The sequence below is a fragment of the Coregonus lavaretus genome (assembly GCF_964263955.1).
Source record: "Coregonus lavaretus genome assembly, chromosome: 4".
In the NCBI taxonomy this organism is placed as follows: Eukaryota; Metazoa; Chordata; class Actinopteri; order Salmoniformes; family Salmonidae; genus Coregonus; species Coregonus lavaretus.
The window spans coordinates 3,492,457-3,564,545 of NC_139991.1; the positions used below are offsets into that span (position 1 = coordinate 3,492,457).

The 72,089-nt window shown below is 42.3% G+C and overlaps 3 protein-coding genes across 8 annotated transcripts in view; all 3 read left to right on the forward strand.

Moving 5' to 3' along the window:
• The first annotated feature begins 2,954 nt into the window (after positions 1-2,954).
• Positions 2,955-20,252, forward strand: LOC311128179 (protein GOLM2-like). Of its 5 annotated transcripts, none has more exons than XM_084160179.1 (10): positions 2,955-3,756; positions 13,797-13,851; positions 14,179-14,281; positions 14,461-14,551; positions 14,788-14,896; positions 15,081-15,164; positions 15,286-15,594; positions 16,209-16,355; positions 17,225-17,392; positions 18,203-20,252. In XM_084160179.1, the coding sequence occupies exons 1-10, from the start codon at positions 3,430-3,432 to the stop codon at positions 18,277-18,279; spliced, it is 1,470 nt and encodes a 489-aa protein (XP_084016305.1). In that variant the 5' UTR covers positions 2,955-3,429; the 3' UTR covers positions 18,280-20,252. The 5 variants fall into 5 exon arrangements, with proteins under 5 accessions (XP_084016305.1, XP_084016307.1, XP_084016306.1 ...); XM_084160181.1 differs by having other exon boundaries at positions 17,225-17,311; XM_084160180.1 differs by having other exon boundaries at positions 15,084-15,164.
• A 1,020-nt stretch (positions 20,253-21,272) lies between these two features.
• LOC311127333 (CTD small phosphatase-like protein 2-B) lies at positions 21,273-45,720 on the forward strand. 2 transcript variants are annotated; one of them, XM_084159154.1, is made up of 13 exons: positions 21,273-21,464; positions 32,848-33,038; positions 37,915-38,053; positions 38,208-38,375; positions 38,661-38,879; positions 39,000-39,093; positions 40,414-40,525; positions 41,001-41,087; positions 41,297-41,359; positions 41,476-41,555; positions 41,936-42,062; positions 42,212-42,307; positions 44,172-45,720. In XM_084159154.1, the coding sequence occupies exons 2-13, from the start codon at positions 32,871-32,873 to the stop codon at positions 44,235-44,237; spliced, it is 1,419 nt and encodes a 472-aa protein (XP_084015280.1). In that variant the 5' UTR covers positions 21,273-21,464; positions 32,848-32,870; the 3' UTR covers positions 44,238-45,720. The 2 variants fall into 2 exon arrangements, with proteins under 2 accessions (XP_084015280.1, XP_084015279.1); XM_084159153.1 differs by having other exon boundaries at positions 21,376-21,464; positions 38,670-38,879; positions 44,172-45,453.
• Positions 45,721-70,810: 25,090 nt separating this feature from the next.
• Positions 70,811-72,089, forward strand: part of LOC311127107 (stereocilin-like) — a 5,664-nt gene continuing 4,385 nt past the window's right edge. Inside the window, exon 1 of the mRNA XM_084158871.1 lies at positions 70,811-70,893. Within this exon, the coding sequence (XP_084014997.1) occupies positions 70,829-70,893 (65 nt within the window). The 5' untranslated portion in view covers positions 70,811-70,828. The remainder of the gene's footprint in view (positions 70,894-72,089) is intronic.

Consider the following 72,089-nt stretch of genomic DNA (forward strand, 5'->3'; position numbering starts at 1 on the left):
CGTTATGCCAGTAACCGAAAGGTCACTGGTTCTAATCCCCGAGCCGACTAGGTGAAAAATCTGTCGATGTGCCCTTGAGCAAGGCACTTAACCCTAATTGCTCCTGTAAGTCGCTCTGGATAAGAGCGTCTGCTAAATGACGTAAATGTAAATGTAAATGTAATGATTCGCTACACAAGACATTGATTGTTTTGTCACATAAACTGAAATTAGGCAAACTATTAGAATTTTAGCAACCAGGAAATGGCGGAGTGATTTCTGCGTATTGCACCTTTAATAGTAAGTTGAGACCCTAACTGAGTAAAAAAAAATATATATATATATATATATATATATATATATGTGTGTATATACACTACTGGTCAAAAGTTTTAGAACACCTACTCATTCAAGGGTTTTTCATTATTTTTACTATTTTCTACATTGTAGAATAATAGTGAAGACATCAAAACTATGAAATAACACATATGGAATCATGTAGTAACCAAAAAAGTGTTAAACAAATCAAAATATATTTTATATTTGAGATTCTTCAAATAGCCACTCTTTACCTTGATGACAGCTTTGCACACTCTTGGCATTCTCTCAACCAGCTTCATGAGGTAGTCATCTGGAATGCATTTCAATTAACAGGTGTGCTTTCTTAAAAGTTAATATGTGGAATTTCTTTCCTTCTTAATGTGTTTGAGCCAATCAGTTGTGTTGTGACAAGGTAGGGGGGGGTATACAGAAGATAACCCTATTTGGTAAAAGACCAAGTCCATATTATGTCAAGAACAGCTCAAATAAGCAAAGAGAAACGACAGTCCATCATTACTTTAAGACATGAAGGTCAGTCAATACAGAACATTTCAATAACTTTTCAAGTTTCTTTAAGTGCAGTCGCAAAAACCATCAAGCGCTATGATTAAACTGGCTCTCATGAGGACCACCACAGGAATGGAAGACCCAGAGTTACCTCTGCTGCATAGGATAAGTTCATTAGAGTTACCAGCCTCAGAAATTGCAGCCCAAATAAATGCTTCACAGAGTTCAAGTAACAGACACATCTCAACATCAACTGTTCAGAGGAGACTGTGTGAATCAGGCCTTCATGGTCGAATTGCTGCAAAGAAACCACTATTAAAGGACACCAATAATAAGAAGAGACTTGCTTGGACCAACAAACATGAGCAATGGACATTAGGCCAGTGGAAATTTGTCCTTTGGTCTGGAGTCCAAATTAGAGATTTTTGGTTCCAACCACCTTGTCTCTGTGAGATGCGATGTGGGTGAACGGATAATCTCAGCATGTGTAGTTCCCACCGTAAAGCATGGAGGAGGAGGTGTTATGGTTTGGGTTGCTTTGCTGGTGACACTGTCTGTGATTTCTTTTGAATTCAAGGCACACTTAACCAGCATGGCTACCACAGCATTCTGCAGCGATATGCCATCCCATCTGGTTTGGGCTTAGTGGGACTATCATTTGTTTTTCAACAGGACAATGACCCAACACAACACCAGGCTGTGTAAGGGCTATTTTACCAAGGAGGAGAGTGATGGAGTGCTGCATCAGATGACCTGGCCTCCACAATCACCGACCTCAACCAAATTGAGATGGTTTGGGATGAGTTGGACGGCAGAGTGAAGGAAAAGTAGCCAACAAGTGCTCAGCATATGTGGGAACTCATTCAAGACTGTTGGAAAAGCATTCCAGGTGAAGCTGGTTGAGAAAATGCCAAAAGTGTGCAAAGTTGTCATCAAGGCAAAGGGTGGCTGTTTGAAGAATCTCAAATATAAAATATATTTTGATCTGTTTAACACTTTTTTGGTTACGACATGATTCCATATATATAATTTCATAGTTTTGAGTCTTCCCTATTATTCTACAATGTAGAAAATAGTACAAATAAGAAAAACCCTTGAATGAGTAGGTGTTCTAAAACTTTTGACCGGTAGTGTATATATAAATAATAAGACTAATTGGTTGGTGCCCCTTAAGCGACCACTTATTTCACTTATGCCTGGAACCGGCCCTGCACACAGACACACACACGTTTCCACCCGAGTCAGACACCAACATTTTTGGTAAATTTGACTTGATGATCCTGAATCATATCATATTTCTGTCCACTGTGTGGTGCCTTGCCTACGAACACGGAACTTCAGCGCATTAGACATCCGAAACCAGCCCCCCATGATCTTTATAAACCCTGCCTATGTCATTTTTCTGTCATCCAATGTGCTTCCAAACTTGCAAAAGGTATCCAATAGAATGTGCTCTTTATTGCAAGACGTATGTCATGATTGGATAATTGTACTGTCACTTTAACCCAACCATGCACCTTGCACGCCTTGGCAACGCTTCAGAAATCAATGGTTTGATAAACTAGCTTTTTCTACATTAGCTAGTCGTTTGTCAATGTAACGTTAACTGTCTAACCTTTATAACGATATAGCTAACCACTGTATTCAACGTCGCTTGCGTTTGGCGTCCACGAGTCAAGAGGCACCAACAACAGACGATATGCCAGCCAAGCAAGGTGGAAGTAGCTAAAGTAACCATATCAACAGACAAGACAGGCTCGAAGCTGGGGACAGGGGTAAAACAAAACTGAAAGGATTAGGAATCTGACAGCAAACTAGCCAGCTAGTAAGCGACATTGTTATCTATCGGTAAAATAAGCGTTTACCACGTGTTAACTTATTTCAATGAGTCTAGTAGCTAGCTACAAAGAGAACGTATTGCTATCTCGCGTAGTAGCTCCTAGGATTAGCAGTTAACGCGTAGCGACTTCGTTGAATTGCATTGGATAGCGCTAGAAAGGTTAGCTAGCTAGCTAGATTAACGTTTGAATACAGTATTTTCTATATACCTAATTAAAATGCATAATCAAGATGTATCATGAGGGTGACAATAGTTGTTTTCAATTGTGTCTGACTAGCTCGTTCAGTGCAAGCAGCTAGCCAAATCTGTGTTAGCGCAATCAGGATGCTAAAGTGTTAGCTAGCAACTGTAGGTTTACGATTTGGTGGATAAATACAGTTTTTCTAGCTGTCTTGAAACGATTCACGGCCCACCAGAATCGTTCAGATAATTTGACTCTGGACTCGTTAGATAGTTAAATAATTTGGCACTTGCATGCTTGGCTAGTGTTTGTCCACGTTTGCTATTGCATTTAGGCCACGTCGCTGACAGTGTCATTGGACGAATGCAAACAAGAAAGGCGACAACTGTGCGGAAGAGGGAAGGCGCGTGAATAACTATTCCCCACACTCCCTGCAGCTAACTAATGCAATTAACTCGATTGGGGTTTGATACAAATGCTTTCTTTATTGACTATGTCAGTGGCTGTATGTTTGCCGTAATTGAACGGCATGTCAGCTACCCAATTTGTTTACCAGTGGAAGTATAGGCTTTTCTAGATCAATTATAGAACACATTCTGAAATGGTTGGCTTTGGCGCAAACCGACGGGGAGGCCGTCTCCCGTCCTTCATCCTGATCGCATTGATGGTGATCATTGCCATACTGTCTTTCAACTACTGGACTGTGTCCAACAAGCAAGGGCGCCTATTGGACGAGTTGGCTGAGGTGCAGACACAGGTGAAGCGGACCGACGCGGCGCGCAGTCGACTGGAGAAGCGCAACTCTGAGTTGATGGTGCAGGTAGACACGCACAGGAAACAGATCGATCAGAAGGAAGGAGATAACAGCATGCTGGAGGGCAAGCTGCACACTCGTGAAGCACTCATCAAAAAGTGTACAGATGAAAAGGTGGGTAGGACTAGATCACTTCATCCATCTGTAGTAACTATGCTTCCTAGTTCATGCAGATCTCAGGCATATTAACTAACTGTGCCAGAGGTTTGACAGGTGGAAAACAGCCTTGCACCTGCATCCTATTGTTGTATTACAGTAGAGGGCAAAACCTAGTGTCACCTACCAACATGGGTAAAGACTGAGCAGTCTCCAGCAATGTTTTGAATGCCCAAAACACACACGCAAGCAAGCCAAAGTTGAAAGTGGGTTGTCCCAGTGCATTGTCGTTATCTAAGCCTCAGAGATGAGTTTGAGGTACACGTCAGTACAACCTAAGTGACACCTTTTTTATCTACTTCCTAATTCAATGAATGAGTCTTGATGTCATTTTTAAATTTAGGTTAAACTCATAAAATAACCACTTAAACTAAAATATTGTTTATCTACTTCAGCTGTGATAGCCATCAGATCCTTTGAATCTCAAAGGTGATTTCAAAGCCATATCGTGTAACAGCTAAACTCATTTTTCCCCATCACAATAGCGCCTGCTAACCTGGCATTGCATTGCAGTTTGCACATTGTTTATTGGTGTGTATTTGTGCTCTTATATTAGTCATTTGACAGGAGGTATAGTCTCCCTCCCTGCAGACATGGGGGTTATGAGTCCCAGCTGGGGCCCCTCTGCAAGGGCCTGTCTGTGTGCCCAGTGCTGGGGACCAGCCTCTTTTTACCCTTACTACATTGTCTGCCCCCCCTCTTGTCCCAACCGCCTCAATGTATGCTTATGTGCCGCATCAGATTGCATAGGAGGTGTGGCAGAACAGCTGAAGGGGAGGGCCTACCTTTCATTAGCATTATGCCGTACCCACACGGATGTTTGCTCTTCGGATTGTGTGGGCTAGCCATGCCCAAACCGGATTGTATATTTTAATTACAGCTCATCTCCTGAATGTTAATGGTGTCCAACAGTGCAAATCTTCTGTTCAACATGAGGGATGGTGTAGTGTAATACCAATCCCAGATTTTCCCCAGCGTTAATCTGCTCGTTGTCCTGTATCAGGATCTTATTTTCTGATGTTACCAGTGATAGGGTTGGGCGATGTCAACCTTAGTCCTATTGTGATTATGTACCCATAAAACACACCCCTATTGTACCCTCCATAAAAAAAACGACAGTTGGCCTATAGTGTGAAATTGAATGCAACTGGACGAATCATGACGAAAGATGATTTTTAAAAGCCTGGACAGAGGCTAAGTGCAGGCAATGGCAAATATTTTCTAATATTCCTTTCTGGTGGAGGAGCAGAACAGGTTTGTGTGTGTGTGTCAGTGTGGCGCACACATGATAGAGCAGTGACTGTCTGAGGAAATGGCTGTCTTACCATAGTGCGCTAGGTTATAGGCCTACATCATGGGCTGGATAGAAGCAGTCTTTCCCCTCATTAAATAATAGAAAAATGAACTAGATGGACATTCTCCATGAAGAAAAATTGGTGGGACTTTAACTCTTTACAAGTGTCTTTGTAGTAGGGGAAGAAGTTTTAAATGTTTTACTAAAACCAAGCAGTTAAATATATTCAAAGTTACATTTAGTAAAATAATTGGTCTGATTGCTTTGAGACTACACTATCAACTTTATTACTTTGGGTTGTGGGGCAGTTACAGTGGGGAGAACAAGTATTTGATACACTGCCGATTTTGCAGGTTTTCCTACTTACAAAGCATGTAGAGGTCTGTAGTTTTTGTCATAGGTACACTTCAACTGTGAGAGACTGAATTTTAAAAAGAAATCCAGAAAATCATATTGTATGATTTTTAAGTAATTAATTTGCATTTTATTGCATGACATAAGTATTTGATACATCAGAAAAGCAGAACTTAATATTTGGTACAGAAACCTTTGTTTGCAATTACAGAGATCATACGTTTCCTGTAGGTCTTGACCAGGTTTGCACACACTGCAGCAGGGATTTTGGCCCACTCCTCCATACAGACCTTCAGGTTTCGGGGCTGTCGCTGGGCAATACGGACTTTCAGCTCCCTCCAAAGATTTTCTATTGGGTTCAGGTCTGGAGACTGGCTAGGCCACTCCAGGATCTTGAGATGCTTCTTACGGAGCCACTCCTTAGTTGCCCTGGCTATGTGTTTCGGGTCGTTGTCATGCTGGAAGACCCAGCCTCGACCCATCTTCAATGCTCTTACTGAGGGAAGGAGGTTGTTGGCCAAGATCTCACGATACATGGCCCCATCCATCCTCCCCTCAATACGGTGCAGTCCTCCTGTCCCCTTTGCAGAAAAGCATCCCCAAAGAATGATGTTTCCACATTCATGGTTGGGATGGTGTTCTTGGGGTTGTACTCATCCTTCTTCTTCCTCCAGACACGGCGAGTGGAGTTTAGACCAAAAAGCTCTATTTTTGTCTCATCAGACCACATGACCTTCTCCCATTCCTCCTCTGGATCATCCAGATGGTCATTGGCAAACTTCAGACGGGCCTGGACATGTGCTGGCTTGAGCAGGGGGACCTTGCGTGCGCTGCAGGATTTTAATCCATGACGGCGTAGTGTGTTACTAATGGTTTTCTTTGAGACTGTGGTCCCAGCTCTCTTCAGGTCATTGACCAGGTCCTGCCGTGTAGTTCTGGGCTGATCCCTCACCTTCCTCATGATCATTGATGCCGCACGAGGTGAGATCTTGCATGGAGCCCCAGACCGAGGGTGATTGACCGTCATCTTGAACTTCTTCCATTTTCTAATAATTGCGCCAACAGTTGTTGCCTTCTCACCAAGCTGCTTGCCTATTGTCCTGTAGCCCATCCCAGCCTTGTGCAGGTCTACAATTTTATCCCTGATGTCCTTACACAGCTCTCTGGTCTTGGCCATTGTGGAGAGGTTGGAGTCTGTTTGATTGAGTGTGTGGCAGGTGTCTTTTATACAGGTAACGAGTTCAAACAGGTGCAGTTAATACAGGTAATAGGTGGAGAACAGGAGGGCTTCTTAAAGAAAAACTAACAGGTCTGTGAGAGCCGGAATTCTTACTGGTTGGTAAGTGATCAAATACTTATGTCATGCAATAAAATGCAAATTAATTACTTAAAAATCATACAACGTGATTTTCTGGATTTTTTTAAAATTGCAGACCTCTACATGCTTAGTAAGTAGGAAAACCTGCAAAATTGGCAGGTTATCAAATACTTGTTCTCCCCACTGTAGATCACATTTTATCACAAATAACTACACTCAGACTAGCCTACTACACTGTTATCCACTCTCTTACTACAATACCACAGTGTATATGCAAACTGTAATAATAGAGTACAGAAGACATAGAAATATGAGTTATAGATTTGTCATTAAAAGCAAGTTTAAGAAGCGGTAGATCGGTTCTATGTGCACTATTTCTATGCTTCCCGTTCTTTAGTTTTTGGCGTCTTTACTTTCAGTTTTGTACACCAGCTGAAAATACAATATTTTTGGTTATGAAAAATATATTTCACAGTGGTTTAGATGGTACAATGATTCTCTACACTATACTGGCTTATTTTGTGATTGGTTGTAATTATTGCTGTTTTGATTTCAGATTTGAATATCAGAGAAGTAGACCAAGGTGTCATACCCTTTTAAGTTATTATCTATGATGTGTTGTTGGGAAAAGTGGTCAAGGTAGCTGATTTGTGTCAAAAGTCACATTTGCTCATTTGGTGTTTCTCAAAATGCATAACACCGTGCTCTGAGTACGGGAGGGTCGGAGTATGAGTCCAAATCAATGTATGCGACAGAGGGCACTTCTCGAACGCGTACTCTGTTTGCACATATTTTGAAGCATGCGTCAACGCAAGCTTCAATATAAAGTATGCACAGAAATGTGATGCAACCACGTAAAAAGTGGCGGTCATTATTTGAGCTGAAACGAGAGAAAATACACTGACTTCGGAATGAAATGTTGCTTATTCACATCTTATATGTTGCCTGACTATGTTTTATCTTGATACGTTAATAAATACATGCTGTGTTAATTTTGGTATGTTTACTTGCCTACAATACCCACTGTAGTGTGCGTAGATTGCAAGCCCATAGTAAGTCAATAGGGCTAACTGGCTAGCTACTACTGTTAGCTAGCCAGATAGTCACTAATAATTGTTAGCTAGCTAGCTACCTACAAAGATTTGACATCTACCTTGCATAACATTTGAGGTCATTTTTTCCTGTTGAACTAGCTGGCTAGATTATTATGATTCACATATAGCTAGCTGATAAGTAAAACGTTTGCTTTGCGTATATCTTGTTTCATTTCTATTGTTGCCATTGTCCTGGCTGGAAGAAGGTTCAGTGGAGGTGCAGCGTAAGGTAATAAAGTACTGCGAGTGCTTCTCAAATGTAATGTTTTATGCGTTCTCCACACTCGTCCTCACAATAATGTACTCAAGAGAACGTCCTCAGAGAATGCACTCGGCGCTTGAGAGTGTGGAGCGCGGTAGCATGCATATTGAGAAACATCAATTTTCTCATGCTTAGAGTGTGCTCCCCCATTGTTATAATTTGAAAGTTCTGAAAAGTTCCATAGCAGTTAATTCAACAGTGGAAAGTTGGCTAAATTAGTTTGTTACTAAAATGGCTGTACTATAGGTAGTAGATATTTCTGTTCTTATTTCCAGATTTGAATAGTAGAGGAAGATTTCATACCCTCTCATAACTTTTTGTCTGTTCGGAAAGTGGTCAAATTGAAAAAAATGTATACAACAAGTTATTGATGTGGATACTAAAACAGCTGTATCGTTAGATCTGTACAATATATTTTTGTTCTGATTCCATATTTGAATAGCAGAGAGGTTGATCAAGATGTCATATCCTATAACATTTTGTCTAACTTGTTGGGAAAGTGGTCAAAGTAGCTGATTTGTGTCAAGAGTTACATTGTTTACAGTGAATGTGAAGTAATGTCACAATGGGGTGCTTTAGCCCATACAATGCCTTCAGAAAGTATTCACACCCGTTTACTTTTTCCACATTTTGTTATAAGGTGGGATTAAAAGTGATTTAATTGTTATTTTTTGTCAACGATCTACACAAAATACTCTGTCAAAGTGGAAGAAAAATTCTAACATTTGTAGAACATTAATGAAAAATAAAAATATCTTTATTAGATAACTATTCAACCCCCTGAGTCAATACATGTTAGAATCACCTTTGGCAGTGACTACAGCAGTGAGTCTTTCTGGGTAAGTCTCTAAGAGCTTTGCACACCTGGATTGTACTATATTTGCCCATTTTAAAACATTACAAAATACAACAAATATATATTCTTCAAGCTCTGTCAAGTTGGTTGTTGATCATTGCTGGACAGCCATTTTCAAGTCTATTCAGTTTATTTTTATACTAAAAAAAACTCCCTAGTCGTTGCCGATGACAAACATACCCATAACATGATGCAGCCACCACCATGCTTGAAAATATGAAGTGGCACTCGGTGATGTGTTGGATTTGACCCAAACATAATGCTTTGTATTCTGTACATAAAGTTAATTTCTTTGCCACATTTTTTAGCAGTTTTACTTTAGTTTTGGAATATTTTTATTCTGTACAGGCTTCCTTCTTTTCACTCTGTCATTTAGGTAAGTATTGTGGAGTAACTACAATGTTGATGATCCATCCTCAGTTTTCTGCAATCACAGCCATTAAACTCTAACAGTTTTTTAAAGCATTTAGAAGCATTTCACTACACCTGCAATAACATGTGTATGTGACCAATAACATTTGATTTGAAGTCACCATTGGCCTCATGGTGAAATCTCTGAGCGGTTTCCTTCCTCTCCGGCAACTGAGTTAGGAAGGATGCCTGTATCTTTGTAGTGACTGAGTGTATTGATACACCATCCAAAGTGTAATTAATCACTTCACCATGCTCAAAGGGATATTCAATGTCTGCTTTATTTGTATTTTTTACCCATCTACCAATGGGTGCCCTTCTTAAATTCACTACTCGACTGAGGGACCTTACAATTATCTGTATGTGTGGGGTACATGGATGAGGTAGTTATTCCAAAATCATGCCTGGGGCGGCAGGTAGCTTAGTGGTTAAGAGCGTTGTGCTAGTAACCGAAAGGTCGCTGGTTCTAATCCCCGAGCCGACTAGGTGAAAAATCTGTCTGTGCCCTTGAGCAAGGCACTTAACCCTAATTGCGCCTAGAAGTCGCTCTGGATAAGAGCGTCTGCTAAATGACAAAAAAAAAAAAAAATAGTGTACATGCCAGTTATTATGTGACTTGTGAGCACATTTTTACTCCTGAATTTAGTTAGGCTTGCCATAACAAAGGGGTTGAAATCTTATTGACTCAAGACATTTCAGCTTTTCATTTTTTATTTAAAAAAATGTCTAGAAACTGTCCACTGACATGGGGTATTGTGTGTAGGCCAGTGACACACAATCTCAATTTAATCCATTTAAAAATCAGGCTGTAACACAACAAAAGGTGGAAAAAGTCAACGGGTGTGAATACTTTCTGAAGGCACTGTAACATATTTATTGAAATAGGCAAATATTGTCTCATTCACATTTTTATTAACCTCCACTGTTGTAGCTCAGCGCATAAGAATTTCACTGTACCCTGTGGTTACATCAGCGACCCTGTGCATGTGACTAATAGACTATCTAGGCTAAACTGTCTCACATCATGTCGTCGCCATCGACGATGGTTGTCAATCGTCGTCGATAGACGATGCTATCGTAATATCGCCCAACCCTAACCAGCATCCTGTTCTACTCTGTTCCTCCTGTGCAGGTGTTCCACTCCTCTGTCAACTCCACTACCAAGGACAGGGTGTGTTAGTAACTGTCAGTCACACACCATATCAGGAATGGGATTTGAGTTGTGGTGGTAGTAGTAATCAAGGTGTATTAGCATAGCCTAGTTATGCCAATAGTCCTCTCCTAGTACTGCTGAAAGGGCTGAAGGATAGAGAAGCAACACAATGTAAAAGTCTTTGAGGTGCTTTGCTTTAATGTTTTGGTCTCCACATCCGCAGTGTGCTTTGTGGGTGCCTAGAAAGAGCACTGTTATTTTCCACACAGCAGATTTGGTGGAGAGACTGAACCACTCAGTGTCTCTTTTCAGGGAAGGTGACAGCATGAAGCTTTTATCTCCACAATGGCTGACATTGATGCTGTAATTACTGACACTCCTCTTCTGTGCATTCTGTCTCATTAAAGTCCTGAGCCCCTCTTTCTCTCTCTCTCTCTCTCTCTGTGGATTTGATTCAAGCCCTTTGTTCTCCCTGGAGAATCCACCCGTGTGATTTGATTGGTGGCTAGTGGCTACTGATGGAGACGTGAATCTCATTTGTGGGGAGGTGTTTGTCTGTGGGACAGTCATATAGGGGTGCCCGAATGGATACTATTCCCTCCTTAGCCTATAAAGAACGGTTTCTTTACTCATTGAGCGGTTCCTTCGCTTTCACTCCCTTCAATGAACAAACAGGAGCACATAAAGAAGGAATATCAGACATGATGGCAGCCTAACACACTGTTTAGTGACTGGGCCAATGGAGCTATCAGAGAGAGAATCTGCTTTGGGAGAGACTAGTATTGGATTGCATGTATGGGACAGGCAAATAAAGTAGTGATCTCTTTTGACCTGTGGTTGCTTCCACCTTGAAAGGGTAATCCCAGCCAGCAAGGCATCCCCTTGGTGTCTGCACCATGCTCAAATCGATTTGGTTTCTCCGGGCTGGGTTTGACGCTTACTTTTGTCTTAGTTTATTTCATGCATTGATGGTGTAGAATACAGTAGGTGTATGAAGCTCCTAGGTTTGATGGTCCTATGCTTGTGGTTTTCGCAGTTAATCTCCTGTCCTTACACTGATGACAGTTTTGCTCATTCTGACTGGTTATACGTTTGGCTGGTCTTTAGAGACATAGTCAGACCCCAGATAAGGGAGATGGTATAATTGAGTGGAGGGCAGAAAGGGGCCTGTCTGGATCAGTCAGGGGCTCAGGAGGACAGAACTCTCTCGTCTGACAGATTCTCACTCCGTCTGCCATCTGTGGTCTCTCAGCCACTGACCTGAGTGGACATATATGGCCTGTGTTGGATTTTGGACAGCTTGAGCGCTTTCAATTAGATATGGTTTGGTATATTCAAAAAGATGGGTATTGCATCTACTAATTTGTTCTACCAAGTGAATGCATTTACTTTGTACATGGTAGAGGAGAGGATACCAAGTATATTTGGCAGTGCATGTGCAGTAGCTCCCGCTGTGACTGATTGTACTGCCAATGAGGAGGGCTGCGACATGGCTCCCTCTTTAGGTCACTGGATAACACTGGGCGCTGAGCCGTCTTTTTTATTGTGGTCAAGGTAGGGGAGGGAAATCCGGACAAAGGAAAGCAAACTGGATAAATTAGGATTTCGTCTCCTTTTGAAATAGGTGTAGCCTACATCTGGCAACGGTGTATAACCATTGCACAAATATGAAACTGAACACAGGATGTATGCATAAATTAATCTCATAATGCCTTTGTAACAAATCCACAGATACAACATGCTTGATTTATGTTGAGCACAGAACGCAAATACCTACTCTTATTTGATGTAGCCTAATGTTGCCACACACTCAGCCTCACCTCTTTTACTGTGTTATATTATGTTCAATACAAAGGTAACTGTATACATGAATAGATGTTAATACAGCTCAGGTGTTGGTGTGGCCACGTAGGCTAATGTCTGTCAAACTTGCGCATATGGACACAGAAATGTGCAGATACCAGACATGTAGACACTTCACGTTCTCTGTCCCTCTAAGCATGCACAAATAGAGCCCTGGGGATGGCCTTCCATCCTCCTCTGTTTCTCTCCCAGCTGCATTTCACATTCACCTCCTCCCCTCAGTCCCCTGAGATCAATACTTGCACCCCTCCTGCTGCTCCTGAAATCTACCTCAAAGCCACAGCCGCTCTCCTCTCGTTGAGGCAACAAAAACACTTGCAATTGAATTTTGTCTTTGTACATGTATGAAAAGAAGTGGAATAACTCCTTAGGCGGTCAGTGTGTCATGGGTCAATAGCACATTGTTCTGACTATAAGCTGGTTTCACTCTAAGCGGTCTGGGGATGTAATAGGAATTTCCAGGTGAACAAAAGAGCAGTCACAGAAAGTCAATCGCAAATCAATTCTGTTTTACAAGTTGCAACAGAGAGACACCTCCAACACAGAAGCAGAGAAAATGTCTAACTGGTCTTCTCTGAGAAGGCCCTTATATTCTAAACAGCAGACAATGGTTCTGTAAACCCGAGAGGCTATTGGGAAGTCAAAACAAAAGGCATGGACTTTGTAAGTTGCTACAGAATCAGTGTTTCACAGAATACAATCGCAATCACTGTGTCCTTGTATCTCCAGTCTGGCGTCAATCACTATCAACAGATATGAGTTTAACCCATAACATACAGCATCCAGTTTAGTGACATCAACCCAAGTGTCACAAACAGAACACTAGAAACCATTTCTGTATTACAGAAAGGGAAAACGTATAAAAATGCTAAACATTGTTAATCACTCTAAACTGAATGTGAACTTTATTCATCTTAAATATTCCTATTACAGTGAGCCATAGATGTGTTCAGCTTAGATAGGTCTCCCTCTCTCCCTCCATCAGGCTTCATTATGAAGGGGAGAGGAGATCTAATGAAAGCTGCTGCTCTGTGGTTTGTTCTGACTGCCTCAGCCTGGCTGTCCCTAGGATCTCTCTTCCATCTAATCTGACTCTATCTGGCTGCAGATGGTCTTCTAGTCACTCGGCTGGTCAGACACAATGAATCAGATGGAGCATTTTGCAAGCAGAGTTTTCACTCAGCAGAACCTTTATTCAGCTAGATATCTTGGTTGCTGAGCTGACATTAAAGTGCTATTGCACCTGGCCTTAGTATAAAAATGTCATCCTTCCAGTTAGGCTAGTTCAGCCACTTTATATTTCCAGTTAAACCGGTTGTATTTTGTATTACGATGATAACAAAGAGTTCTGGTGACCTTTCCTCAGACTGATGTTCTTTTCTGTCCTTCCCAGATGAAGGTGCAGGGTGATGTCACAGCACAGATGTCGGAGATTGTGAGGCTGAAAGGTAAGAGCAGACACTGGCCAGCAGAGGGCACACTTCTGTTGGGGTCTTATGGCTAGCAGAAGGCAGTATGGGCTTGTATTACCATAGATGGAGCCTGGAGCAGTAACAGCAGTTTGCATAATGCTGTTAGTGCTGTTAAGATGTTTTATCTCAAGTCCCAAGTGGACTCTAATGCATACAGATTTGCAATGTTGTCATTCCTAGTTTCTTTATTGAATGATTGTCCAACACTAAAGCTGTAGCCTAATATCACTGCATGGGTGAAATTGCATTTGTGCATAGAATATGAACCCTAAGGTTATATTGTGTGTTTTTGGGGGGGTGTAGAGCAGCTGAAGGAGCTGAAACAGGAGTTTATGAGGCAGGAGATCCAGCTGAGGGAGGTGAAGAAGAACAGCACCAATCTGGAGAGGAAGCTGGAGTATGAGAGGTACAGAGAATTAACTCTTTCAATAAATCTTTCATGTTCTTGCTCTAGGCTCACAAAATCGAAGCAAAGTTGAGGTTATAATGACTATCGCACCAATATAGCCATTGGTGTGAATTCTAACACGAGCTTCATTGCTTTTCTCTCTGATTTGTCTAACCAATTGTTTGTGTGTATGTTAGTTTGCAGTGTGGGCGTCAAATCACACAACTAATGGACGAGTATAAAGAAGCTAAAAAGACCCTGGAGGAGGAGGCGGTGGAGCTGAGAAAGGTGAGGCCCTCTATCAGAGCACCTAGTCATGATGTCCCTACCTTTCCTTTCCCTGTAATGTAAGTGGTTGTCTACCACCCCCTGCTGGTGTTCATAGATCATACACTGTGGAATATCCTTTGTCCTGGATGTCAGCAGCTCTGCACTTAGTCATTGTGACTTTTTTGCTTACCCAGCAATAGTGATTATATTCATCCCTCTCCTCTCTGTTTCTTCTCCCTCCCCACCCTCTGCAGAGTGTGCTGGATAGCAGGAAGGTCGGAGCTGCAGAAGGAGGGACTGAGGTGGAGACAGCAGAAGAGCACCACACTGTGGCCACACACCAACGAGACACTGACCTCAAAGGTAACATTACAACCAGCTCATATTGCCACATTCTGCCTGTGTAATATGTTTCAGAGCTAACCCACCCTCTCTCCCTCCACCCCATCCACTCTTCTCTCCCTCCACCCCACCCACTCTTCTCTCCCTCCACCCCATCCACTCTTTTCTCTCCCCAATCTCTCTCTCTCCCTCCCTCCTGGCACAGAAGATTTGGGCAAGCCTGGCAGTGATGCTGGCATGCCTGGTATTGAGGACAGTGAAGTGGGAAAAATAGATGATGTGCAATTTGGTGAGTATTTATTCTCTCTGGTTATTCTACTTTTGATGATGACCCTGGCAGTAAGATTTGTGTCAAATATCATTGTCAAATATCAAGTGGAACTGTCCTCCTCCCCTCTCATTGTCTCTAGCTCTGAAGAAGCCAGCCATCACCCAGAACCACATAGAGATACCTGATACTGGGTTAAGAGAGGTGGGGGCTGGTATGGGAGCAGAGGCGGGTGCAGGGGCAGGTGAGGGGGCTGGTCGAGACCTCTCTCTGGACCGGCCTGTGCTCCAGATTCAGGACAAGGTCCTAGGGTTGGGGATGGAGGGGCGAGCGGGGGCCCTCCAGCAGCAGCCCCCCCAGGCGGTGGCAGACAGACCCATCCTCTTTGACGAGGACAACAAGGCAGCCATCCAGGCAGATGAGTTCGGAGAGCAGCACAGACCGCTTAGAGGTATGTCAACTCAACTCATGCTCCACACACTACATATTTGCATTTTCAATTTACTTTATTAGTTTTGCTGCACAGAGACAAAACCACTTATTTAGAACAGTAATGCTTTAGTGGTGACATGCTATCATGTGTCTGCCATTGAGTTTGAGACTTGAGGCCATGGCCTGGGTATTGCTCTGACTGGGCTCTTAATGGCTGTGTGCAGCAGAGGCTCCGCTGCTCTTGGCCTCTCTTCAACTCCACACTAGCTGCCATAAAACGTGAGCCATGCTGGCTTCCTGTTTTTAGTTCAGATTTTTTTTTCATGGAATGTTTGTGTAGAAAATGGAGGGAAAAGTATTGTTGGCGCAGTGCTCTGCTCTCTGTTTGGCAACCTCTGTCTTTTTAAAGGTGATTAATCCTTTTCTCCCGGAGATTGAAAACATGCTCCTTCAAACTGTAGGCTAGCTCTCTGTGAAGGAGCACATTCAGTACTACAGGACAGAGTTCACCCTAAACCTCTCTACTGTACATTTGAAATGAAAAGCCCAAAAAGGATGACCAAATTTCTGGTGAAATATTTCTAACAGAAAAGTCATTATTGATGCTACCTCTGTTTCGCTGTCTCCTTGAAGCTCCTGACAATGTGATGAAAGCAGATGGTGTACAGAGGAAAGGGGCAGGACTGCCTCTGCCTCCTAACCCCGCCCAGGTGCCCAACCCTATAGAACCTCGGCATGCCAGAGACCCCAAGCCTGCTGAGCCCCTGCGTCACAGACAGAGTGAGTGCCTCCAAAGGCTGGTGGGGATGGGAGGGGGGGGGGAGACTGAGGACCTCTCAGTACACAGGAGATGTGACACATGGAGACTTATGCTGTGGTTGTGTCTTTACTCTGAAATGTAACTGCAGCGTCCCAGTAAGAAGAGCTTCTCTCACTTGCAGATGTGTCAAGGTTACAACATAACCTTTACAATTACATAAGCTATTTTTGAACGCACTCTGCAGTCCGAGCCCTATCTAGAGTTTTCTTTCTCAAGATTGCGTTAGGTCTACTATAAGTGGTTGCCTTCCCTAGCTATCAGGGTTTTAACAAACCTTCCTCAACACTGCTCATAAAGTCATTCATATTAGAGGTGCTGTCGCCACAGACTGAATTGAGAGATGGCCAGATGCCATAGAGTACGCACAGTGAGAGAGGCCCCCTGACTTCAAGGGTCTCAGGGTGTTCCTTCCTGCTGCCTGCCTGGCTTCAGCTCTGCTCCCTCCCTCCCTCCCTTCGCTGCCTACTCTCCAAACAATACCCCAACCAGCTGCCCTGCCAGCTACCCTTCTCCTTGCTTCATCTTCACACACTGCACCACACATACACACACTCATGTTTTCCTCCCAAGTTCCTTTACACTGACCTCACTTCATTGCCAATTACTTTTTTTTTCTCCCCCAAAAAAACCTTAAACATGTATACTATGCCTGCCTCCCATACCTTTACTGTCCAACCCATCACCTCCTCCTTCAGTCCATCTCATACCCTCCGTTTCTTAGTTTCATCATCCTCTCTTTCATTCACTCTCTCCCTCCTTTCTCTTCTGACTCTGTCACAATCTCTTTGCTTCCCTCCCTTCCTGATGGGGCCCTTCTCTGCCTCTACAGGCCGTTTCTTTGATGAGAACGAGTCCCCTGTAGATCCGCAGCACGGCTCTAAGCTGGCGGACTACAATGGGGACGATGGGAACGTGGGTGAGTACGAGGCGGACAAGCAGGCCGAGCTGGCCTACAATGAGGAAGAGGATGGTGATGGTGGGGAGGAAGACGTCCAAGGTGAGCCAGGCCAGGGGTCTTCAAGTCCAGCTGTATCACCATTTCTCCCTCCTCCACTCCTGCTGCCCCTGCATTAGATTGAGTACCACCAGCTCGGCCATAGCTCACAGCACCCTGAGTTACCCACCATTCCTGTCTCAGGAACATCCATAACCAACCACCCCTCAGGGTCTAAGCCTGAGGACTGTTCAGTGGATCATTTAGGCTGGAGGGCAAGCCTCCCATCATTGTATACCACAATAAAGCCTTACCTCTACATGTGGATAGGGGCACTTCTCTCCCTCAGTGACTTATGGTTCTGTGTGACTCCACTCCAATGTCTGCATGCCCCATCCAGCTGTGCGCTTCCCCACTGTCTGTGCTCCGCCACCTGTCTGTGCCCACTGGACATCTGTGTACACCTGCAGTAGATGAATAGATGCTGTGTTTGAGTAGTACTTGAAGTTTCAAATGCATGTGCGTTCTGGTCTTATCATTATTATACGGCTGTCATTCATTTCTCCACGACAGGTTAGATTGTGAAGTGTTTTGTGTGTTAACCTTTAATGTAAATCACGCCATTTATAACAGCTGTTGTTGTTCCTGCCATTGAAAGTGCCATTTTCAAATAGGCTACTGTGATAACAAAGTAGTGTTAAGGAATTCTATGGCCGACATGGGACAAGACTAATACATACAATATGTTGCTCTTCTATTGAGCATTCCTAATGATAATCTTTAGGGATTTCCTTTTAAATCTATCTAGCAGCTGTTATTTACGGATGAGAGAGATGACTACTCCCTGATGTTCTGTCCTCAATCTCCTTTCAGATGATGAAGACCGAGACATGCAGGGAGACCGGGCAGTGGACTATGGAAAGAGACGTCAAGCCATCGACATTTTGTAAACCTTATCAACTCGCTCTAGGATCTTACTGAAATGGAGTGGGATAGCAAATTCTAGCAAAAGGGTTTATTCCTCCGCATTTTGTTTCACTGTTGCTTCGGATGTCATTCTTAGGACTGGTTGGAATCATGAAGACGTTTTAGGTGCATCTCTTATGGCGATGGACTGTTCTGAAGACACGGTACAGATTATTATTCCATGAAGCAGTTTGACCTAAAACCATGTATCATTGAATCTATAAAACAATTCATGATAATATGGTTCTGTGCAGCCGTTGACTTGCAAATAATGATTTTATAATTTATTTGGTATTAGAATTCCTTAGCGATTACAATGATATAATGTACAAGAGTGCTATACAGTGTACATTTGTAATGTTTTTTTCATGACAGATTATGAAGGCTTTTGTTTTGTTTACTACTTTGAATGAACTGTCAGCTGCAAGAATAGACTGTAGTGGTCTGAAAGAGCCAGTTTGGCCCAGAACCTCGCTGGCTTAGATGACTCTGTTGCTGACCTGGTCACCTAGACTGGCAGGCATAGCATATTGCTTGAAATGGGGAACTTTAATTTTACTTGTCTTTACCTAAAAAGGAATATGTTTCCCTTCTGATTTGGGACAGCTGTTGCTTGACAAAGAAGAAAAACCTGAAAACTGTTGCTCCGAACTGTGTCAATGAATTTGACGCTTTCTCTCTTATTGTTGGACTCTTGTATGGACGGCCACACTTCAAACACAGCCGCGCCAACCAACGCAGCCGCGCCAACCAACGCAGCCGCGCCAACCAACGCAGCCGCGCCAACCAACGCAGCGCTTATGCCAAGGACTTCTCATGGCTTCTTAAACCTCTTTGTTCATATTATTTCTGTCACAGACATAACACTCCAAAGTGCATGCAATCTTTATTAATCAACCTGAAGAACGTCTTGAAGCTGGATACAATACTTAGACCAGTTTAGAATTAGGAATCCTGTGGAGGACTAAAAGCTCAATGCACACCTGTCCTGCTAATAAGAATGGACTACAGTAGGCATAGATGTACATATTTGAACTGTTTCTATTTTAACTGTAGGACTCGAGACTATTCTTCCTTGAAATAATAAGCATAAAATCAGTTTTGTTTGTCTAAAAGTTGGTGATTTCATATGGAAGGTCGGCATATTGAATGTACGCTGCTGATGTTTTGGTTTTTCAAGATCATAATGTAATTAAGATATTTGGGTAGTTAATTGTTACAACTGTACAATTTAGATGCTAATGGATATAACTGTGAACCAGTCAGCCAGTCCCCAACTAAGTTTTCCCTCAAATTCCAACGTGTTACTTATCTGCTGGGGATTATTAAAAGCTGTTGGTATCACTGATCTTGGGGGCAATTAATTTATCATTTCATACTGAAGAATAATAAATAATTCTTAAGTGGTCATTATTGATACAAGTAATTCAACAATTGTTCCCCCCTGAATTCCTTTTGATCCATGATTTATAAATAATAAAAAAATAAATTGTAACCTCTTGTGAATGTGCATGTGAACTGTACTTCACCTGAAAATGTGACTGACTGACAATGGGAAAACTGCATGTGCTTGTGGCAGGGATGCTGGCCCATGTTGACTCCAATGTTTCCCACAGTTGTGTCAAGTTGGTTGGATGTCCTTTGGGTGTTGGACCATTGTTGATACACACTGGAATCTGTTGAGCGTGAAAAATCCATCAGCGTTGCAGTTCTTGACACAAACCGGTGCGCCTGGCACCTACTACCATACCCCGTTCAAAGGCACTTAAATGTTTTGCCTTGCCCATTCACCCACTGAATGGCACACACACAATCCATGTCTCAAGGCTTAAAAATCCTTCTTTAACCTGTCTCCTCCCCTTCATCTACACTGATTGAAGTGGATTTAACAAGTGACATCAATAAGGGATCATAGCTTTCACCTGAATTCACTTGGTCAGTCTATGTCATGGAAAGAGCAGGTGTTCTTCACGTTTTGTATACTATGTCAGTGTTACCAGAATCCTCTCTGTTGTAATCAAATCCACATCACCAGATGATCTTGATTCAGTTCAAATGCCCATAAAGCCACCATAACATTTATAGTATTTTCAATGAATAAATTACATTTTACTCGCTATTTCTTTCAACATTTGTAAGCATTATTAGTCTTTATAGAAGACCCCCAAAGATCAAGCAATTGCAAGTAAAACCACAAGCTGTATGGAAGAAAAAAAACTACTAAATACCCCGGAAGGAAGAAACCTCGAGAGGAACCACACTCATGGGTGCTCGGGGGATTCAGGGCCAGGTAACGGTATGTACTGGCAGAGAGTATCTCTGGTACTGTGCTGTTATTCAAATTAAAGGGGTGTGAGTTCATGTGCCAACGCAAAGGAAAAATAGAGTTATATTACGCTGGCCGGGTCGAACCGGCCAATGGCCCGGCACGTCATCCGGCGAAAGCGGGGAGGGAGGAGCGCCCTTCTCAAATCAAACAGTAAACTGCGCCGCTTGGTCATGTCAGCACGGTGCATCGTCCAGAAACATACATCTCTTTCCATAAAATAAATTTTTGAATTTTCAAACTAGTTTTCATTGGGAAGGCAGGTAAAGCGTTTTTATCCAAAGCAATAACTTTTGCATGTGAAAACACAGAAACCTATCTATAACTACAGAGTGGTCCTCTGTAGCTCAGCTGGTAGAGCACGGCGCTTGTAACGCCAAGGTAGTGGGTTCGATACCGTGTATGCACGCACAACTGTAAGTCGCTTTGGATAAAAGCGTCTGCTAAATGGCATATTATAACTCGTGCTTAATTACATCACTTTTGTTTTGAGCCGACTTTGCCGTCGGCCGGGAGCAGCCCGGTTCCAAAACGAATGCAATCACTTAACCCGGTCTAAACTCCTCGCACCGGGGTAACCCGGGACAGATAAACGAACCACCTCATTGACGCCTCTGGCTCAAGCGGTCCTCTGTCATCCGGGTATCTGCCACCGAAAGAGTGTGGGTGAGGAGGCGGGAAATGGCGTCTGGGAGCACATCGCAGTATCAGCTACTAGACGGTTCGTAAAAACAGCAAAGGCAGAGAGGTACCAATAATAAGAAGAAGCTGCTGTCCGCACCGTGGCAGCCAGCAGTGCTTGATCAGTCAACTCGTTTTCGAGATACTGTGGAGTACTGTAAAGTAAGTAGGGATTATTTCAAGCGTCTTTCAGCATGTGTGAGTGACGTACAAATAAATATTTTCCTTTCTCGCCCCCATGGCATGGACAACAGCAATCTACAGTAGCTAGCCAGCCAACTTGATCTCTGTCTTGCTAGAATCTCGGCCTCCTGGTAACCCTTTTGCAGCGGAAAATTACTGAATGGTTTTGTAAATGTTGGTTTGATTTCTTGTACATTTGCAATAGTCTTGGCTAACTAACTATTGGCTAAATAGCTAGCTAATTGGCTAGATCCATGTTGCCAAGCTAGGTAGCTAACTAACTAGCGAAGTTTGGGTAGTGGTAGTTAAGTTTTGCTAAGCTAACGGTACACTAGCTAGCTAGTCAAATGTGTCTTTGGACAGAACAAGGAACTAAAATGTTATGTCCAGCCTCTCGCAATCTAAGTTTAATTTCATTAGCTAAATATTCTAACAGCTAAATGCATAACTAAACCGCTAACATTTCTCAGTTGAAAATGGACAGTGAGAAATGTCAGGTACAGTAGCTAGTTATCTAGGTACTGTATTTTTTGCTAGCTAGCGGGCTAGCCGCCACGGCTAGCTAACGTTAACTAACCTACCGCGCTGCATTCGAACGATATTTGTTACTTGTTAGCAGCTTGGGAACTCGCGTGAGGTTTAGCTAGCTATTTAGGTATTATTCGTGTCCTGTTTTCAGGCCTTCTACCTGGACACGAGTGGTCGGTAGCAAGCTTTAATTTCCCGCCCACTTTGTGTATGCAAGCCTGGATAGGGTTGCCGTCCATGGACATATGAAAAGTTAGTTGGTAACTAGCTATAGCTGTGGAACAAGTGCAAAAGCTTTCCATGTTTTCTTTTGAATTGCAACCAGCATTGACCCATTACACGAAGGAATCAGAAACATGTTGCACAGTGACAAGTCGTTTAACTTGCCAGAAGACATGAACAAACTTAGTTAGCTAACTAGCTATTTCAAGGAAGTGTGAGTGGTGTTCCCACTTGCCACTCATGTTGAACGGCCATCCCCTCATCTAACCATACCTCCCACATGTTAACATGTTATGTAACGATGCACTGCCACCACCAAACAATTAGTAGTGAGGGCGAATGAATGGGCTGTTGCAGTCACTATGGGAACTCTTTCTAGAGCCCCCGATTAAAGTAATTTAGCAGAAGCTCTTATCCAGAGCGATTTACAGGAGCAATTAGGGTTAAGTGCCTTGCTCAAGGGCACATCAACCAATTTTTCACCTAGTCGGCACGGGGATTAGAACCAGCGACCTTTTGGTTACTGGCACAACGCTCTTAACCACTAAGCTACCTGCCGCCTATAATGGACATAAACAGATATTTATGAAGTTGGTGCTGTATATTTCAGCAGTAAGGCCCGAGGGGGTGTGGTATATGGCCAATATACCACGGCTAAGGGCTGTTCTTAGGACACAGCCCTTAGCCGCGGTATATTGGCCATATATTACAAACCCGCGAGGTGCCTTATTGCTATTATAAACTGGTTACCAACGTAATTAGAGCAGTAAAAATAAATGTTTTGTCATACCAGTGGTATATCATCTGATATACCACGGCTTTCAGCCAATAAGCATTCAGGGCGCGAACCACCCAGTTTATAAAAGTTAATAGTTAGTTTATAATTTATCTTTATAATAATAGTTTAATGGTTCCAGCTGTGGGATATCAGACCGTGTACCACGGGCATGACAACATTTATTTTTACTGCTCTAATTACATTGGTAACCAGTTTATAATAGCAATAAGGCACCTCAGGGGTTTGTGGTATATGGCCAATATACCACAGCTAAGGGCTGGATCCAGGCACTCCACGTTGCGTCCTGCATAAGAACAGCCCTTAGCCATGGTATATTGGCCATATACCACACCCCCTTGTGCCTTACTGCTTAAATATACATGGGTTTTAACTTGAAAAAATCTTTGTTAGTTTACAATTGTACAATTTATGCACCCCGCATATAAGGAAAGCCCTGAACGTAAGATCGTAATTTCTGACTCACTTGGTGGAGGAACATATTGCCTGTAGCCTAATGTACATGGTAAGCTGTAAGTGGCACTTTCACTTTTTAATATAGAAAACGGCTGTGAGGATTTTAAGAATATTCACAACATATTGACACAATTACAATATTTATAGAATAAAAATGTAATTTCATCAATTATATGTGGAAATATGTATCTGCGTGAACATTATCAAGCCACCAGCAGATGAAGCAAGTGAATTCTCTTCTCCTTCTCTCTCCAGTTTTAGCTTGCAGTCTACAGTAGCTGGCTAGGTTTAGGATATTTACTAGCCCACACCAGTGACAAACTTAGCTATGTTATTGACATATGGCAGTACACAAACAAAATCGAGATCACTTATTTTGCTTCCTAGAAATGGCCACAAATTCATTCAGATATGGAGGAAGAGGATAGCTAGCTATAGCAAGCTAATGTTATCAGCTGCCTCTTCAACAATAAGTAACTGTGACAACATTGATCCTGTGGTCCTCTGTAGCTCAGCTGGTAGAGCACGGCGCTTGTAACGCCAAGGTAGTGGGTTCGATCCCCGGGACCACCCATACACAAAAATGTATGCACGCATGACTGTAAGTCGCTTTGGATAAAAGCGTCTGCTAAATGGCATATTATTATTATTATTATTATCCTAAGCTAAAATAAACTTTCCTATCGAGCAAAATACACAATCAACCTCTCCAAAGAAAACATGTATCTGGGGCTTCTCTGAAATGCCACCAGATCCGCGATCAGATCCATGGCCGACGTTTCACTCGGCAGGCTGTATAGAAAACTCCCCTGGAGCCACAGAATGGCCGAATTACCTCAACGCTCAGCCCCCACAAACACCTTAAACTTGCTCTGTATAGTAAGTGACCTCCGTCGTAGACAAAACTACTCTTTCCCATAGGCTTGTACTATCTATAGTATGACAGCATCAGCAGTTAGCTACCAACTACTGGCAGACATGTTTACATGTTGGTTAGTTTTATCAGTGTTATTTAGATGGAAGACGTGAGCTAAATGCGTTATAGCTAGCTAATGTTAGCATAGCTCTTTCACTTACCCGGTTCACTTCCATGCTCACTGAAGCCTATGATAATGCTTGGGCTCGGCTGGTGCCGCTGGCTGTTTTGAGATGCTTTAAAGCCACATTGGTGGTAGGGACTTTGAGAAGCAACTTCTTGCTGAAACACTCCTTCCATTGTTGATCGCCGTGGAAGTTCTCAGGGATGAAATGTGACCTGCAGATTGATGAGTAGATGCCCAATTCGCCCACCTTATTCCCTCTCATTAATCCCACTTTTGACAAAGTTTTTCATTCATCGTGTGACGCTGACCGCGGGGCATTGTGGGATTTTTTCCGAAGTTAGAGTTGATTTGGAGAACCTCAAACCCAACTTTTAGAACAACATAATATAACAATTGATTTAACCGTTTTGTAATTTGGGAACGTTTTCTTTGGGAGCTCTTAGTCACTATTATGTGTTTCTGGCATTGACAAATAAGTGCTTCACGACCTTTAAATTGTGCATCTGTGAGTTTGCATCATCCTACATTAAAATATTGAATTTGCCATATTTCATTATTTTAGGTTGCGCTACCTTCCTTGATGTGGACAATGTGTTAATACGTTACTCAAGCTCACATTTTTAACAGATTGGGGGGAATTACCCATCTTTTTTACCTCTGATTGGTGATGTTAGCATCAAAGTTTAGTCATCACGATGACATAAGATTGGTTGCTTAAAACAGATAATTATCTTTGTTTTTGTACTGTTGATTTTGTCACACGCTCTGGGGTTTTTAGGACTTCAGTTTCTAAATCAAATCTGACACGGCAAATTCCGGGTGGTCTCTCTATAAAAGTCGCTGGCCACATCAATACACAGATTTGACAGTCAAACTATCACTTAAATAGCAGCCAACCGATGTCACTTGATATCCTATGCCGGGTCATGATTCGTTGAAGTTAACAGAAAAGGTGTTTTGGTCACCACAGAAAAGGTGTTTTGGTCACTTTTCTGTGATGGCAGCCTCCTGAAATCAACATCCGCCATTCCAAAATTTAGATGGAAGCCTTCTACAATTTCTCATCTAACCAATCATATATAATTTAGATTATTCCAAGTGGTCTTTGTATAATGTACGTTTTAACAGTGCTTACAACCCAAACGTTTTGCCCCAGTTCAATTGATTTAAACGTGTAATCGATATGAGTGATTAACAAAAAAGCGTTGTGTTACACTTCAATGGCGACCCATTTCAATCAAAATGCAACACTTCACAATGTAGCTGGCTGTCTTCAAGTTGTCTTCTACCAGTCATATACAAATTATTCCCAGATTCCCTGTGGTTTTTGAGCTGTGCTAGTTTTAACCGGACGTGCAACCTGATTCCCCCCCCCCAATCGATATGAGTGATTTATTGCTACTTTTCAAACCAACAGGGTTTTTGGTTCATATGCCATTTATAAGGTGCTCATTTAATAAAATTAAGTTATTGTCAACAGGAAGCAGCCACAACATCTTTTTCAAACTATGTTTAAGGAATATTAATAGAACTTTCAACATTAATTTCCAATAGTATTCTACTTAATCAGGTAAAACTTGATTGAGTCCAAAAACATGCTGTGATTTATTTATTTTGATTATATAGCCCAGTGGATCCCAACCTTTTTCGGTTACTGTACCACCAACTGAATTTTGCTCTGCCCGGAGTACCCGCCCATGTGCATTTTACCAGTAGGCCCATGAGTCTTCTCAAGTACTCCCAGTGGGTAGGCGAAGTTGGGAACCACTGATATAGCCTACCAGAAATCGTGAAAACAGGTTTGTCTTGCCTACAATTAGGTACCGTGTTGTATGTCTTTTGGGAGTAAAGTGGAGTGTTGGTGATTAATCCAAACTGAATATTGATATTCAGTTTGGATACCAGGCCAACTCAAGATTGGTCTTGATGCAAACAATTTAACTGAACTTTTCATGCACTCCTTGGAAAATTATAAATGTGGTCATACACTAGGGCAGGGCTATTCAACTGGACGTTTATCAATTTAGAATGGCCCTTTGATTAATTCTGAACGTTCATATAAAAAAAGCAAAAAACATTCCAGCAAAAATGAGATTTTTTTGTGCCAAACGGAGTCCTCGTTCAATATTCTCCAATGGGAGAATCTGTTTTCCTGTAGTCCCGCCCATTAAGTGCTGTCAATTAATATCACCCAACATACCAGTTACAGCCAATCAGTGTTACTAACAGGGGTACAGGGTCTGTCTGCCCGTCTATCGGCCCTTTAACCGCGGATGAGATTACTACACTGCCTGATACACCAGAGCGTGCTTTGTGCTTAACTCTGGACTATCATAAACTTTATCCCATCAACATCCTAGCCTGCAACATCGCTTATTTTGTAGTCTGCTGAGAATCATGATCTACGTTTACATAATGATGTTCGGTGGCTAAACAAGGGTAATAATGCTCTCGAGAGCAGCCTATGTGAGCTTATGGAGGAGATGGTTGCTTTTTTCCGTGATTGCTGCCACAAGAAATCAACATATCTAGTGAAAATGCTTGAGGAGCTTGTATCAGGTAATTTTTTATTTTTTGTGACATCTTCAATCAATTGAATTGACTTAATTTGGGACTACAGGGGAGTCATTGACATGATTGGAAAAACTGACTTTTCAAAATGTTATTTTCTCCTGATTTAAGCTCAAACAAAACCTTCAATTTGCCTACACTGTGCAACTATATTCAGTCATCGGTACAGATCACTCCCGTGATGTCTGAGTTTTTAGATAAACTGAAAGCAAACTCATAAAATGTTGTTGCAAAGTTAGTCCCCACAGGGGTGGTGCAGTTTGTTATAGGAACCCGTTCTCTACTGATGCGGTGGGAGAGAGACTTCTCCGCAAAAGCTAGTCAACTGAGATATGCCATGCATAAAAGGTTTCTGTGTAAAAACGACAACAAAAGGAGAAAGAGAAAATAATGAAGAAAATGGGACAGAATTTGATGCTGGTCAACTGAGAGATGCCATGCATAAAAGGTTTTATATGTGTAAATAAAAACAAAAGATGAGGCTATGCATGTAAAACAGACAGGAAAGTAGAAGTTAATTAATGTGATGCAGGTCAACTGTTAAAGTACAAATGTGTTCTGTTGTTTAAACCATTTGATGCACTGAACTAGGCTGATCTTAAAGCACTCAAAATGAACTTCTATCAACATTTAATTTGAATGAAAGCTCTTTATAAGATTATAATATAAATACAGTGGGGGAAAAAAGTATTTAGTTAGCCACCAATTGTGCAAGTTCTCCCACTTAAGATGAGAGAGGCCTGTAATTTTCATCATAGGTACACGTCAACTATGACAGACAAATTGAGGGGGAAAAATCCAGAAAATCACATTGTAGAATTTATTTGCAAATTATGGCGGAAAATAATTATTTGGTCACCTACAAACAAGCAAGATTTCTGGCTCTCACAGACCTGTAACTTCTTCTTTAAGAGGCTCCTCTGTTCTCCACTCGTTACCTGTATTAATGGCACCTGTTTGAACTTGTTATCAGTATAAAAGACAACTGTCCACAACCTCAAACAGTCACACTCCAAACTCCACTATGGCCAAGACCAAAGAGCTGTCAAAGGACACCAGAAACAAAATTGTAGACCTGCACCAGGCTGGGAAGACTGAATCTGCAATAGGTAAGCAGCTTGGTTTGAAGAAATCAACTGTGGGAGCAATTATTAGGAAATGGAAGACATACAAGACCACTGATAATCTCCCTCGATCTGGGGCTCCACGCAAGATCTCACCCCGTGAGGTCAAAATGATCACAAGAACGGTGAGCAAAAATCCCAGAACCACACGGGGGGACCTAGTGAATGACCTTCAGAGAGCTGGGACCAAAGTAACAAAGCCTACCATCAGTAACGCACTACGCCGCCAGGGACTCAAATCCTGCAGTGCCAGACGTGTCCCCCTGCTTAAGCCAGTACATGTCCAGGCCCGTCTGAAGTTTGCTAGAGTGCATTTGGATGATCCAGAAGAGGATTGGGAGAATGTCATATGGTCAGATGAAACCAAAATAGAACTTTTTGGTAAAAACTCAACTCGTCGTGTTTGGAGGACAAAGAATGCTGAGTTGCATCCAAAGAACACCATACCTACTGTGAAGCATGGGGGTGGAAACATCATGCTTTGGGGCTGTTTTTCTGCAAAGGGACCAGGACGACTGATCCGTGTAAAGGAAAGAATGAATGGGGCCATGTATCGTGAGATTTTGAGTGAAAACCTCCTTCCATCAGCAAGGGCATTGAAGATGAAACGTGGCTGGGTCTTTCAGCATAACAATGATCCCAAACACACCGCCCGGCAACGAAGGAGTGGCTTCGTAAGAAGCATTTCAAGGTCCTGGAGTGGCCTAGCCAGTCTCCAGATCTCAAGCCCATAGAAAATCTTTGGAGGGAGTTGAAAGTCCGTGTTGCCCAGCGACATCCCCAAAACATCACTGCTCTAGAGGAGATCTGCATGGAGGAATGGGCCAAAATACCAGCAACAGTGTGTGAAAACCTTGTGAAGACTTACAGAAAACGTTTGACCTGTGTAATTGCCAACAAAGGGTACATAACAAAGTATTGAGAAACTTTTGTTATTGACTAAATACTTATTTTCCACCATAATTTGCTAATAAATTCATTAAAAAAACTACAAATTGAATTTTCTGGAAAAAAAAATCTCATTTTGTCTGTCATAGTTGATGTGTACCTATGATGAAAATTACAGGCCTCTCATCTTTTTAAGTGGGAGAACTTGCACAATTGGTGGCTGACTAAATACTTTTTTCCTCCACTGTAACCTTTTTCAAATCTGTCCCCCGTAAGAATTTAGTTGAATAACCCTGCTGTAGGGTAAACTGAGCCACGATAAAATGAGGTAATACCCTGTTTACATTTTTAACAACTTTAAATCACTGTGTCACACTGCTTCAAACATTTTTTTTTTTAGCTTTTTTTTTTAAAGTGCTCTGGTATAATGGTGTGCAAGTCGTGTGTATGCGGGAGTAGCTAGCATCTAGCTACTATAGATGTCATTTTCTTTGTCGCATGTGTAACAGCTGGTTGTAATTTCAGAAAAACAAGTCTGGGGGCAGTGAAAATGGATAGTCTGTACTGTAGTTTTTAGAAATATAGCTTTATCCACAACCTTACTTGATTTGTGTATTATATATCCATAGATTTCCTTTGTTCTTAGAAAGAAAAAAGGAAATCCTCTTCCCCAGTATAGTGTTTCTGGTGCTGCTGGCAGCAGCCTTGGTTTGTTGGAAACTGTGAATGAGTCATGCTTTGAGATGGTAAAAAATAGGCATGCTGTGACTAGAGGAACTGTGTGTGTGATTCATGTTCATTGGCTCTTGCATCCATGCTGAGTTCTGCAGGCAAAATTGAGGCATGCCGTTTCTGCTGCATTGGAAGTTCTGCTGGCTCCTTGGATGGTTTAGCCCAGGGGTGTTAAACTCAATCAGCACACAGGCCATATTGGGAAAAAAACACAACAAATTTGCGGCCCAGACATAGCCTATTGTTTGTTTTTACAAAAAAAAATGTGCATACAACCGCAACCCAAACGGGCAATTTTTTTATTGCCAAGAAAATGGCCCTTTATAATATCCACTTATGTACATAAAGCTGTATATAGCATTTTAACATATTAAAACAAAAGAGATTAAGTCATGTTTGTCCAGCCTTTGCTGCTATGCTTGCAGATGTGCATAATATGCTGCGACCCTAATCAAAAAGTATTTCATAACTCCCAAATAACAAAAACATAACTAGGTAGTTGTAACATTTAAACATGTTTTTCATTTTTTTGCACTGCATGGATCACTAGTGCAGTTGAATGCAGTATTTCTGTATGGTGCACTCAAAATGTATTGTAGTTGAGTAGCAAGCCTAGGTTACTGCTCATGTTGTCATAGGCCTACATTTCTCCTTTGCATGGTGTTTTATTGTAAGGTTTTGTTTTTCGGTTATTCATTGTTCAGCTTTAAATCAAACCCAGACTTCAACATTTTTTGTAGCCTAGGAGGACTGTACGGTACACTTTCCCTTTGCTGCGTGCTGTAAGGGACACACGAAAGCAGAGCAATTGACATTGAATTCACAGATGCAAGCGCTGTAATTTCATAAAGCAGAGGACTCAACTGTTGACTCATTTATACTCGCTTGTGTGTCCTATTGTCCTTTAGTAGTCATTTATACCCGTGTGTGAATCCTTTATCTTAACTTTTTGACAACAAAGATGACATTTTCTGTAGGCTACAGCAATGACCAGTTGGAACTGAAACTTGGCTTGGACATTTAGACTACAACACCTTAAACTTTTGGTTTGGGAGAAGATTCAGTCAGTGCCATTAGTGATATGATACAGCACGCTGGTGTGTGTGGCAATGCACTGCTGTTTGCCGTGCAGCACGTTGGCAGTGCTTGCTGTGACTTGTAGTGCAGCGCATCATGGGCGGCATGGAAGCGGGCCAAAATGAATTGATACCCCAAATCATTGTGCCTTTCAGATAGACATGTGTCATGGGCCGGATTCGTTCCGCGGGCCTTGTTTGATGCGTGGCTTAGCCTAACAGAGAGCTAGGTTGTTCCTTCATTCATAAATGTTATTTACTGGCTATATTGTTTGGGAATACCATTTTTTTTGTGTCTCTGGATTTGAAGCTATTTTTAATCCATGACTTGTTGCAAACCTTCATGCTCCCCTCTCCATTGCGGCATTGGATTGCTCACACTGACTGACACCCCTGTGCCCATGGGGCTTGCAGGCATTACAATTACACTAATGCTGTCATATTACATCAATAGTAGCACGTAACATCCCAGTTATGCTAGTTCAACATCACAGCTATTGCTTCATCACGGTGAAGACTAGTGTTCATTTGTAAATAATCCTCCCTCTGGCATGTATTGAATAAGTCTGACTACTTGTCTTGTATCTATGGAAATATTGTACAAGGCACATACGCTCCCTGAATCCCTGCCCTGTAATCAACTGCTAATTTCATTTGGGTAATACATTTATTTTTGTCCACCACACGTTTTGACAAGGGATGGAAACTTTACAGTAGTGACTGAAAAAAGGGATGGTGTGTTCACATTCCTCAATGTTTATCTGAAGTAAATGGACTTTGTTATATTAGGATCTGTTGAGAAAGTGTGATCACTGTTTAGGCCAGGCCCCATGGTAATGTAATGCAGATTCAGTGGGTTTCTCTGCAGTGCAATGGGAGTGGTGGATAGAGAGGGCTGTGTGTGTCTGCACTGTCTGGCAGGGTGCCTGATAGGTCCTGGACATGTCTGAACAAATTTCCATCCAATGGTTATGTAATGTAACATGCTGACCAAACTTGTGTCTCAAAATAAATGTACATGTTATTTAATAATTTCATCCAAACTGCTTGCGCGCGTCAACGAGTGTCTGCGTAGCCAGGCGCGAAATAAAACTTGGTTCTATTTTAGACGCGTGAAGCGCTGCAAGTACCGCCTCTCCCATCTACTCATTGGTTATTAGGAGCATACTAACCCACGTGGATGATTTGAAAGATGAACGAGGTCCACTCTCCAGTCCAGTCGGTTGCAGTAATGCACCTTAAAGTTGGTTGCCTACTGCCATATAAAAAAAACAGAAGAAAAATGAATCAAAGAAAACGAACTAATTAGGTTTCCCCTTTTTATCGGTGGATTAATAGTCGGAGAAGAGAACACACGATTGTGTGTGACTCAAAATGGGTCAGAATTCTACAAAGATCCAGCAAAAAAATACCATATGCATGTCAGGTAAATGTTAATGAAAACAATAGGTCCATCTCATCCCATCAGGAGAACATTGATCAACTCTCATCAAGAAAATGTAATTGTATTCATAATCCCTAATGTCCTCAGATACTTTTGGTGATCAATTTGTCCCATCAGTTGGTCAGTTGTTAGATAAACACATTCACTGAAGTAAGTAGTCTTGAGTACTCGTTTGATGGGTCTTTGGCTCACTTGAGGCAGCAATGATGTACTGTGATGCAAAGGAAATGGTGTCTTGAATGCAACCAGATGTTAGCAGCAGCACTTTTTCTGATGGTGTTTTTTGTTCACTGCAGGTTTTCAAATCACCAGCTTATCCACACCTTTTAGCTGTTAGGCTGTATATTATGTGAATGTATGAAGAGGGGAAAATCAGGTCTTTCACTAACACTGTTTTTTCTCCTTTCCCTCACTCTTCCCACCCAATCTCCCCCATTTGTCCGCTTTTGCCATCAACCCGCTTTGCTCTGTCTGTCCTCCAGTCTTACATGTGACTCTTAAAACAATGAGGCTGAGAATGCGGAAGGCATCTCAGCAGTCGAGCCCTGCCCATGCGCCCCGCCCATCCCGGACCAAGCGGAGGCATTCAGAAGTTGAGGAGTGCACCCCGACAGGTGGAGGGAGAGGCCTGCTGTCCACCATTAAGAAATTAATCAGAGGAAATGCTGTCAAGGTGAGCCGTCTCTCCGTTATCTGTCTCTGAAATGGCACTCTGTTCCCTATGTAGTGCACTACTTTTGACCAGAGCCCTATGAGTCCTGGTCAAAAGTAGGACACTATATAGTGAATAGGGTGCCATCTCTGGGATGGATTTGAGTGTCTGCGCCTAACTGGCACTCTGAGTAACATTCCCCCCTCCAACATTCCACAGCTGTTTGATCACTAAAGTTACATGCAGTCCTTAGTTAAACATTTTAGCAACATGTTATGTAAGCTGCTCCTTTTTGCACCCCTCCCTAGACCTTTATTTAGCACCTGTCCAGATTTAAGAAGTAAAGTCTGTTTCAGTACCCAGTGTTATGTTTCCCTAGAAATGCATGGTGGAATGCAGCGGCTTGTCTGAGAACTCCAGCAGTGTTCTAATTTTAGCGGTGGCTCTAGAGATTGTAGAAGGATAGTAGGTAGTGGGGCTGCACGATTAGGAAAAAATAATTTAATTTCAATATTTTTGGGCTAGATATTGCAGTTGCGATTTTCCAACACATGGGTGAAAACTTGGTAATTCCATCAGACCTGTTTAAAACATGTGTCCGGGTAGAGAACACCATTTCTAAAATGAGATCATTAGTTAATACATACTGTGCTAACTGAATACAAAACCAAATTAAACAAATATTTTCCAACATTGTTATACATATGATAATAGATAGGATTACTACACTTACATATGAACAAACATAATTTAACATCAAAATATAGCAGGGTTCCCCAACTGGCGGGCCAGATTTGGCTTGCAGGTGGTTTCATTTGGCCCCCCAAGTTTTCTGAGCAAAAATAAAGTGTACATTTGTGTTGTTGGACATAAGACTGTAAAAACACCAGGAAATCAGCTCCAATTGATTTTAATTTAGGAAATCTTTTCCCAAGTATTCCCATGTATAATAGAGAGACGTGATCGTAAACAATGTTTGAAATTATTATGTTTTAGTGAAATTGTTATCTTTTTTGAGCTTCTTGCGGTCAATATGCAGTCTACAAATTATTTGTAATTTATGTTCTGGCCCCCTGACCATCCACTCAAGAAAGAATCATCCCACGGCTGAATCTAGTTGATGATCCTTGAAATATATAGTGTGCTAAAGCGTAGCATGTTATTCATTAATCAATTAATAACATGAGTTCCTGTTTTACCATTGAGTTCTTAGTTAATTATTTAAAGTTAAGTTCATTATTTATTCAGCCAGCCCATAGGCTGCAGATGGAATAGGAGGCTTATGATTGTACTTATGTATAAGTAGGCTGAATCATTATTATAATTGAAATTATAAGTCAAAGTTCCTTTAAAAACATGTAACCTACCAATTTGCAAAGTGCAGCCTGTGTCCAAAACATTGGAGTCTGGTCCAGTCATTCAACGCGATGGCCTTCACCATGTTTGCACCGTTATCGTTATACACACTTAATGCTCCTCGTTCAGGGCCCAGGCGGCTAAAGCTTCTCTTAGCCCCAGAGCCATGTTTTCGCTTGTGATCTCTGGGGAAGTAGCCTATGGTGTTTGCAAGCATGGACCTTCCAGTTGAAACTCTTCATCAATAAAATGTAGCCTACTGTCAAACTAATGTAGGGCTCGGTTGTTATATTAGTGATATGGGGGGGGATCGATAATTGCATATCGGGCTATTGTTTGTAACGATATATCGTATTGTTTTGACTATCACATTATTCTTTTTGCTCTAGTTGACTGTACCTGCACCAAAACTCCAGTATTTTCCCTTCATAGCTTGTTCGCCATCTGTTTTAATAGGGAGCCAGTTTTGTTTTCTGCACTTTTATTTCCATGACTGCTCAACTCGTTTTCTCATGGCTCTCTTATCCCTCTGCAGCAGACATACAGTACCAGTCAAAAGTTTGGACACAGCTACTCATTCAAGGGTTTTTCTTGATTTTTACTATTTTCTACATTGTAGAATAATAGTGAAGACATCAACTATGAAATAACACATATGGAATCATGTAGTAACCAAAAAAGTGTTAAACAAATCAAAATATATTTTATATTTGAGATTCTTCAAATAACCACCCTTTGCCTTGATGACAGCTTTGCACACTCTTGGCATTCTCTCAACCAGCTTCACCTGGAATGCTTTTCCAACAGTCTTGAAGGAGTTCCCACATATGCTGAGCACTTGTTGGCTGCTTTTCCTTCACTCTGCTGTCCGACTCATCCCAAAACATCTCAATTAGGTTGAGGTTGGGTGATTGTGGAGGCCAGGTCATCTGATGCAGCACTCCATCACTCTCTTTGGTCAAATAGCCCTTACACAGCCTGGAGGTGTGTTGGGTCATTGTCCTGTTGAAAAACAAATGATTGTCTCACTAAGCCCAAACCAGATGGGGTGGCTTATCGCTGCAGAATGCTGTGGTAGCCATGCTGGTTAATTGTGCCTTGAATTCTAAATAAATCACTGAGTGTCACCAGAAAAGCACCCCCACAGCATAACACCACCTCCTCCGTGCTTTACGGTGGGAACTACACATGCGGAGATCATCCGTTCACCCACACTGCGTCTCACAAAGACACGGCGGTTGGAACCAAAAATCTCAAATTTGGACTCCAGGCCAAAGGACAAATTTCCACCGGTCTAATGGCCATTGCTCGTGTTTCTTGGCACAAGCAGGTCTCTTCTTCTTATTGGTGTTCTTTAGTAGTGGTTTCTTTGCAGAAATTCGACCTTGAATGCCTAATTCACACAGTCCCCTCTGAACAGTTAATGTTGAGATGTGTCTGTGACTTGAACTCTGTGAAGCATTTATTTGGGCTGCAATTTCTGAGGATGGTAACTCTAATGAACTTATCCTCTGCAGCAGAGGTAACTCTGGGTCTTCCATTCCTGTGGCGGTCCTCATGAGAGCCAGTTTCATCATAGCGCTTGATGGTTTTTGCGACTGCACTTGAAGAAACTTTCAAAGTTCTTAATTTTCCGTATTGACTGTCCTTCATGTCTTAAAGCAGGACTCCCCAACCCTGTTCCTGGAGAGCTACCGTCCTGTAGTTTTTTGCTCCAACCCTAATCTAGTGCACCTGATTCTAATAATTAGCAGGTTGATAAGATTAATCGTGTTAGTAACACCTGGGGTTGGAGCGAAAACCTACAGGAGGATAACTCTCCAGGAACAGGGTTGGGCAACCCTGTCTTAAAGTAATGGACTGTCGTTTCTCTTTGCTTATTTGAGCTGTTCTTGCCATAAAATGGACTTGGTATTTTACCAAATAGGGCTATCTTCTGTATACCACCCCTACCTTGTCACAACACAACTGATTGGCTCAAACGCATTAAGAAGGAAAGAAATTCCACAAATTAACATTTAAGAAGGCACACCTGTTAATTGAAATGCATTCCAGGTGACTACCTCATGAAGCTGGTTGAGAGAAAGCCAAGTGTGCAAAGCTGTCATCAAGGCAAAGGGTAGCTATTTGAAGGATCTCAAATATAAAATATATTTTGATTTGTTTAACACTTTTTGGGTTACTACATGAATCCATATGTGTTATTTCATAGTTTTGATGTCATAGTTTTGATGTCTTCACTATTATTCTACAATCAAGAAAAGCCCTTGAATGAGTAGGTGTGTCAACTTTTGACTGGTAGTGTAGGTGAGCAATATGTTTGGAACATTGAATCACAATAAAATCAGTGTCAAATCACAATACATATAGAATCGCAATACATATCGTATCGGCACCTAAGTTTTGTGATATCGTATCGTGAGGTCCCTGGCAATTCCCATCTCTACGTTAGGCCTATCTTTTGGTCTAGTATATGTTGTAGTCGCGTAATAATCAACGTGAGCTCTGTTTCAACTTCTCCATTAATTTTGTTATACAGCGTTGGGATGGTGACTTGAGAGATGGACTCTTGCATCCTGTCCAGCTTGTTTATCCTCTTTAAGCTTTGCTGACTGTAAATGTGAACCATGTCTTTGGCTATGTGATAGATGGGTGATAGCCTCTATGATTTATATGTCTGCGCAATGTTTTTTTGAAGGGCGTTACACTTGTCAATGCCTGTTTAAAGTAGGTGGCTAGCTGTGGCTGAGGGACTTTGCTGCTGTCGGGCACTTTTTTCACCATTGAAGTAGGGGATGGTGGTTCTTCAAATGATTGAATGCATTTGTTGTGTTGCCTCTTGTTGTCGCCACAACTCTGAGGCACTTTTTGCACAACACATGCATTTGGTTAACATCGGTTTGCCTGTACCCGAAATACTGCCATACCACTGAAGATGGGCCCTTTGCCACCAAATCGCCGTTCTCGTTAGCACTAGCAGCACTCAAGTTTCCCACACACTGATGTAAATCCCTTTCTCTCCTCACCAGCATCTAACTGCATGCTCTATGTGGGACGCTTATGATTAGCCAGCATTAGCATTCCATGCAGAGTGTGAGAGACCGCTTGTTTGGTCAGCATCCTCTTATTGGAGATGGTACCGTAGTCTAGTATTTGTTGTTAAACAGAGTGTCAAAGAAAGGAGAGAAAATCACAGCCTGGCGATATTGCAATTTTCTATCTGAATTTGATTAATCGTGCAGCCCTACTAGGTAGCTAGGGTTGGCTGAAACAATATTCCAGGAGAGAGATGATCCCCCTGGGAAGGCATATGGGTTCTTTCTCTTGGAACATCGTCACTTGGCGTACTACAAGTCCTTTGTATATCCAACCAGATATGAGTATGAGTCAGAATTCCTTGGGCCTTCTGCTAGTGGGTGGATTCAAAATTAAATGTTGGGAATACTGTAAGAGATTTTGAATGCGGTTTTGATTTTGGCTTATTCTACAGTTAAATGCTCCTCACATCAGTTCTGAAATGTGAGTTGTGTTTCTACCTCAGGTAGAACAGAAGAATCCAGCGAAGAAGACGCGACTCACCTGCGACATAGACGACAACCTGATCTCTTCCACACCACAAGGTGGCGATACCCCCAGGAGGACAATCTCCAGGGTCAGCAGGAGAAACTCAGTCAACGGAGGTGAGTTTGCAAAGAGCGTGGAGGATTAATTGAAAGACGGGAACAAAACCTTATCCTGTTCAGTAATCATACCTTGCACACCAACAGGAGTTTACATGCCTTGATAAAGCGACTTATCATGTTGTCCTTACCTGCTCCTCACCCTAAACCACAGAAGCGACAAACCATGACACGAACCATGACACCAGTAGTAAGCCTGTGAAGCCCAATGGGAAACTGGAGGAGGCGGCGGCAGAGACTTTGACCAGTCCGCCTAGAACCACTCTCCTGGGAACCATCTTCTCTCCAGTCTTCAACTTCTTCTCACCAGCAAATAAAAATGGTAATACTCCAAAATGATGCTAGGTAGAAGAGTGCCAAGTACTCTGCAGGAACTTGACTTAAAATATGTTAGATTGGCCTACATGTTTATCTCTAACTTTCCCTTTGTCGCTCCTCTCTGCACTGGTAAATGGCCTACTATATTACCTCGGTCTTCATTCTACCTTGTATGATGCTTGTTTGTTATGTTATTGTATTTTTTATGTTGTGGTCGAAACTAATTTCCGCGTGGAACTACGGTAATAAGTAGTATAAATATAATATAGTAAGCTAATGTAATTTTCAGCCACATCAGGTTCGGACTCCCCAGACCAGGCGTTGGAGGCTGAGGAGATCGTCAAGCAGCTGGACATGGAGACGGTGGAGGAGACCCCCACCTCCACAGAGGAAGTGTGTACGACTATGCCCCTTTACCCCAGCGACATGCTGCCACCCCTGCGGCCCCCACACCCTCCAGAAGTGCCCGTCGAGGAAGAGGTCGTCACAGACACGCCTCCTCTCACAGGTAGCTGGAGATAAAGAAATGTCTTCTTGGTATAGAGTCCATGTCATTATGGACAAGGATCATTCTCACTTCACTCTCTCCTGCCCATTTCTCGTGGTCTCCTCCTTCCTATCCTCTCAGCCCCAGGCGCCCCTCCAGAAGGAGGCTATGTGGAGGCACAGCCCACAGCCCCTGCAGAGGGGACATACGAGGAGGACTGGGAGGTCTTTGACCCGTAAGTACAAATCTGCTCCCTCTAAGCAAAATATTCCAGCCTTAGTTGAGGCCAAAATATGAATGTTTTAGAATTAATTTTGATCTTGTGAATTCAAAAAATGAACAAAATATACTGAACCAAAATATAAACGCAAAATGCAACAATTTCAAAAAGTTACAGTTCATATAAGGAAATAAATTCATTAGGCCCTAATCTATGGATTTCACATGACTGGGAATACAGACATGCGACTGTTGGTCACAGATACCTTAAAAAAAAAAAAAAAAAAGAGTTAGGGGCGTGGATCAGAAAACCAGTCAGTATCTGGTGTGACCAATATTTGCCTCATGCAGCGCGATTTATCTCCTTCGAATAGAGTTGATCAGGCTGTTGATTGTGGCCTGTGGAATGTTGTCCTACTCCTCTTCAATGGCTGTGCGAAGTTGCTGGATATTGGCGGAAACTGGAACATGCTGTCGATCCAGAGCATCCCAAACATGCTCAATGGGTGACATGTCTGGTGAGTATGCAGGCCATGGAAGAACAGACATGTTTTAGCTACCAGGAATTGTGTACAGATCCCTGCGACATGGGGCTGTGAATTATCATGCTGAAACATGAGGTGATTGCAGCGGATTAATGGCACGACAATGGGCATCAGGATCTCGTCACGGTGTCTATGTGGATTCAAATTGCCATCGATAAAATGCAATTGTGTTCATTGTCCGTAGCTTGTGCCTACCCATACCATAACCCCACCGCCACCATGGGGCATTCTGTTCACTATGTTGATATCAGCAAAGCGCTCACCCACACAACGCAATACACGTGGTCTGCGGTTGTGAGGTCGGTTGGATGTACTGCCAAATTCTCTAAAACGTTGTAGGAGGCGGTTTATGGTAGAGAAATGAACATGAGATTATCTGGCAACAGCTCTGGTGGACATTCCTGCAGTCAGCATGCCAATTGCACGCCCCCTCAACTTGAGACATCTGTGGCATTGTGTTGTGACAACTGCACATTTTAGAGTGGCCTTTTATTGTCCTCATGCTGTTTAATCAGCTTCTTGATATGCCACGCCTGTCAGGTGGATGGATTATCTTGGTAAAGGAGAAATGCTCACTAACAGGGATGTAAACAAATTTGTGCACAACATGAGAGAATTAAGTTTTTTGTGCATATGGAACATTTCTGGGATCTTTTTATTTCAGCTCATGAAAGATTGGACCAAAACTTTACATGTTGTGTTTTATATTTTTGTTCAGAAAAACATGTTCCAGTGTTTTTCATTGAAAGTCCTGTATTTAACTCTGATTTGTTTGATTTGGTTTTGTCCAGGTATTTCTTCATCAAGCATGTACCTCCACTGACAGAGGAACAGCTGACCAGGAAGCCTGCTCTCCCACTAAAGACCCGCAGTACACCTGAGTTCTCCTTGGTCCTCGACCTGGTGAGTGATGATTACATGGTGCTCATCTTGAGACTAAAAGGCGCTGCATGGTCAATCCGATGTCTGCATTGGCCGTGCAGTTTTTACAATGTTACAGCCTCTGCAGAAGTCAGGGCATTCATACTTCCCGGAGCTGCTCAGTGCTGTTGAGCATAGCTGTTGTAAAGGAAGTGAGTTTGTTTATACAGGACCACCCGCCCCCACCTACCATCAACCAATCATGTCAATGCGACGCCAGACGGGGCCCTCCTCATTGTTACAACATTTGGGAGGCACACGGCGATGCGGTACAGAGCTCAATTTGGCCTCTGCATGCCTCCGGAGGCTCCGCAATTGCGTCACACCCTGTGTATGGAGCCTCCGACCACATTTTTGGATCAAGCATAAATTGGCTTTTACTTTAAATGGTACATCCACTTAAAGGGTATTGATATGGTGGTTTGCAACTTACAACTATTTTTGTGATTCCTACCAGGATGAGACATTGGTGCACTGTAGCTTGAATGAGCTGGACGATGCAGCACTTACCTTCCCGGTCCTGTTTCAAGATGTAATTTACCAGGTATACAGAAGTCTTTGAGATTTGAGAGGCATTTCTATTTTAAATGGGACATTATTAAGCATTTGTGACTTTTCCACCAGAGGGTGCTAAAGCGGTGCCTTTTATAGACAGCCACAGGTGAACGTGGGAGATGCAGAATCAAAGTTTCTAGTAGAAACGGAGGCCTCTGTATACTTTGTACAAATAACTGACACTTTGCTTGTCTGCAGGTGTATGTGCGGTTAAGGCCGTTCTTCAGAGAGTTCCTGGAGCGCATGTCTCAAATCTATGAGGTAAACTGGCCTTCCTTTTCTCCTATTTAATTCTAACAGTTTATGGAAAGATTACTGTTACTTGCATTGAGCTACTCTGAAGTGAGAAACGTATTCAGTTGTCTTTTCCTCGTTAGATCATTCTCTTCACTGCCTCAAAGAAGGTTTATGCAGACAAGTTGCTCAACATCTTGGATCCCAAGAAACAGTTGGTTAGGTAAGTTAAATGTTTCTTTCTCATGTTTCTTTCTACCCCTTCCTTAATTTAGATGCATTGGAAGTCCAAATATGTTGTATGTTGTTTTTGTAATATAATACCCAGCCTTAGCTTTGACATGCATGTATAGTGTTCTCTGTTTGCATGAGATTACAGTTGCTGTGTATGTTGTTTGTGGATTTTGAGGCTGGGCATGTGCTGCGTCTGTGATGTTCAGGTGTCAACATATATATATATATATATATATATATTTTTTTTTTTATATCTATCTTTTTATTTATATCTTCTTATTTTTTTACATTGTGGTTTGACTGAATTATTGATAAACAGACATGTAGATTTGGCAGTTTATTTATTTTCCTCCTCTCCACTAACCCTAGACACAGGTTATTTCGTGAGCATTGTGTCTGCGTACAAGGAAACTACATCAAGGACCTGAACATCCTTGGAAGAGACCTGTCCAAGACCGTCATCATTGACAATTCACCACAAGCCTTTGCATATCAGGTGAGCCTTTCAGCCCCAAGTGACGTCTGTAACCCAACCTAGCACAGAGTAATTAAGCCTACTGTTAACATTTAAATGATATTCGCAGAATTTATATATGCTATTATTGTACAATCCAATACAGAGTATACCTTCCTATATCCCTACAGCTTTCCAATGGGATTCCCATTGAGAGCTGGTTCATGGACAAAAATGACAACGAACTCCTGAGGCTGGTCCCGTTCTTGGAGAAGCTTGTTGAGCTGGTACGTTCAAGCTACATTTTACAGTGAGGGGGAAAAAGTATTTGATCCCCTGCTGATTTTGTACGTTTGCCCACTGACAAAGACATGATCAGTCTATAATTTTAATGGTAGGTTTATTTGAACAGTGAGAGACAGAATAACAACAACAAAATCCAGAAAAACGCATGTCAAAAATGTTATAAATTGATTTGCATTTTAATGAGGGAAGTTAGTATTTGACCCCCTCTCAATCAAATATTTATGGCTCCCAGGTGTCTTTTTATACAGGTAACGAGCTGAGATTAGGAGCACACTCTTAAAGGGAGTGCTCCTAATCTAAGTTTGTTACCTGTATAAAAGACACCTGTCCACAGAAGCAATCAATCAATCAGATTCCAAACTCTCCACCGTGGCCAAGACCAAAGAGCTCTCCAAGGATGTCAGGGACAAGATTGTGGACCTACACAAGGCTGGAATGGGCTACAAGACCATCGCCAAGCAGCTTGGTGAGAAGGTGACAACAGTTTATTCGCAAATGGAAGAAACACAAAAGAACTGTCAATCTCCCTCTGCCTGGGACTCCATGCAAGATCTCACCTCGTGGAGTTGCAATGATCATGAGAACGGTGAGGAATCAGCCCAGAACTACACGGGAGGATCTTGTCATTGATCTCAAGGCAGCTGGGACCATAGTCACCAAGAAAACAATTGGTAACACACTACGCCGTGAAGGACTGAAATCCTGCAGCGCCCGCAAGGTCCCCCTGCTCAAGAAAGCACATATACAGGCCCGTCTGAAGTTTGCCAATGAACATCTGAATGATTCAGAGGAGAACTGGGTGAAAGTGTTGTGGTCAGATGAGACCAAAATGGAGCTATTTGGCATCAACCCAACTCGCCGTGTTTGGAGGAGGAGGAATGCTGCCTATGACCCCAAGAACACCATCCCCACCGTCAAACATGGAGGTAGAAACATTATGCTTTGGGGGTGTTTTTCTGCTAAGGGGACAGGACAACTTCACCGCATCAAAGGGACGATGGACGGGGCCATATACCGTCAAATCTTGGGTGGGAATCTCCTTCCCTCAGCCAGGGCATTGAAAATGGGTCGTGGATGGGTATTCCAGCATGACAATGACCCAAAACACACGGCCAAGGCAACAAAGGAGTGGCTCAAGAAGAAGCACATTAAGGTCCTGGAGTGGCCTAGCCAGTCTCCAGACCTTAATCCCATAGAAAATCTGTGGAGGGAGCTGAAGGTTTGAGTTGCCAAACATCAGCCTCGAAACCTTAATGACTTGGAGAAGATCTGCAAAGAGGAGTGGGACAAAATCCCTCCTGAGATGTGTGCAAACCTGGTGGCCAACTACAAGAAACGTCTGACCTCTGTGATTGCCAACAAGGGTTTTGCCACCAAGTACTAAGTCATGTTTTGCAGAGGGGTCAAATACTTATTTCCCTCATTAAAATGCAAATCAATTTATAACATTTTTGACATGCGTTTTTCTGGAATTTTTTGTTGTTATTCTGTTTCTCACTGTTCAAATAAACCTACCATTAAAATGATAGACTGATCATGTCTTTGTCAGTGGGCAAACATACAAAATCAGCAGTGGATCAAATACTTTTTTCCCTCACTGTACATGTTTTACTCATGATTGGATAGTAATATTCTGTTTTATTTCTAAGCCATACATGCTTGAGCTGTCATTGACGTGCTTTGCAATGCCCCCAACATTCATTCATTTTTTGTAGCCAACTACCTGTCTTTTACTAAATGAAATGGTTGCACCACTAACCGAGAGAAATCATCTCTTTAAATCATTGGTTTAGGTTCATATCTATGTGGTATTAATATGTTCTATGTCTGTCTCCTGTGTTCCAGAATGAGGATGTGAGACCACACGTTCGAGAACGGTTTCGTCTGCACGAGCTTCTTCCCCCAGACTGATCCCTGGAATGGACGGACACAATGGGACAGAAGAAATAACCAATTATTGAATAAACCAACAAACAGATGTGTATAAAGCCCTCTTTGGATTACAACATTGCCATTACTGTTGAAGGTTACACTTTTTCTCTCTTTTTTTTACCCCACATTGTTTTTTGCATCGATAATGACAAGTCTCAATTTTTTTGAAGCAACATCTGGTTAAAAATAATTTCTAAAGCCACATGTATAGATCACATTACTGTGGGCAAGACCAAGAAGGCTCCTCCTTTTTGACTGGCTTTTCTTTCTCCCTGCTTCTTATCGGAGGGGCCAAGGTGCTGTCTGTCTGGTTGGACTAAATGTGTTAGATGACAGAGAAGAGGATTATACTTGCTCCCTTTGGTGCTTTCATAGGACTGTTGACAGTGACACTCATTGGCTACAGACCAATTTTAACAGGAATGGCCAGTAATGTGTGTATGTTTTGTGTGTGGGTACATAGCTATTGTTTTTCTTTCCATCTTGGGGTTTTTACAAGTGTTTTACCTGTAGCCTATAGGATCTCATTATGCATTCCTCTAGCTGAATTGCTTTTTTTTGTAGACACTCATTGAAACTGCAATTTCTTCTTTTACCCCATTTCACAATGTTTCATTGTTTGCTTTTTTCTGCCTATAATGTTTTATAATGGGGATATGTAGGTGTTGTCCAAGCTTGTTGATTGGAAATTAATATTGATGTTATGTTAGGATATCCCCATGCTATGTCAAATCAAATTGAACGAATCCAGAACTTCCTGTATAAAATTTGTTTGTGGTGGAAGTACTTCTGTTTAAACAATAGTGTTGGCTTTGTGTTTGAATGAATAGGACACTTTGCCAATAAATCAATTAGTATAACTTTCAAAGAAATTTGCATCAAGGGACAGTTCATCATTTGTGACTAAATGTCCCCCACTTCTCAAGTTAAGTGTTACAGACATTTCTTTTATTGTAAAATGTATTTGTCATTCATATATTTAAATGTATTATTTTTACGCAACCAAGTTTTTAAAAACTTTTTTTTAAATGGATATGTCTAGTATTGAATTATAACTAATGTAGATTGTCTCTGTCAGCGTCTCACCCCTGTCTGTTACTGGAGGCATATGGATGGATGGCTGGGTCCTGAAACAGCCCGATGTGTAGCACCACCAGCATATAAACTGCAAGCCTCATCACTGTGGTTTAAACCCAACCTGCCTCTAGTAGTTTTTTGTTTTAGGAATTGGTTTTATTATATGGATTTAAAGCCTTTCTTTTAAATGCAGTTGAAAGAGGCATCGTTATTGGAGAACCTTCGTTATGAATGTCTGTCTCTGCCCAGACTTGGAAGAGTTGTAGAAAATATCCCATGATGCATTGTCAGATATTGTACCTAATACTTGTCATTTCATGTGGCCTAACCAGATCCCAGCTCATAGACACTTTATTGATGACAAAAACCATAAAGAATTACACCCAAAAATGGTTACCCTTCCATGTCCAGTCGGCCCTTTTGTTGATATTATGGACTTGTACATTTACATGGTCATGTATATGGTGCCATACAAACCTCCTTCCTAACCTGATCTAACATCGCCACCCATGTAATCTCTTTTTCCTCATTGGAAGTGTTTATAAGTCTGAGACAATCAAGCCTCTAAGCTCAAAACACTCAAATCGGAAAGGAAATTCTGGTCAGTTTGTTAGTTGCGCTGTGTTTTTTGTTCTAAGTTGAATTGTGCCCTGCGAACAAAGTTGTTAGGTGAATCCAACTGTGCCCTATTCCAGCTAATCATGCATGTCATCTTGCCAAACATCTGAGGGACTAAGGGTAAAACTCTGTAGAGTACCAGTCCTTTTAGCCTGCTCTCTCATTGCCTTTCTGGAAATCATCGCCCTATAAAACTGAACTGGCATAGATGAGTTACACTATTACAGGGCACAGTTTTTTTTTTTTTGTGGCAATGCTAAATATTTCCAGACTATGAATGTAATTATTTTCCCACACTTTATCCCAAAATGGGGAAAATAAATTAACAAATCAAAAGTCCATGTTCCAAAGGATCTATCAATTGCTTAGATTTTCTCTGCTTTGAAGGGTGCACAATGAGATAATTTTTTCACCATTATAAAAAAATATATAAGTAATGAACACCCTATTCTATAACATTTTCAAATATGCAACCCTATCCATACCCACTTCAGCGGTTGGTTGAGAGTTGGCCCCTAGGAGGATGAACCCGCTCCTTAAATGGGGCCTGGCACTTTTCTATCAAGGGAGAGCTTACTTTAATTGTTTAAGAGCAGTAGTGATTTTGTTTTTGAAGGATGGGCTATTTGACATGTACATCCAGTTCATTTTTATGTGTATTATACCAGTTTTATTGTACGATGGATATTGTACAATACATGCAGCTTTGCGTTAAAAGAAAATCCTTAAAGGAAAATCTTTTTGTATTTTTTATTTCAAAAGGCATGTCATCTACTTTTTAAATGTATTCATGAAGATTTAACTTTACATCAGATGGAGTGTTTTTCTTACAAATATATGTGTATGTTTAGTTAGGACAGTGTCACTGAACTGTTAGAAACCTAGCATGTATGTAGAGAATCTTGTTTTGTGGGAAAGTCCTGAATTAAATTTTAATCTTGGCACTTTTTCTGCAGAAAAGAGCAACTGTGTTAATTAACTTTTTCAATTTCCATTGAGATGTATTTAAAATGTATTTTAAATGCTTAAAATGACATCTTTGTTAGCCATGTTGTAAAATGTACATACCAATTGCATTGAAGTATTGAACAAAGTTTTAAAGTTAAACCATCCAGCATGCTGTTTTTCTTTCCTATTGAACATTGTATTTTAACTCTTGGTAGTTTTATTTTGATGAGTTGGTTCTTTGAATCAGCTGTGTAGTGCTAGGGCAAAAAACAAAACGTGCACCCAGGGGGGCCCCAGGACCAAGTTCGGGAAACCCTGCTCTAGATCGTGGGTATTCAACTCTTACCCTATGAGGTCTGGAGTCTGCTGGTTTTCTGTTCTACCTGATAATTAATTTCACCTACCTGGTGTCCCTGGTCTAAATCAGTCCCTAATTAGGGGGTAACAATGGAAAAAATGCAGTGGAACTGGCTTTGATGTGCACAGTTGAGTTTGAGGGGTCTAGATTCTCCAAATTCATTTTACTGATGAAGGAGAAAGGAAGATATTTTTTGGGGTGCAGGCCTGCCTACTGGTTTCCAGTTATAACACTGAGAAACTGAGCCACTCTTGAACATATAGTCCCTTATCCTGTTTTAGCCTGTAACAAACACCAGACAGAATAGCCTACTTAAACATTGTATTATTTGATATGGTTTATATAGGCCTATTTCATACGTTCTGATATGTGTAGACGTTTATTAAATCTTTGTCTATCCTAAGCGGGGACAGTTTCTTGGCATGATCATCCATGGAAAAAGTCATTTTTAAATGTGCAGTTGTATAGCCCCAATTCAATATAATTTTTGTTCAACCACACTAATTGGTTTGGGCAACCACCATCCTGTCCTGTGTCTCCGGCGCGTTTTACCTCTAGAGAAGAGGCTCGCGTTACAGACAATGCACTGAGGGTTTAATCCATAAAATGTGGAATTGGAATACCAATTTAATCTCTAAATTAATGAACAAGACGTATTAATATTTCAGAACCGGCAGCAGTTTGTTTGCTAAATCCGTTCTGTGCATTTCACAGCCCTTCGTTCGCAGCGATTTTTTTTGCCACTGTTTCTAATTAAGCTACTTTTAGCGCATGGATAGAGTTGCAGGTAGACACGGGAGCCGTGATGGAAGCGAAGGGGCAGGTAGAGATGTCCTCTTCGCTTGGTGCGTTACGTAAATGGACCACTACTTTACAAAGCGTATAAGGAAGTAGGGAAGCAAGAACGGATACAGGAGAGACGACTAAATTGCTTTGACAAAGACGGGTGTTTTGGTTACAGGAATGTAAAAGAAAACAACTAAGGATGATTGACAATATAACTATTGCCTTTGCAGTGAGCCTGGATAATAGGCCTAAAAGTTTAGATTTTTCTGAATCCACTGGATAGTTAGCATTTTTGTAGACTATTTTCAAGCTAATCTTCCCCTATACTTTGAGAATGCTGCTAAGAATGCATATATTTTTCGCTCTAAGCATCCTTGGTAAGTAGGCTACTTGCATTCAGCCAACTTTGATAGGATAAAAATTAAAAAGCGAATGTACATATGTTTGAAGCATGCTATGTATTTGTTTATTAGTGTTAATGTTTTTATTATTCAGCTTAAATGTAGGCTACTAGTTGGTTTATTGCATTTTATTATAGGGATGGTTTGCGATGCCGCAAGACGAGTGCGCTCATTGCCACGCACTGTATCGAGGAAAGGTCCCGCGGACGCCAGCGAGTTTGACAGAAACATAGAAGAATTGATAGAGGGAATACACGATTTATCCAACGAAAATCACGACGTTGATGCCAATGCCAGGAATGGTATCAGCCCAGACGAACTTTTAGAGGAGCCAAATGTCAGGACAGGTGTTTTTTCTGGCACAATGTTAGAGGGCATTGACTTGAGCGCTTATTATGGTGTCCTGGGCAGCGTATTTGCCATGTATAGACCACTAATAGACGATGGATTCATTGACAACCTCCCCAAAACGTTTGTGTGTATTTTGTCCGGGAGAACTGACTGTGGCTTGGAGGCAGAATTGACAAAGACTGTATCACTTGAGCTTGGCAAACCACTGCTGTCACTTCTATCATCTGTTAAATCTCAGACATGCACAAGAAGCAGTACAAGTTCAGGACCATCACTTTTTCAAAGATCCTACCTCAGAGTAGAAGATTACACAGCAGAACAATTCAGTGCTTTTCAGGAGATAATGACTGCTTTGTCACATCTTCCCTTATCTGATAACTTTATGTCTGCTTGGACTGGTCTAATAGACATTACATTTCCTACAATAGTGACATATGGTTCAGAATTCATAATGACATTTCTCCAAACCCCAATGGATTATGTAAAAATAGCATTGCAATTTGGAATTGCAATTCCCACTCTGGACCAAAATGAACAATGTCAGCAAGGTTTGTCAGTTTTCTATTGCCTAATTTGTCTTCAATTTGCACTGTCATTTTGTTAAGTTATGATTGTGATGTATACAGTTTTTAGGCACCGTTTTATTGTACATTTGTGTTATTTTATGTCATACGTATTTAATGCTCTGCCTTTTTTATATAGGGGATCTAAAACAGCTCCTTATGTGGTAAGCTGACAGTGATGTGTGGAACCTTTCCTCTCTGAAACCTTTCATGTGATACCTTGAGATAATCGTCATGGGAATGTTATGGTGGATTCATTTTAATATTTTATCCGCTGACAGAGGAATAAGATCTCCCAATATCCTTTCTATCTGACTATGTTTTATTCAGGGGTATAAGTCACAATGTGAGCTGGTCCTTTGGTGACTCCATCCTGGACATGTTCCTGGCTCCAGAATCAACGCTGTGCAGCTACCCAGGCCCAGACTGCCAGAGCCCCCCCACAGTCTCCTTCAGCCGTACCCTCGACGCGGTAGAGAACAACCCCACTGCCCTGCTTAGGTGTGACCACGACAACCTAGCCCGTCTCAACGACACCCTGTGCGCTGACATCATCACAGTGGGCCTACAGAGCTCTTCAACTCTATACACTTTCTGCAGTGCTCTGAGCATCCTCAACCCCACTGAGGTGGAACAGGTGTGGAGTAACACCTGTCATGTTATCCAGGCTCTACTGTTGCCCCTCCTGGAAGACAGGTCTGACTGCAGTGGGGAAATCCCGGACCCGCCACTCCCAGGCCCACGGGTCTCTAGATCCCTCAGCCTCAACCAGCTGCTATGCAACTACGGCGACTGGACCGATGCTAGTTATGTGGACGCAGGCTTGGTGACTCTGTGTAGTGAAAATGACAGGCAAGAATTCATCCTAGCGGTGTGCAGCAATATCCAGCTAATGCAGGCATTGATGAACAACAATCCTAACAATAGCTGGCTGTGGAATTTCTGTGTTAACTCCTCTGATGGATACATGGTGAGTCAGTTCTGTAGGTATGAGACCTGGACGGCAGAAACAGTGGACCCAACCATGGTGGCAGTCTGCTGGGACCAGGACAAGGAGAGGCTGAAGACCCTCCTCTGTCAGAACCTGGACTTCTTCAAGGTTGTGTTTTCCCATGTTGACAACAACTGGCTGCAGCCAAACTGTACAGAGGCCCCGACACAGCCAGATATAAACTCTCTGGTGGCGGCTTCCTGCCGGTACTCAGAATGGCACAACGTGATGGAAATCACCATAGAGATGATATCCATGTGCATCCAGAATGATGACCAGGGTTTTGTACAGGAGGTATGCGCCAATGCCACCTTTCTGAATAAACTGCTCCGTAATAGTGCTACTGTATGGGTTGGAGAATACTGCACTATCTCCCTTAACTCCCCACCCACCAACCCGCCTGTGGTGTTCAGCATCCCAGACTGGTGCAACTATGATAAGTGGAGCAAGGTGCTGGTGGACCCGTCAATGGTGGAGCTCTGCTGGCAACACGACCAGATGGGTTTTAATAAGAACGTGTGCTGCAACATGCCCCTGTTTGAGAAGCTCACCTTAGAGCCCCGAAACGAGTGGCTCGTGTCTGTATGTGTCGACAAGGAGACCAAGGACATCCTGCCCCAGGTGTGCCAATACTCCGACTGGAACAAGCCCATCGTTGTAGACATGACTGACCTGGCTCTCTGTGCTGAGCTGGACTCTCTGAACTTCACTCAGAAGGTGTGCGCCAACACCACGGTACTCCAGAACCTGCTAGCCAACCTGGACAATACATGGCTGTTGGCGTATTGTGCTAACCACACTGGCACTGGGGGTGGAGGGGGACAGGAAGGAGGCCTGATGGGGTTTAAGCCAGTAGAACAATGCCAGTACCCCAGCTGGGCAGTGACACTTCCTGACGCTGCTCTCCTGGCCCTGTGCTGGGACTACGACCAGGCCAACTTTGTCTCATCCATCTGCACCAACACTGGCCTCCTCTCACTGTTCACCAAGGAGCCCTCCAGCCTGTGGGTGGGAACTCTCTGCGCCACCTTCACCAACTACACCAAAGTAAACAGCCAGGGCAAAACCAACAGCACTTCCACAGACTCCCAGCCCTGCCTGGTCAGAGACATTGTGAGGAGGCTGAACTGGACTTGTACTGCAGACTTCAGCCCAGCCTGTCAGCCAGGCTCCAGTCAGTCGCAGGCTTTGCAGCTGCTGCTGCGCTGCGGGGTGGAGGTCCTGCAGCCTCGCTTGGAGGGGCTCCTGACCACACATATGGCCTCTGTGGTGGACCAGGCCACCAGTGTGACCGTGGTGCTGCTGGTGGCCATGGAGGAGAGCCAGATTACTTCTCTACGTGTGACTGATAACATCCGCTTCAGTGTGCTGGAGTCTGTGGTGCTCTATCTAGAAAGGGAGACCAACTTTGACAACAAGAGGGTCCTGCTGCAGTGCTTTGGGGTAGGTGGGCTTTGCAGACTTTATCTGCAGATAAAGAATTCCAACATTGTGTGTATTGTAAACTGTTACATTGAACAGTCCTGAATGAATGGTGGTCATTTATACATTTCCCTCAGGTCACAAGGCCTGTGTTCTGCTGTTTTGGCTTTTCAACTGATTCATGTCTAGGGAAATTTAGATCGGACCCATTCTTGTCTAGTGGAAATGTCATATGACTAACTTCTTAGAATCAGGTTTTTTGTTGAAGTAATTAATCATCTATATCAATTACCATGAGGGCTATTGTTGTGTCAACAGATGGTGTACACAGTTTCACACCTGTCATTGATAGTGGACATAAAATCTCTTCCCCTGGATGAGATTAACTGACTGACGTTGATGTGATTGAATGACAAACCAACACTAATCTCTAATCACTTATGTTTGTTGTTGATACTGTGTTGTTGCTGTTGTCTATCTTGATTTTTCTTTTTCTTTGACCATTCAAATTATAAGCTTGAAGATTTGTTTGTTATCCGTAACAGAAAGTGCTGACCAGTTTGATGCAGACAGGAAGAGATCAGACTAGTGATGGATTTTTCCTCATCAAGGTGACACAAGTAGGACTGATTCTTATTAGGTCATTTTACATTTGTGACTGGTGATATAGTTACTAACAAATGCACTCCCCTACGTATGCATTTGGACAGTGAAGCTAAAACATTTAATTTGGCTCTATACTCCAGCATTTTGGATTTGAGATCAAATGTTTTATGAGGCGACAGTACAGAATGTCCCCTTTTATTTGAGGGTATGTTCTTACATACAGTGGGGAAAAAAAGTATTTGGTCAGCCACCAATTGTGCAAGTTCTCCCACTTAAAAAGATGAGAGAAGCCTGTAATTTTCATCATAGGTACACGTCAACTATGACAGACAAAATGAGAAAAAAAATTCCTGAAAATCACATTGTAGGATTTTTAATGAATTAATTTGCAAATTATGGTGGAAAATAAGTATTTGGTCACCTAGAAACAAGCAAGATTTCTGGCTCTCACAGAACTGTAACTTCTTATTTAAGAGGCTCATCTGTCCTCCACTCGTTACCTGTATTAATGGCACCTGTTTGAACTTGTTATCAGTATAAAAGACACCTGTCCACAACCTCAAACAGTCACACTCCAAACTCCACTATGGCCAAGACCAAAGAGCTGTCAAAGGACACCAGAAACAAAATTGTAGACCTGCACCAGGCTGGGAAGACTGAATCTGCAATAGGTAAGCAGCTTGGTTTGAAGAAATCAACTGTGGGAGCAATTATTAGGAAATGGAAGACATACAAGACCACTGATAATCTCCCTCGATCTGGGGCTCCACGCAAGATCTCACCCCGTGGGGTCAAAATGATCACAAGAACGGTGAGCAAAAATCCCAGAACCACACGGGGGGACCTAGTGAATGACCTGCAGAGAGATGGGACCAAAGTAACAAAGCCTACCATCAGTAACACACTATGCCACCAGGGACTCAAATCCTGCAGTGCCAGACGTGTCCCCCTGCTTAAGCCAGTACATGTCCAGGCCCGTCTGAAGTTTGCTAGAGTGCATTTGGATGATCCAGAAGAGGATTGGGAGAATGTCAGATGAAACCAAAATATAACTTTTTGGTAAAAACTCAACTCGTCGTGTTTGGAGGACAAAGAATGCTGAGTTGCATCCAAAGAACACCATACCTACTGTGAAGCATGGGGGTGGAAACATCATGCTTTGGGGCTGTTTTTCTGCAAAGGGACCAGGACGACTGATCTGTGTAAAGGAAAGAATGAATGGGGCCATGTATTGTGAGATTTTGAGTGAAAACCTCCTTCCATCAGCAAGGGCATTGAAGATGAAACGTGGCTGGGTCTTTCAGCATGACAATGATCCCAAACACACCGCCCGGGCAACGAAGGAGTGGCTTCGTAAGAAGCATTTCAAGGTCCTGGAGTGGCCTAGCCAGTCTCCAGATCTCAACCCCATAGAAAATCTTTGGAGGGAGTTGAAAGTCCGTGTTGCCCATCGACAGCCCCAAAACATCACTGCTCTAGATGAGATCTGCATGGAGGAATGGGCCAAAATACCAGCAACAGTGTGTGAAAACCTTGTGAAGACTTACAGAAAACGTTTGACCTGTGTCATTGCCAACAAAGTGTATATAACAAAGTATTGAGAAACTTTTGTTATTGACCAAATACTTATTTTCCACCATAATTTGCAAATAAATTCATTAAAAATCCTACAATGTGATTTTCTGGATTTTTTCATAGTTGACGTGTACCTATGATGAAAATTACAGGCCTCTCTCATCTTTTTAAGTGGGAGAACTTGCACAATTGGTGGCTGACTAAATACTTTTTTTCCCCACTGTATCTGTTTTACCATTTAGAAATACAAGCACTTTATGTACAATTGAAGTCAGAAGTTGACATACACTTAGGTTGGAGTCATTAAAACTTGTTTTTCAACCACTCCACACATTTCTTGTTAACAAACTATGTTTTGGCAAGTCGGTTAGGACATCTACTTTGTACATGACACAAGTAATTTTTCCTACAATTGTTTGCAGACAGATTATTTCACTTATAATTCACTGTATCACAATTCCAGTGGGTCAGAAGTTTACATACACTTAGTTGACTGTGCCTTTAAACAGCTTGGAAAATTCCAGAAAATGATGTCATGGCTTTAGAAGCTTCTGATAAGCAAATTTTTAATTTTAATTTAATTTAATTTTATTTCACCTTTATTTAACCAGGTAAGCCAGTTGAGAACAAGTTCTCATTTACAACTGCGACCTGGCCAAGATAAAGCAAAGCAGTGCGATAAAAACAACAACACAGAGTTACATATGGGGTAAAACAAAACAAAGTCAAAAATACAACAGAAATAAATATATATACAGTGTGTGCATTATGTAGCAAGTTATGGAGGTAAGGCAATAAATAGGCTATAGTGCAAAATAATTACAATTAGTATTAACACTGGAATGATAGATGTGCAAGAGATGATGTGCAAATAGAGATACTGGGGTACAAATGAGCAAAATAAATAACAATATAGGGATGAGGTAGTTGGGCGGGCTAATTTCAGATGGGCTGTGTACAGGTGCAGTGATCGGTAAGGTGCTCTGACAACTGATGCTTAAAGTTAGTGAGGGAGATAAGTGTCTCCAGCTTCAGAGATTTTTGCAATTTGTTCCAGTCATTGGCAGCAGAGAACTGGAAGGAATGGCGGCCAAAGGAGGTGTTGGCTTTGGGGATGACCAGTGAGATATACCTGCTGGAGCGCATACTATGGGTGGGTGTTGCTATGGTGACCAATGAGCTAAGATAAGGCGGGGATTTGCCTAGCAGTGATTTATAGATGGCCTGGAGCCAGTGGGTTTGGCGACGAATATGTAGTGAGGACCAGCCAACAAGAGCGTACAGGTCACAGTGGTGGGTAGTATATGGGGCTTTGGAGACAAAACGGATGGCACTGTGATAGACTACCGTACATCCAATTTGCTGAGTAGAGTGTTGGAGGCTATTTTGTAAATGACATTGCCGAAGTCAAGGATCGGTAGGATAGTCAGTTTTACGAGGGCATGTTTGGCAGCATGAGTGAAGGAGGCTTTGTTGCAAAATAGGAAACCGATTCTAGATTTAACTTTGGATTGGAGATTCTTAATGTGAGTCTGGAAGGAGAGTTTACAGTCTAACCAGACACCTAGATATTTGTAGTTGTCCACATACTCTAGGTCAGACCCGTCGAGAGTAGTGATTCTAGTCGGGTGGGCGGGTGCAAGCAGCGTTCGGTTGAAGAGCATGCATTTAGTTTTACTAATTGACATCATTTGAGTCAATTGGAGATGTACATGTGGATGTATTTCAAGGCCTACCTTCAAACTCAGTGTCTCTTTGCTTGACATTATGGGAAAATCAAAAGAAATCAGCCAAGACCTCAGAATTTTTTTTGTAGACCTCCACAAGTCTGGTTCATCCTTGGGAGCAATTTCCAAACGCAGTGGGACCACGTAGCCGTCATACCGCTCAGGAAAGAGACGCGTTCTGTCTCCTAGAGATGAACGTACTTTGGTACGAAAAGTGCGAATCATTCCCAGAACAACAGCAAAGGACCTTGTGAAGATGCTGGAGGAAACAAGTACAAATGTATCTATATCCACAGTAAAACAAGTCCTATATCGACATAACCTGAAAGGCCGCTCAGCAAGGAAGAAGCCACTGCTCCAAAACCGCCATAAAAAAGCCAGACTACGGTTTGCAACTGCACGTGGGGACAAAGATTGTACTTTTCTGAGAAATGTGATCTGGTCTGATGAAACAAAAATAGGACTGTTTGGCCATAATGACCATCGTTATGTTTGGAGGAAAAAGGGGGCTGCTTGCAAGCCGAAGAACACCATCCCAACCGTTAAGCCACGGGGTTGGCAGCATCATGCTGTGGTGGTGCTTTGCTGCAGGAGGGACTGGTGCACTTCACAAAATAGATGGCATCATGAGGAAGGAAAATTATGTGGATATATTGAAGCAATATCTCAAGACATTAGTCAGGAAGTTAGAGCTTGGTCGCAAATGGGTTTTCCAAATGGACAATGACCCCAAGTATACTTCCAAAGTTGTGGCAAAATGGCTTAAGGACAACAAAGTCAAGGTATTGGAGTGGCCATCACAAAGCCCTGACCTCAATCCTATAGAAAATGTGTGGGCAGAACTGAAAAAGCGTGTGCGAGCAAGGAGGCCTACAAACCTGACTCGGTTACACCAGCTATGTCAGGAGGAATGGGCCAAAATTCACCCAACTTATTGTGGGAACTTCAGACTTCAACTGTATCTAGTCCCCCCATTTGAAGACAAAAGTTTAGTGTTTGGTCCCATATTTCTAGCACGCAATGACTAGCATCATGTTAGCATCCACATTAATGCAGAAGTGTTCAGAAACATATTATATTCTTATTGACAATAAAACGGACTCCAAAATGACACAGTAGATTATTTACCATTCATTTATATTGGGCACAACAAAATCCGAAACACAACCAAAACAAAATGCAAATGCATCCAGCAAGTGTGTAGAGTCAAAAGCTTGATGTAGTCATTGCGTGCTAAAAATATGGGACCAAATACTAAACTTTTGTCTAAATTTAATGACCCCAACATTGAAAGGTGAGACTCTCACGAACACGGTTTACTCTACGGCGCCCACAAGCCTCACAACACTCGTCTGAAGGTAACCCGGTACCAGTTTAAAAACAAATAATAATACTTCCTTTTGATACATTTTTTGACTGTTTTGCCGTGTATAAATATGTTATTCGATGTGTTTCTATGGGCTAATAGCAGTAAGGCCAAATTCAATGTTTCATCAAATATATATATTTTTCTTTGGGGGGGGGGGATACCTACAGGGGTCCTAAAATAAAAAAGCTTTGTAGAAACCCAGCCCCAGGCCCTTAGGCCATAAGTGAATTTGCCCAAATACTTATGACTCCTTCGAATGGGCGGACTAGATACATAGTCCTTTCATTTCTAAACAGTAAAACAGATATTTATGAAAATGCCCTCAAATAAAAGGTGACATTCTGTACTGTCGCCTCATAAAATACTTGATGTAAAATCCAAAATGCTGGAGTATAGAGCCAAAGTAAAAAAATTTACCATCACTGTCCAAATAAATACGTTGGGGAGTGTAATTCTTAAGACATGTCTTGAGACGTCTCAAGGCAAGGTGATGGCTAGGTATGAGTGTTTGTATTGTAGAGATGTTAAGTTCATTTATCATTTATTGTTACTTGGTGAATATATAAGTATATTTTTTAGCATAAAAAAGATTTTGTCTCTCTTTTTGTCATATGTCTAACAGCAAAAACAATGCATAACATTAAAAGCAATGAATAATGCATTCAACAGTATTTCCACTTGACTCAAAAGTCCCTGGTAGTAGTTTTTGTTATGATATTCTTGTCTAGCTTATGGGTGCTTGGTTTTAGTATGTGGTGTTATTCTGTTACAGGAGTATTTCCGTATCCCTCTGGCCAGTCTGAGGGCAGTGCTGAGTGCAGTGGACATCACCACAGTCAGACAGATACTGCAGTACTTCAGCAGGAACCAGGGAACACTGCAGGTAATTCAACACACTTCATATCAGTTGTCCTCTTAGACAGATCTCCCATGGAAAAGACTGAGGTCTCTTGACCTCAATGGGACAACCTGATTGAATACATTTGACTAAATAATTAAATAAAATGTAGTGCAACCTCTTCAGCTCTATGTTCACACAGGATAATCACTTAATCTCTCTCTGTCCCAGCTTACAGATGACTACCTAGGCACCATGGTATCTGTGCTTTTCCAGACCCACTTGGTCAGGGACTGCAGCCTCTTTCCCGAGCTGTTACCCCTACTTGCCCTGGTCAACCCTGCAGACATCCAGTCACTGCCACCCTTACAGACCAACCTCAATGTGTAAGTTAAGCAGGCTTCTGATACAAGTCATCATGAGTCATGATGTCCTTGTGTGATGGTCTCCACATTATAGTTTAGTGTATTATTATGTATAGTACTGAATGGCTATAGAATTCTTATTCTTTTAGAATCAAAGGTCATGGACTTATGCCGTTAATTACCCCCTCTATTCAGACACAAACAGACTCACAATATTGGAGTCATTTTCTATTTAAATTACTGCTTTGCCGTTAATTTAAATTGGGTAATTTGTGTCTCCGAAAGAGATGTGCTTTCCCAGTAATGTTTTGCTCTCTGCTTTTTGTTCAGGTAAACAACAAGTATGTCCTACATTCCTTTATGCTCTCTCTATTTTCAGGAGAGATACCATCAACAGCATCATCAGGAGCCTGTCAGCAGAGCAGCGCAGGGCCTTTGGGAGGTGGTACAGCCGAGCCCTCAGCTCCCTCAACATGACAGCCGGCGGCCCCTCCTTCATCAGGGACACTGGTAACCTGATCGTCTACCTGCCCTTTCACAGCTTCCAGCACCTATCACCTGCTCAGGTAACAGACACGACACCTCTCTGTGAAACCAGAATCTCCCCAGCCACAGCCAGAGAGTTGTCAGTGGTCTCCATTGTGTCAATGGTTGTGGCCGTAGCCAATGTTCAAAAAGTAAAAATCGTCTATGCATGAATTAAGAATGGCTATGTGAAGAACAATGAGTGATCTTTCAATGCTTAAAATGTGAATATGATCGTTGCATGTAAAGTCAGGTCCAAAGTTATTGGTGCCCTTGATAAAGATGAGCAAAAAATACTGTATAAATTAAATAATACAAATACTGAGTTATATTGTATGGAAAAAAATAATATTTTATACTAATACAATTGCTCAAAGAAAGAGATTTTGTTTAACAAGTCATATATTTTTTTCTCAAAATGATGGGTCAAAATTATTGGCACCCCTGTTTTCAGTACCTTTCAATGCCTCGTTTGGATAATGGCATTGAGCCTTTTTTCTAAAATGTTGTATGAGATTGGAGAACACATTGGGAGGGATCTTAGACCATTTCTCCATACAGAATCTTTCCAGATCCTTGATATCCTTCGTCTGCGCTTATGGATTGCCCTCTTCAATTCAAACCACAGGTTTTCAATGGGGTTCATCCAGAGACTGAGATGGCCATTGCAAAATGTTTTGTGGTCAATTAACCATTGCTTTGTGTATTTTTATGTGTGCTTGGGGTTATTGTCTCGCTCAAAGATCCACTTGCGGCCAAGTTTCAACCTCCTGGCAGAGGTAACCAGGTTTTTGGTTTTGATGTCCTGGTCACTGGCATACCACAGGCCCCTGCAGCTCCCGCAAGAATTGGAGGAAATTAGCTTTAAAAATGCTAAATAGCATGAGATTAGCTATTAAACTGCCAAAAAATGTGTTGAATTGTTGGAAGTTAGCTGTTTCCCCCCCCAACAAATGCTCAGACCTTGCGGGGAGCCCCGCGAAACTGCGGTACGCCACTGGTCCTGGTACTGGGTTAAGTTTATTAAGTCGTTGACCTTAAAGGCCCAGTGCAGTCAAAATTATTGTGTTTCGTATCATATTGTACAACAGCTGATTAAACTTACACTGTAAAAGTGTGAAAAAATGTGATCAGTGTTAGTTCCTGATAATTTCTCTTTTTGAGAAAATAATAATATTACTTGTTAAACAAAATCTATTTCTCTGAGCAATTGTATTAGTATAAAATAATCTGTTGCATTTTTTTAGAATACAATAAAGCGCTGTATTTGTATTATTTATTTTATAAAGTATTCTTTGCTCATCAAGGGTGGCAATAATTGTTGACCTGACTATGTGTAAGGGGATGAGGTTGTGTATACAGGACAAAATAGTATGCGTTTAGGCCTATACATTTTCATTGTCTTAATTTAAAACGGTATACACGACATTTTCATCATTGTGCACTGTAATTTTAAACCAGAGTTGGGTGGTGTTTTGTCTCCCCTAGCTGTTGAATGGAATGGATGTGTTGCTGATGAACACCCTAAGCCCCCTACAGCAGCAGTTTGTGGCTGAGAGCCTCATAGGGACCTTTAGAAATCTAACAGCAGAACAATTCAGGAGGTCAGTGTCACAATCGATGGTATTTGATCAATGGTTGGTCATGTATTCTGTCTTGCAGAAACATTCAGTTTCAAACATTCATCTGATTTGAGTGTATGCGTTTTCAAGAAAATACTTTCCCTAGTCCTATGAAACTCAATATTCTGGTAGACACTGAAGTAACCAACTGTTTGGGATCCAAATGTATCTTTGGATATGCTTGAATAATGATCCTCTTTGTCTCCCTAGGCTTGGCAACCTGATGTGTCTGTCAGACCCAAAGGACCTGCAGGTGTACAGAAACACAGAGGCCTTCTCTGTGATTCAGGACAACATTAGGACATGTGTTGTCCAGGGCCTCCGGAGTCCCAGTGACTTGGTAAGTGGAGCTGTCACAGACACACAGACTGACACTGTTATTCCTTACCATAGATCTACAGTTGAAGTCGAAGTTTACATACACTTAGGTTGGAGTCATTAAAACTCGTTTTTCAACCACTCCACACATTTCTTGTTAACAAACTATAGTTTTGGCCAGTCGGTTAGGACATCTAATTTGTGCATGACACAAGTAATTTTTCCAACAATTGTTTACAGACAGATTATTTCACTTATAATTCACTGTAACACAATTTCAGTGGGTCAGAAGTTTACATACCCTAAGTTGACTGTGCCTTTAAACAGCTTGGAAAATTCCAGAAAATGATGTAATGGCTTTAGAAGCTTCTGATAGGCTAATTGACATCATTTGAGTCAACTGGAGGTGTACCTGTGGATGTATTTCAAGGCCTACCTTCAAACTCAGTGCCTCTTTGCTTGACATCATTGGAAAATCAAAAGAAATCAGCCAAGACCTCCACAAGTCTGGTTCATCCTTGGGAGCAATTTCCAAACGCCTGAAGGTACCACGTTCATCTGTACAAACAATAGTACACAAGTATAAACACCATGGGACCACGCAGCCGTCATACCGCTCAGGAAGGAGATGCGTTTTGTGTCCTAGAGATGAACGTACTTTGGTGCGAAAAGTGCAAATCAATCCCAGAACAACAGCAAAGGACCTTGTGAAGATGCTGGAGGAAACAGGTACAAAAGTATCTATATCCACAGTAAAACGAGTCCTATATCGACATAACCTGAAAGGCCGCTCAGCAAGGAAGAAGCCACTGCTCCAAAACCGCCATAAGAAAGCCAGACTACGGTTTGCAACTGCACATGGGGACAAAGATCGTACTTTTTTGGAGAAATGTCCTCTGGTCTGATGAAACAAAAATATAACTGTTTGGCCATAATGACCATCGTTATGTTTGGAGGAAAAAGGGGGGCTTGCAAGCCGAAGAAAACCATCCCAACCGTGAAGCACGGGGGTGGCAGTATCATGCTGTGGGGGTGCTTTGCTGCAGGAGGGACTGGTGCACTTCACAAAATAGATGGCATCATGAGGAAGGAAAATTATGTGGATATATTGAAGCAACATCTCAAGACATCAGTCAGGAAGTTAAAGCTTGGTCGCAAATGGTCCTTCCAAATGGACAATGACCCCAAGCATACTTCCAAAGTTGTGGCAAAATGGCTTAAGGACAACAAAGTCAAGGTATTGGAGTGGCCATCACAAAACCCTGACCTCAATCCTATAGAACATTTGTGGGCAGAACTGAAAAAGCGTGTACGAGCAAGGAGGCCTACAAACCTGACTCAGTTACACCAGCTCTGTCAGGAGGAATGGGCCAAAATTCTCCCAACTTATTGTGGGAAGCTTGTGGAAGGCTACCCGAAACATTTGACCCAAGTTAAACAATTTAAAGGCAATGCTACCAAATACTAACTTCTGACCCACTGAAAATGTGATGAAAGAAATAAAAGCTTAAATAAATAATTATCTCTCCTACTATTCTGACATTTCACATTCTTAAAATAAAGTGGTGATCCTAACTGACCTAAGACAGGGAATTTTTACTAGGATTAAATGTCAGGAATTGTGAAAAACTGAGTTTAAATGTATTTGGCTAAAGTGTATGTAAACTTCCGACTTCAACTGTACTTTATTTTCTACTGCAAAGTTGACAGTGAAACTCATATGGGTATGAGTGAAGTAGACTAATCTATGGGTTGAATTTCTTGTGTTTGCACTTTGTGTGTGTGTGTGTTGAATCCTGTGTAAATATGTATGTGTGTTATGCTTGTGACCATCCCACTACAGATCACCAGCTTGTTCCTGAGTGGGAGTGAGCTTCAGTCTCCTGGCTCTCTCCCCGCCGGCCGAGTGTCTCAGCTGGCTCCCTTCTTGCCCTGGTTGGGTGTGGACTTCCTGCAGAAGCTCAGCCAATCCCAGCTCAGCCCTGCGCTGACAGCCCTGGCCTCTGTGCCCTTCACTCCTGCACAGGTAGAGGATCATCATCAGCCATCACAAGCATCCTCTAAACAGAGAGAGAGCTCTAATGGAGCACCTTCTGTTTGGTTTTCATACCTGACTGGGTTTGCTCAGTGCTGCCCTGCTCCAGTAACATAGGGTGGGGGTGATTATGGGGTTAGAATGAGGGTTGATTAGTAGGGGCTTCATGACAGCTGACAAGCAGTCAGTCTGCAGCATACTGACCCCAGGTGAGGTGAGGGGGTTCTGGAGGTGCCTTGACCCTTTGATTACAGAGGCACAACTGCCCCCACATTTTCAACATGTGCCTCACGGCTGCTGCCTGCCATGTGCCATAAGGGGTCTTAGTCAATGGAACGGTAGGGTGGGGAAACAAAAGCAGAAAATAAAGCATTTGTTTTTTTTCTTGAGCCCAGTGGGCTTTTCTTCATTTCGCCAAGTAGTTTCCATTTCAAAAATAGAATGTTAATAAAACAGCGTTAACACCAGTTATAATGATTTTTTTTTTTTCATTTTTTGTGATGTCATTCTAGGCCGGTGTAATTGTGGACAAACTGTCTCTAAACAACAGTGTAAGTATTATTTCCGTTTTTGAAGGACATGGCTTTCTGTTTTAAATAGGGATTGTAAACAGGGTTGCGTATTGTCTCAGATATGGTATGCTAAATGTTGGAGAGTGTCTCTTTTTCAGTGTAATGGTTCTGTGCATATTAATGGTCCATTCTGAGCCAGCTGGCCCAAAGCCTAGTGCAGCCTGGCCAGGGGTGACTCAAGGACACACACTATCACCATGGCAAACCACACAACCCTGTCAAGATGTATGTTTCCTACCTCATTATACACCAGATGACACTCTACCTGTATTGGCTTCGTATCTAATGGCTGTATAGTGTTACAAAGAGCAAGACCAATTTGTCAGAGGTATCTTTTGTATCTACTTTCATTTAATAGATGATTTTTGCATTATTAAAAGTGTTTGAATGATGAGTTAGAAATAGACTATCCCTCTCTCTATTTCTCCATATTGTCCTCCACCCCCACCCCCACACACTACAGTGGGGGAAACAAGTATTTAGTCAGCCACCAATTGTGCAAGTTCTCCCACTTAAAAAGATGAGAGAGGCCTGTAATTTTCATCATAGGTACACGTCAACTATGACAGACAAATTGAGAAAAAAAATCCAGAAAATCACATTGTAGGATTTTTTATGAATTTATTTGCAAATTATGGTGGAAAATAAGTATTTGGTCCCCTACAAACAAGCAAGATTTCTGGCTCTCACAGACCTGTAACTTCTTCTTTAAGAGGCTCATATGTCCTCCACTTGTTACCTGTATTAATGGCACCTGTTTGAACCTGTTATCAGTATAAAAGACACCTGTCCACAACCTCAAACAGTCACACTCCAAACTCCACTATGGCCAAGACCAAAGAGCTGTCAAAGGACACAAGAAACAAAATTGTAGACCTGCACCAGGCTGGGAAGACTGAATCTGCAATAGGTAAGCAGCTTGGTTTGAAGAAATCAACTGTGGGAGCAATTATTAGGAAATGGAAGACATACAAGTCCACTGATAATCTCCCTCGATCTGGGGCTCCACGCAAGATCTCACCTGATCACAAGAACGGTGAGCAAAAATCCCAGAACCACACGGGGGGACCTAGTGAATGACCTGCAGAGAGCTGGGACCAAAGTAACAAAGCCTACCATCAGTAACAGACTACACCGCCAGGTACTCAAATCCTGCAGTGCCAGACGTGTCCCCCTGCTTAAGCCAGTACATGTCCAGGCCCGTCTGAAGTTTGCTAGAGTGCATTTGGATGATCCAGAAGAGGATTGGGAGAATGTCATATGGTCAGATGAAACCAAAATATAACTTTTTGGTAAAAACTAAACTCGTCGTGTTTGGAGGACAAAGAATGCTGAGTTGCATCCAAAGAACACCATACCTACTGTGAAGCATGGGGGTGGAAACATCATGCTTTGGGGCTCTTTTTCTGCAAAGGGACCAGGACGACTGATCCGTGTAAAGGAAAGAATGAATGGGGCCATGTATCGTGAGATTTTGAGTGAAAACCTCCTTCCATCAGCAAGGGCATTGAAGATGAAACGTGGCTGGGTCTTTCAGCATGACAATGATCCCAAACACACCGCTTGGGCAACGAAGGAGTGGCTTCGTAAGAAGCATTTCAAGGTCCTGGAGTGGCCTAGCCAGTCTCCAGATCTCAACCCCATAGAAAATCTTTGGAGGGAGTTGAAAGTCTGTGTTGCCCAGCGACAGCCCCAAAACATCACTGCTCTAGAGGAGATCTGCATGGAGGAATGGGCCAAAATACCAGCAACAGTGTGTGAAAACCTTGTGAAGACTTACAAAAAACGTTTGACCTGTGTCATTGCCAACAAAGGGTATATAACAAAGTATTGAGAAACTTTTGTTATTGACCAAATACTTATTTTCCACCATAATTTGCAAATAAATTCATTAAAAATCCTACAATGTGATTTTCTGGATTTTTTTTCTTCAAATTTTGTCTGTCATAATTGACGTGTACCTATGATGAAAATTACAGGCCTCTCTCATCTTTTCAAGTGGGAGAACTTGCACAATTGGTGGCTGACTAAATACTTTTTTCCCCCACTGTATTTCATATCTCCAACTTTCCCTTCGCTCTCTCTCCCTCCTTGTGTCCCTTCTAGCTGGCTCTACCGGGGCAGCTGCAGAAGCTGGGCTCTCTGGTGAGTGGGGTGAAGGTGGAGACTCTGCGGAGCTTGCCCTCTGACACACTGCTGTCCTCCCTGCCTGACATCGCCCTGCACACACCCGGCCTCAACCACCCACAGGCCAACACCATCACCACCAAACTCTGGGTACGGCCTTAGACGGACTCACCAACACTGACACCCATCCTCACAAACAGCGACATGCTCACTCATACTAAATGAAGACAATCGACAAGGTACACAGTAACATGGCTTCGGCCGTACGCTGCTACTCTTGGCTCAGTGGGAGGTATGTTTACAAGGCTCTGTTAGTATGCATGCATGACCATAACCAATTGAGAGTGAACGGAGAGGAGGAGAGCAAGGTGCAGGTGGAGTGTGGAGGGGGACAGCAGCTGGCACGCCCAGGTGTACCCAGGCTCCTTGCCCTGCCTGGCAGTCAGATAGGGGTGCTGTGGCCCTGTGCCAGCTGGAGCTGTATGCTCCATAAGGACCAGAGCCAGGGATAGACTGACACACTGGGCAGGCTCAGCATTGGGCTGTTTCTTAGAGAGGAGGTGCCAACTATGCATGAATGAGGTCACCCTGACACATTTGTAATTACCCCTCTTTTGTTTGCCTGAGTAATTTTTTATGGTTTGTGAACATGTATTTACATTCCATCAACAAATTGTGTGTACTGATAGTGTTTGTCAGAAGCCCATTTAGTCATCATTGAAATCCACTTTAATGGTGTCGTTTAGTCACTATACTCTGTGTTGTGTTGACCTTTGTCCAGGGCTCACCAGAGGTGACTGGCTGGTTGGATAAGGTGGAGCCCCTGCTCCCCAGCACCCCTCTAATCAGTGTGCTGACCAGGGCTAGTCTGCTGTTGACCAACAGGACCTCGGCAGAAAGACGAGCCTGGAACACTCAGCAGGTAACATCTATGAGCTGACTCCTATCCTCTCTGATCCAGCAATACCTGTGACCTGCAAGTCATTTTCAAGGGGATACAATTCATGCATATCAGTATAGGAACTATCTTATCCTAAATACTTAGTGATTTTATTCACCCAATGAAATTAGAGCTTTTAAAAGGATTTCTGAGTGTGTGTCTAAAGATGTCACCATGTTATGCAATGTGGGTCTCTCCTCTATCATTCGGAACATATGCGGAGGTGTGTATGACACAGTCTTGATTAGATGTTAAATAATTAACCGTCAGTGGAGAGGTCGGCCTGTTGTATAACCCCTGCCCTGACTGTTTAAATAGGCTATTCTATGTCCTGAACACACGCAGTATCTGTCACTGTCAACACACACACACACACCAGGTCCCAGCTGTCACAAGGAGGTGGTGTGTCAGACGTGCGATGGCCCTCTCGCTCCTGCTAGCCTAGCGCTGGTCTGGTCTGGTTAACCACACTGGCCTTGAAAGCTGCCCTATAATCCCCTGTGTGTTGGTACTAATGGGCCTGAGGAGGGCCTGCCAGCACCATTACATCACAGCTCCCACATCCTGCATGTTTATGCACACTCTGAAGTGGCAAAGCACAACAACACTGTGCTACTGAATTACTACACACCTCAAAACAGTCAAACCGTATTCCAAAACCGCAAATCACCTCTATAGCACTGCAGGGTATTCTCTCTCTGGCTGTCTGTATGTGTGTTGGGAGATTGTTTGTGATCAATACTAATGATCGCTTTTGGATTCTTTTCCCAGGCTAAAACTCTTTTTAAAGAAGCAGTGAAGACCATGCCCAATTTTTCCACTGAGAAGTTTCTGTGAGTGCATATCTATGTCAACATAGCTGCAGTTGATTTATTACTAACATCTTGTGAATGTGCTCCCATTCACATTTCTAATCTATTTTGTCTCTACGGTTATACAGTGCCCTCGGAAGCATTGCTCGAGGTGTAAGCTGCACAGCCCTACGACAGCTCTTCCGGTACAAGCCATCATTTTCCTCAATGCGGAGTGTCCTTGCATTCATGAAAAAGCAGTCTGTTCCTCTCCATACCTCACTGGTACATGAGCAAATACTTAACCACATTCCTCTGAGCCAGTTAATTGAGTTAACAGTGGAACCATGCCAGACGTCAGGTATAAAGATAGCTGTTATATAAGCATAATTGACGACCCTCATGCTTTTGTCTTGACTTACAGAAAAAGTGCATCATCGAGGAGCTGTACTACTTTGACTTCTTCTCTGAGCTGCTGGGAGAGCTTGGCTCTCAGATCGCTCTGGCCCTGCCGTGAGTCTGCCTTACTGCCATTAATCATCACTACAGATGGTCTGAGCATCAACAATGCATCACGGTCAACTTTGTGTGTGTGTGTGTGTGCATGCTCTTGTGTGTGTGCATTTGTAGGGTGAGCACTATTAAGAAGTTCCCAGCCGACATGATGGACACTCTCAGGAAGATGATTGTGCAAGACCCCCATCACTTCCTGCTCCTACCCAGTACAAAACAGGATATTCTGGTGGACAAGATGGTGCAGAGACTTGTCAGTACCCTCTCCTGTACCCCATTACTGCTAACACATTCAGCCTGGGGTTTGGGTGTCTTCGATTTGAAATCTTTATGTTGAAAATGATCTACAGGTATAAGTTGAAAATGTATTCTCCCCCAGGGCATGTACACAGGAGAGTTCACTGAGGATGAGTTCCGTTCACTGGGCATCATGGCGACCTATGTAGTGGATGAGGTGTTTGTGCAGCTGGTGCGGAGCTTCTTTGTGGAGAGCCTGGAGTTCCTCCGAGAGTTCTGCTATAACAGCAGCAAGAGAGACATTGTTGCACAGATCCTACAGGAGCCAGGCACTTTCGGGTACTGTAGCACCTTCTTAAACAACCACCCCACATCACAAAACACACCCCATTTAACCTCTCGTTATAACTCCTCCGTCTCCTCACATCAAATGAAAAATGAGTCTTTTTGTGCCCTTTTAGCCCCATTCAGAACTGGACCCCTGAGACACTCAATCAAGTAGACAGATTCATATTCTTCCTTCCCAAAGAGAAGCTGCAGCAGATTCCCCAGGTGGCTTTCCTGCTTTTCCCTCAGTCTTTAACACATCCATTTTCATTATTTATTCAGGGTTAGTTTCTTTGCAATTGATTTGACCATTGTCATGATTCATTTATTTGGGTGTCCTTAAAGTTATTGAGAGGTGTTACAATTGCTACACGACACCAGGAATCAGGAAAGGATGGATCTGTAAATGAAACCTGCTGGTGTCCACTGACAGGACTTCTAGAGGTGTCAGGAGGATCAGGTGCTATGCTGCCCTGGCCTGTTGGCCCCTTGTCAGTCTGTCTGTGTGTCTGTCTGTGTGTGTGTGTCCTCAGGCCCTGATGACCCAGGGGCGTATAGAGAGGCTGTTTCTGAGTCAGCGCCAGTGGGAGTCAGGTGCTGTTGGGGCCCTCTGCATTCAGGGCCGGGACCAGGTTGAACAGACACAGCTGTTTGAGAGGCAGCAGTTTGTTCTTCAGTACTTCCTGGGTTTTCTCAAAGTGGGCCGGGTCACACGTGAGTGCCACTCTGTCTCACATTGAGACCTCTGTCTTACTCCCCAACCTTACTGCCAAACAGATGAACATAAGACTATTTTGTTAAATGTTTACATACATTTCCCTCTGTATATAGTATATCCATCTGTTTTTGTCCATTTGTTTCTTCCCAGCTCCTGCATTGATCCCCACATGTGAAAAGCTGCATACGACACTGCCTTCAGCCTGGAGCACAGACAGCTTGACAGGCATGTCGTCTGCCGCCTTCAGCTGTAGTCTGGAGCTCTTTGGCCAGGACCCCTTCTTTTTACCATACCAACAGAAATTACTCCTCCAGAAAACTAAAGAGGTACATATTTGACCCATAACAAGAAACATCACTGTAGTTCCTATGTAGAAATTTCAAACAACCAAATCACCTTGTACATCACTCTTCAAACCATTTGCAAAATGGGTCCAGTGTCTGATTTATCTGTCTTCTGTTGGTGCTCTGGTTGCATTAACTAACAGAGGCAGTGTCTCTGTTTTATTTCTCTGTGTTGTCTGTAGATCTATGGAGCGGCCCGCTCCTTCTCCTCCTCTGTGATTACTCAGCTGGGCCGTATAGCCTCCCAGCTTTCAGTGGCAGAGCTGAGTGTGATCAGGCTGTCTGAGCTGAGCACCATCTCTGCACTGGGGGCAGTCAGCACCTGGAACAGCAGACAGGTAGCTAACAATCAGTCTGACAATCTGGTTCAATGTTTTTGTTTATATGTGTGTAGTTTGGTGTAGTCTTGATGTTTTTGAATGTCGATAATACTTTACTTGACACCCAGTGTCATAACACGTTATGACACGGACATAACCATGTCATAACGTGTCATAACAGCTGACATAACTTGTCATAACCTGTCATAATATGGTCATAACACTGTCATGACCCATATATTTACACCTGTTGTGACATATATTGCGTTATTTTATGGCTGGTTATGACACCTACATATTTATTCAAATTAGTTTTTTCCCTGCCAAGAAGTTTCCTTTCGGTTGAAAGTTTTTCTTAAATCCTTTGTTGTTTTAATGAATTCTTTACAGTCATGTTTTTTTCATCATATTTTAAATACCTTGTAGAAAATACACTTTATGACACTGTCATGAAGCATTATGACCATCCTGTGTCACTTTACTTGGAATAAGAAAATATTCTTTCTGACACCGTCAAGAAGCATTATAACCATCATAATCATAGAAGCCAGATTGGCCTATCACGTACAAGCCCTTATATCAGTCATCAGTCAAAAAGAGAGTGTCTTGTGCTGCTCCTGAAATCTGCTCCTGCATTCATCCCAGTCATCAGCAACAGAGAATTGGGGTAGGTGCATGTTTGACATCAATGTGTGCGCAATTAGAATGATAATTTAATATGGTAAATTTATTTTTACAAATATATAACAAACATACTGTAGGCATGAAATGTAGGTCATGGTGTAATGTAATGTTTTGCCTTGTGGTAGGTTTTGCGAATTTTTAAACTCTTATGTAGGTGTCATAACCAGCCATAAAATAACGCAATATATGTCACAACAGGTCTAAATATGTGTCATGACAGTGTTATGACAAATTATGTCAGCTGTTATGACATACAATATTATTGCATTATGACCATGTCATAACGTGTTATGACGCTGGGTATCAAGTAAAGTGCTATCTGAATGTCTTACCTGCTTTGGTGTTCCCGTGTGTGTGTGTGTGTGTGTGTGTGTGTGTGTGTGTGTGTGTGGTGCCTTTGCAATCCTTGTCTCTCCTGTCCCAGCTGGCTGTGCTGTCCTCCTCTGTGCTCAACTCCACCCAGGTGGGTCCTAGTCAGCTGGACTCCAGCACCCTGGTGGCTATGGGGCACATACTGTGTGGGATCAAGGACTCAGACATGCGCTCCCTGAATGCAGTGGAGTTCAGGTGAGATTAGAGACGTACTCAAATCAGAGAGAGACCCAATTGAGAGAGGGAGTGTTATAGGTGCTGTGTTTTTACCATTAAAAAATAGTTTGCATTTCCACATTTTTCATGTTAAACCTCCCCTATGTGTGTCTTCTTAACCTTTATCCAACCTGTTTCTCCCTCCTCTCATTCTACATGCTGTAACCAATGATGTACTGCAGGGTTCTTCAATTCCAGTCCTGGAGGGCCGAAACACTTCTGTTTTTTATTTCTACCTGGTAGTTAATTGCACTCACCTGGTGGCCCAGGTCTAAATTAGCCCCTGATTAGAAGGAGAGGATGAAAAACAGAGGTGTTTCGGCCCTCCAGGACCGGAATTGAAGAACCCTGATGTACTGTATATGGGTCATTCTATAAATAATGGGGCCAATGTGTGACATTGGGATCAACATTTCAAAATGGTTTGAAACTAAAATAAAAAGGATTTTCATGCAGTTCCACATGTGTACTTAAAGGAATAAAAGTAAATATATGCAAATTGTCCCATAACTCCACCTAAGCAGGGTTCATACAGACATTGGCAAGTAAAATCCAAGGACTTTCAGGGACTTTTTCAAGCACTTAATTGTAATTTTCAAGGACCTCAGTGTTATACAAGTGTAGAATGTATATAATTGTACATGTAGGGCCTAATATAGAACCCCCCCCCCTTCCCCCAAAAAGTGTAAAAAAAAGTATGCCATTACCACTTTAAGAATAATGCAGCCTATGCAGGCACACAATAAAGCAATGAATAGCGGTATCATTAATCTCAACATTTGAATCTCACCATCGCTGTTTTTATAATGAGAAAGTGACCAAAAACCAGGTTCCTTTTTCAATGGAAGGATTTGTATGGAAAGTCAAGTTGGGGCGGGGCAGAACCATTTTTTTGGGGCCTCACTACAGACTGCTATATCGGTCTGCTAATACAGGGCTAGTAATGGCCCAGTGCACTACTTTTGTGAGAATATTTGATGAATATTTATTTTCAATTCCGATTTTTTGGGGGGTGCTGCAGCACCCTCAGCACCCCTCCTTCTCGAGGCTATGAGGCCTATTCCAGCACTTGAATTTCTGAGCTCCAAATTCAAGTTCAAGTAGGCTACTTCAAGCCCTTTGTATTGTTTACAATTGCAGATCTAACATGGAAAACAAAATGTATTTGTCATGTT

Bases quoted from the DNA above. Each gene is read 5' to 3' on its own strand.
- LOC311128179 (XM_084160179.1), top strand. From the start codon at position 3,430: ATGGTTGGCTTTGGCGCAAACCGACGGGGAGGCCGTCTCCCGTCCTTC. The intron at 14,282-14,460 runs GTACAGAGAATT...TGTGTATGTTAG, and splicing joins AGGAAGCTGGAGTATGAGAG to TTTGCAGTGTGGGCGTCAAA. The intron at 15,165-15,285 runs GTGAGTATTTAT...CATTGTCTCTAG, and splicing joins AATAGATGATGTGCAATTTG to CTCTGAAGAAGCCAGCCATC.
- LOC311127333 (XM_084159154.1), top strand. From the start codon at position 32,871: ATGAGGCTGAGAATGCGGAAGGCATCTCAGCAGTCGAGCCCTGCCCAT. The intron at 38,880-38,999 runs GTAGCTGGAGAT...CTATCCTCTCAG, and splicing joins AGACACGCCTCCTCTCACAG to CCCCAGGCGCCCCTCCAGAA. The intron at 42,063-42,211 runs GTGAGCCTTTCA...ATATCCCTACAG, and splicing joins CACAAGCCTTTGCATATCAG to CTTTCCAATGGGATTCCCAT.